A 71,609-nucleotide genomic window follows, 5' to 3' on the forward strand; every position below is an offset into this window, starting at 1 on the left:
GGTGATCAGTGCCCACGCTATTCCTGGCAAAGCAAGCAGGCAGGTCGCCATTTGTAAATTTGTACTATCGTGGGGCATCTATGGCTCATGCTGTTAATAACCCATGCTGCGTGCCTGTGGTACTGCCCCTATGCACTTTACCAAGGTATTAAGAAATACCAATGTCTTGCTTGTGGACAGCAGTAGTGCCTCCTGATACTTAAAAAAACAAAAAAAAAACCCAATATGCTTACATTTGTAGTTTTAGGACAAAGCAGAAATACTTTCTGTGATGTAGCTATACATGCTCAATTTTTCTTTGTTCATGAAGCATGGGGGCCTCCTTAGTGTCTTTGGGCAGTCATTGCCCAGTGACTCATGTATGACATACTATTCTTGATTGCAATTAATTGCTCCAGTTTTGTGTGGCCATTTTGTGTTTGCCAGGTCTGAGCAATTCCAGGCTAACATGCTTAAATACAAACAAGATGTAATCTGCAAGGATTTTGCTGCAGGTGATTTACACCAGCTTTTCCAAAAGTGCCTCTTGCATGTGCCATTTAATTTAGAAATATTTCAAGCAGCTCTACATGGTACTGTCACTGTAATGTTGGGAAAAATAAAACTGTCTAATGATGTAATTTCAGAATTAGAAAGTAGGCATTACTTAATTTCAGAGCCGGGTGCATGGGGGATCACTCCTCCTAACACACACACACAGTGCTATCTAACATACATATTAATTAAATTTCTCAGAACTCATGCATATATGCTAAACATTTCTCTGTGAAAGGGATAAGAAGGAGGTGTCTTTACAAACAAACTGTGGGCCTGATGGTAGATAAGGCCAGATATGGAGAGGTGAAAGAAGCAATGGAAGGAACCATAAATTCCATAGGAATTTCACTAATTGATACAGACTGTTACTCACTCAAGACTGTGCTAAATCTCTGGATTTAGAGAAAAAGAACAGAGACACAAGGGAAAAGAAAAAGGGTGAGGGTACACACTAGAAAGGGGTCTATAATAAGTGATTCAGGAGATCTGTACCTCTTAAGTACCTCAGCCAACAGGGAAAGAGAGAGGGAAATGTGGCCAGGAAATTAGGATAAAAAGGAGGCTGCATCCTGTAACAATCTGAGACACCCCATGCGGAATGCCCCATGACTTCTCCCTTTATTTGAATAAAGTTAGAGGACTCTTCTGTCTCCTTTTTGGACATAAACCTCTGCTGTTTGTGGATTAATTTTCCTGACAATTTGGGGGTCTTATCCAGGATATTTACACCGTCCAGGGGTGGTAGGCAGCGAGGAGAGCTGAAGGCATGCCTCACCCAGTTTCGGTGATCAGCTCCCCTTGGTGGTGGCCAGCACCGGGTGATAGATTGGGGTCCCGAGACTGTCCAGGAGACAGACGAGTGACAGACCAGGGGGGGTCTGTAAAGAATCCACAGGGAAGGACCACTGAAAAATCTCACTGGTGAGTACAATGGGATCTTTGAGGAGTAAACCTGAGAGGGCACCCATGGAAGGTAGCACAGGTAAAGCTGAGAAGGGGCCCCAGCAAAATGGATGACAATCCCAAAATATCTCCGAAGAATCCCTTGGAAGAATGTGGAGTTGGTTTACACATTCTTCTAAAAGTAATTAAAGACATGGACACCCAAAGGAGGCAATAAGGGGAATCAAGAAGGGGTCTTGACAATAGGAGATGGACAAATAGTGTTGATATGATGAGGAAAAAAAAAATAGTTGAAGGGGAGTGTAGAGAGATATGGATGAGGCAAGGAACGGCAGGACCAGGCAAGGAGGTGCAGGACTGGGAGCACAGGCTGGGGGCCTGTGGGGGCTGTGGGGCAGCTGGGGCTCAGCGGGGGGGGTGGAAGGAGCCATTTGGACACTGTGGCAGGACGGGGACTGGCTCTGGTATACAGTGTGTGGTGAGGAGAGTGAGCAGAAGGAGGAGGAAGAAAGACTATTTGGGAAATGCAAACTCTATGTGGAAAGATTAGGATTTTCTTTTAAGGATTTTGTTTGATTCACTGGAAAAATAAATGGGTTTGAGCTGTGAGAAAACGAGTACTTATGGGAAGAGATGGGATGGATTTGAGCTTCGGGCTGTAGTGATATGTTTTCTCCTCGAGCCAGGTCTTATGAGCTCTCAGATCACTTATCACACCCAAGATAGCCCAGCTACCTCAAATGGCACAAAATTAGCAGGATGGCTTCTGAGGTAGTGTTGGAAACAGAAAAGTTTTAATAAAAGGCAAAATAACAAAACTCTTGTAGAGAAAAACCCGAGCCAGGGGCAAGAGGTTCTTGCTCCTGCTAAAACACACGACAAAAGCGATTATTTCTTTAGTTCTCTTCTTTTTCTAGTGAATTACTTAGGCAGGACCTTTTGACTTCTGTCCAATTGGCAGCCCTAGGTTTGAGGTAAAGTCCCAAAGGTCCTATGAGGTCTCTTTTTACCAAATTGAGGAGAGAAACTTCTGAGCTTTTTTCCTTTATAAGGAAACAAATGATAATTTGGCCATTCTGTCAACAGGGGGCACATTCCTACACTATGGGATGCACTTGCAGAAGCACATGGCAGAACAGAGAGTCTTGTCTCCACCTGACCTTGGGGGGAGGAGATATCACATGGCAGACTCCTATGGAGGCAAGCCTGCTGGAAGCTGCCAAACACCTGAGCAGAGCATGATCACCCCATAGAAGGACCTTAAGAAAGTGTGTTGCTGAGTTAGCATCGTAAGATTGGTCATGTAGTGAGAATTACCATATAAGGAAATACTGTGCATTGAAAAAGTGTATAAAATCAGCTCGTTCCTTTGAATGAATGATTCAGATACCCTGTTGGTTTGAGGCTGTGCCTCAGTCGTTCACAAATGGCGCCCTGCATCAGGGATTGAAAGGCAACTAGCAGTTGCACCAGTGGCGATGACTCAGCTGAACTTGATAGAGGAAAAAAAGCTTGGGAGCTGAAACAAAGGTCGCAGCACCAATCGACTTTTCCGCATAATGGAAGGTAGCAGCCTAGAGCTATGGGGAGTGGTGTATCCCAGGAACAAAGGAACGGCACAGAGACATTGAAACAGATTTTGAAAAAACACAGCAGACCGCTGGCAGAGCTTTTGTCTTTGTGGCGTGTGGATATTCTCAGCTCAGTCAGAGAGAAAGAGAAAGGTTTTCTAACCAGGCAAGAGCCTGGGAAGCAGTTGGGAAAGAATGTTAATAATTCTCTAATCTATCTTGTTGTTCACATTGTTTATAGATATGCTCTGCCACTGTGCGTCATTCACTGCACACCAATGGTGTGACATGTTTTTACTCCAAGACCAATGAAATTAATCCGCACGATGGTCTCTATATATAGAGCGGTGCATTTGAAATAAAGGAGAGTTCATTTTCTTAGCCTTCTGATCTGGAGTTCTCTGTTCCCGTCCTGCTCAGCAGCGTCATCTGGTGACCCCTCGAGGAATTGCAGCCTCGGCTGAAGCCCCGAGCCCCAGCGTCCTGCAGGGGGGGTTCTGCGGCCACGGCTCCACACCAGTAGCCTGGAGGCTCTGGCCAGACACCTTTGGCCTCCTGAGAGAGGTAGCGCTGAAACCGCATGCCTTCCGGAGAAGGCTTGGTCCTGTCTGGACTGCGGGTCAGCTCTTAGAAGCCGAGAACTGAGCGGGACGGATTTTCCCTGAACTAGTGGACTGTCTGTCTCTTGAAGTGGACGTCTGCTAAGGGGAGGGTTCCTAACACTGGGGAACCAGTCATCTGTGGCTGAACGGGCGGTCTTGACCACTTGGCAAGGCTGCGCCCCATAATTGGGTATCCAGGTCTCCGATGATGACTTCATCAAGCTCCTGGGTTGGGCTCGGGACCATGGATTTCCTGCGGATCTTAGACTCGCCTTTAATCGTAGAGTCTGGAACGATTTGGGCCAGTGCCTCATGAAGCAAGAGAGGAAGGGGGACGCTACAGCGTCTGCTCTGTTTGCAGTCTGGGGATGCATCTATATGGCCTTGCGTCGCGAGACCCCGAGGAGCAGTGACTCCAAATGGGAGCTCTCGGGGAATGAGGATGCCGTTTCGGTATGCAGCAGCGTTTCGGGAATCAGTGAGCGACAGGCAGGCAGGGCGATGCCCAGGCCCGCCCCGGCACAGAGTGGGTTGGCGAGAGATGCTGGGACGCTGGGACTTTACATGTCGCCAAGAATTCATGCTAAGCTTGAGTATTCCCATCCCTGTGACTACGTTCAGCCAAGATATTCTTTGCCGACAGATCGGCCGCTGATTGCGCAGCAGTCTGTGCCGCGGCCGACTGTGCAAACGCACTCTACTGTGACCGCAGTGCCGGTGACATCGCCCGCCTTTCAGGCGGCGGCGGGGGTGCCTTTGCCGCAACCATCGGTTTTGGCACACCCGACACTGCAGGGCTCTTCCCTAGTTAGAAAACCTTTCTCTTTCTCTCTGACTGAGCTGAGAATATCCACAGTGGCGGACTGTATGTGCCTCACCTGTGGCACATGCAACACTTGATAACCAGGAATAAAAGGACACTTATGGCATCACTCCTCCTACGCCCGTTCATTCTGCGCCACTGCTGAATGAAACACAAGACTGACAGTAAGTCTCTCGAGGCTGTGGGAGGAAAACCGGAAGGTGGCCCCTGGTCCCCCGTTCCATTAGATCCAGGAAGGGAGCCTGATATTCTCCCCCCTCCCCCAATCAGTGTGCAGAGGTGAGAAAACAGGCTGTCACAGAAGGAGATGTGGACTTATTGCATGCTTTTCCAGTTATTTGCCAGTCCAACCAACTACCTAGATGGGAAAGCTTGCCTTATAGTGTCATAAAAGAGCTGCGTTGCTCGGCTATAGACAATGGCATTAGTGCTCCATTCACTACTAGCCTTTTGGAAACTGTGATGAACTCGTATGACTTGGCACCACAAGACTTTAAGCAAATAGCACGGCTTATGCTGACGAGTATACAATTCACTGTCTGGATGTCCAAATGGAGAGAGCTCTGCACTGTTCAAACTATGGACAATTTATGGCAACTCCTGGGGCACGTTTTGTGACCTATCAGTGCTGAAGCTCTTATGGGGGAGGGCCAATGTGTGCTGACCACGGTACAGGTTCAACTGCCTACGGAAGCCCTTCGGCAGTCAAAGGAGCTCGCTCTGTGGGCTTTTTGAAAAGTGCCGGACGGCACCTCATTTCTTAATATAAGACAGGGAGCTGATGAATCTTTTATTAAGTTTCTAGATAAGCTAAAAGCCGCCCTAAATATGCAAATAGCGCCACTGTGCAAGAAATATTACTGAAGCAGTTAGCAGTGGAAAATGCAAACCCCAACTGTCAAAAGGTTTTATGGCCACTGCAAGCTCCCACTGTCATAGAAATGCTTAAGGCTTGTCAGGGAATTGGCACTGCCGGTCATACCATGACCTTGCTTTCAGAGGCTCTCGCTATGATGAGTGTTCGTTCCAGATCTAGTGTTTGTTTTTCATGCGGGAAGCCGGGTTACATGAGGCAGGAATGCCTCCGCCGGAACAAAAGAGGTTTCAGGGACTCAGGTGTTGCTGGAAGGGACAGCACCATGTAAAACAATGCCAGTCTAGATTTAATAAAAAAGGGGAGCCACTCCCAGCTATATCAATGGGCCCTCTGGGAAACTGCCAGCAGAGCGCGGGGGGGAGCTGTGCGTGGATAGCAAATCAAGCTCTGCTGCACTCATCCCCACAAATGCCTTGCGAGCCCAGACAGCAGGTGGCACCAACATGGACCTGGCCTCCACCATCACAGTAACTCTTCAGGACAGCGATGTGCACTGTTTGCCTTCAGATGTCTGAGGACTGCTGGGCCGGGGGTGCGGTGCACTTGTGATTGGTCAAGCATCAGTCACAAAGCAGGGTTTATTGTTCTCCCTGGACTCATAGATGTGGATTTTACTGGGGAAATTCAGATAATGGTTTGGACCCCTGTACCCCTGTGTCAAATTTCTGAAGGGGCACAAATCGCTCAACTTGTTTATTTCCATGTTACCCCTGCTGGGAGTCTTCCACGAGTTAAAGGTAACAGCGGCTCTGATTTCACTGGGCAGCAGCAGATCTTATAGGCACAATCACTTTCCAGTCATAGCACAATCGAGGGCCCTGAAGGTCACACTGCCACTGTGAAACCTTATGTATTATCACTCCCTGTTACTTTGTGGGGATGAGATTGCCTTAGCCAATGGGGTCTCATTTTGGGAACAAATTTATCATAGAGGCCACTGCCGAGCAGCATGTCCCAGCCCTCACCTGAACGACAGATCATCCTGTGTGGGTGGACCAGTGACCCTTATCTCAGGAGAAGCTGCAACATTTGCACCAGCTGGTACAAGAGCAACTGCAAGCTGGCCATATCATTCCCACAACTAGCCTGTGGAGCTCTCATGTTTTTGTTTTTCAGAATGATATTTTGATTGCTGCTAGCACTCTTGCTGAAGCAGCAAGGGTAAAACAGTTGTTTTTTTAAGCAGTAGAATGAAAGGGTTTGAAAGTAGCAAATGAAAAGGTACAAGAATAAGCCCTTTGGAAATACTTAGGGTGGAAAATTTTAAATCAAATTGTTCGGCCTTTGAAGCTGCAATTGATATTTCAAGTGTCCACCCTCAATGATTTGCAAAAGCTCTTGGGAAAAATTAATTGGGTACGCCCTTTATTGGGTACTACAACTGAACAACTCAACCCCCTTTTCCAGTTTTTGAAAGGGGACCCTGAACTTACTTCCCCTCACACCCTGGTACCCAGAGCAACAGAAGCCTTAGAGCAGATCACACAGATCTTAAGTGCTTGACAGGCTTGTAGAAAAGTTGATGGTATCCCTGTCAATTTTTATCTTATCCATGCCCCTTATCAGCCGTACGCTTTGTTGGCCCGATGGGATGATGATCATAAGGACCCCCTCATTATTTTAGAGTGGATTTTTTTGCCGCATCAATTTGGAAAAAACATTGTTTCCCACATTGAACTGATTTCACTGTCAATACAGAGAAGTCAACAGCATCTGCTGCAACTTGATGGTGCTGATCCCTTTGTTATCTACTTACCCATGACCCAAGATTATTTAGATTGGCTACAGCAACACTCACTCGCTTTTCAGGTTGCCCTGCAAGGGTTTTCTGGTCAATTAAACATTCATATGCCTTCTCATACTTTGTTGAACAGCCTATCACAGTTGAATTTTATTGAAAAATCTTACTGTTCCCCAATTCCAATTGCTAATGCCTGCACAGTGTTTACAGGTGGCTCTGGAAAGACTGGGCAGTCTGTAATAGTGTGACAAAGTAACGGGCAGTGGCTACAAGATACAGAAGTAGTTAATGGTTCTTCTCAACTGGTAGAATTATGTCGTGGTTTGACATGGAAGTGAATTTTTTTTCCAGGAAGTTGGGTCAAATCAATCAGTGGCCAGGTTTGGATATTGGCACCTGGAGTGACCACTGAAAGTATGGACACGCCTCTGAGAACACAGGGGGTTAAAAGCAAGAACTCCCAGGGGAACTGTCTCTTTGGTTCCGGTCCTCAGAGAGTGCAGACTCTCCCCTGCCCAGGCATAGGCTGGGTGGGGGAGGGGAAGCCATGCAGCCTTGTCCAGGTAGGCTGAGGGGGCTGAAGGTCTGTAACCGAGACAGCTCCTGTGGACGGAAGGGTGGAGAGAAGCGGAGATGCCTTTGTGTCCCCCCCCTCAGAGGGAAAGTGACAGAGAGCCTGACGGTACCTGGAAATTTGCTGGCAGAGGAGAAGGAGAAAGGGGGGGGATGATGCCCAGTGTGGGAGACGGGATGCTGGACAGATATTTCAGCCATCCAGGGAGTCTGAACTTTTAACCCTTTCTGGGAAATGAGGGCTTTGTAAAATATTACTCCTCCTCGATTTGTAGTGGAAGAGAGACAGTCCAGGACCTGAGATGTTAGAAGAAGAAATATTTAGGTGGGAGGAGATGATGAAGTAGCTTTTGGCTGGACTTTTCTTGTTAGCCATAGACTGAACTAAAATCTCCTGCAATAGAGACTGCATTTTAGGGGGATGCAGTGGTGACCCAAGGAGAATTGCTTCAGCAACCACCAGCAAAGGAATGGCAAGAACAGAGGAGAGTTGAGGAGGGAATGGTGATGCCCTCTGTCTTCCGGAAGAAGATGATTTCTGTTCTTGGACCCTTGGCCCCAGGGGAAAATGGGGGGGACTGTAGTCCCAGGATGAGAAGCTGAACTGTTGTATCTTTAAGTCCGTGGCAAAGCATCCTTAAAGGAGCCCTATGAGCAGTCTGTCCATGCACGGTGGTGAGAGCACTGTGACATGGAAAGGAGAGTGTCACACTGGCAGATTTTCTCCAGGCGGTTGCCATGTGTGACAGGGAAACACAGGAGGTGGCAACTGTGTTTCCTGGGGGGTCTGTGGTGCAAGAGAGACTTCTGTCTCCCTTGATAGTTTGAGTTTTGATTATCTGAAGGGTGGTAATTTGATCAGGAATCCCGGGTGATGTTTCATGGTGGGTTGCCAGAGCCTTCCCCCAGATTGGGGTGACTCCGGGTGGTGGTAAAGTCTCTCCTCCAACCCGTGCCTTCAAAGAAAGACTCAGTAGTCTTCAGTTGTCTGGTCTCAAGGCAGTTTATTGCATGTTATCTCAAGGCACACAGACTCCCTAACATTGTCCCTGACTCCTTCTCCCTCTGCGTCTCTCTCCGTTTCCCCCCGTCTTCGTCTCCCTTCGTCTTCCTCCCCCAAGGGGCTGGTGCCATCTTTTATATCACACATTACGTATTAAATGTTTATAGTTTTTCCCCAATGCCTATTACCTATGTTGAACAGTGGCTTTCTACTCTAAACCAATCTGTGAGTGCCAACACCACCAAGAACATGGGGAATAGGAAGAAGAAAGAAGGAGGACAGGGCATGCCCAAATCCCTCCATCTTAGAACCTCTGACCCCCATGTACAAAACTCAGACCCCTCTGTACAAGGCCTAAAACCCCCCTGTACATCACTCAAAAATCCTACCTTTTACTTTGTGATTACTTCTATTATAATATCTAAACTTTTGTGATTTCTTGTTCTTCCTGCAAGGTTGGTAAATTGTTCCATGGGTCAAACTCAAGACCACAGGGGTTTCTGGCTGCCTGCCAGGGTCTCAGAGGCTTCTGCCCTGGACCCGGAACATCCAAGAGTGTCTGAGGGACACCTTGGGTTCCGACAGTGGGTGTTTTGGAAATTGGGAGGAGGAGGGGTGTTTTAAAAGGTCTTCATCCTGGATTTAGTCCATGTGTCCTCTGTAGTAGTAGTTTAATAAAGTTTTTTTTTTCCTTTGTTATTAAGCTTAGGCCTGCTCTACTCTGTTCCTGATAACATCTCACAGCATTTATTTGGGAAGGTGTATTTTCATGGGGGCGCTGGCATTGTGCCAGTGTCAAACCTTGACAAATTAGCAGCTGTGGTTGGGGCTTTTGAAAAATGTCAAGATGAGCTTAACATTATTACTTACTCTGCTTATGTTGCAGGTATTGTTACAAGAATAGAAGCTTATATCAAGGAAGTAAGTAACCCATTGCTCTTTTCTTTATTACTGTGTTTGCATTTTGCAGTGCAGTTGCATATGAAAAGGTATTATATCCTATGCATATGTTCCCATACTGGTCTTCCTGGACCCATCTCTGAAGGTAATGCCCGTGCAGATCAGTTAGCTGGGGCCACTGTTGTGAAGGATGTTTTTCCTCAGGCATGTCTGTCACATAGGTTTCTTCACCAGAGTGCAGCAGCTCTTCGAAAACAATTTCAGCTTAGACATGAGCAAGAACAGCAAATTGTGCAAGCCTGTGCCGACTGTCAACAGGTGGCACGCTTGCCTGCCCTCAGAGTTAATCCCTGGGGACTCCAAGCTCTAGAAATCACGCAGACTGATGTTACACATATCCCTGAGTTTGGTAAGTTGAAACACGTTCGTGTTATGATTGATACCTTTTCGACATGTATTTTTGCCTCTGCCCATACAGATGAGCATGCAAAAGATGTCCAGCGCCATTTTTTGCAGCCGGAGTACCTGTCTCCATAAAGACCGATAATGGGCCAGCCTATACATCCAAATGGATGGCTGACTTTTTTCATTTGTGGAGGATGCGCCATGTTACAGGTATTCCACATTCCCCTACAGGTCAAGCAATTGTTGAACGGGTCCATAGCACTCTCAAGTCCACGTTGTTAAAACAAAAAAGAGGGAGTGCAGGAATGGGATATACCTCCCACAAAAGACTGCAGAAAGCCCTATATGTTCATTTTTTAAATTGCATTAAGAAAGACCTAACCCTCATCCAATGACATTTTGGTGAATCTCAGGCTCACTTAGAGAAAGCTAAGGTACTTGTTAGGAATCTTGAAAGTGAAAAATGGGAAGGGCCCTTTCTATTGATAACCTGGGGGCGAGGATAAGCTTGTGTTTCCACAGATTCTGGTCCAAAATGGGTATGTGCAATAGTGGTCCAACCAGCCTTGGATACTCCAGCTTCATAATCAGCTTGTGGGAAAGATAAACTCTTGTGAAGTCATGTTCCTAACTGATATTAATAAAGTTTTTAGGCAATTTTGTAGGTATTTTGGGGAAACCCTCTCAGTCGAGTCTTGAGGCTCTGGCCAAGCCCTAGCCCTGGCTGACTGGGGATTATACCATCAGACCCAGGTGTTTCTGCACTAAAAGTGTAATCAAGTCACTTTGACGTGCCAATTTTATCTTATAAAAGCTGGACCCCCTTTCAAGGTAAACTTGGAAGTCTTCATCAGGAAAGGTTCTCCAAGTCTTCACTGTGAAATGGGATTGTCCAGCAATTGCAGAGTCTGGGTGATGTTAAAGTTTTTAGACAATTTTAAGTTGTTTCTCAAGGTCCTATATGTTTAATCACTGTCTCCATGGGAAGGAGACATGTGCGGTTACCAGTTATTGGGTGTTTTAATTTATCCCCTTATTCATAGGAAAGATACTGGTTTTGTGAGGAATGGAACTTGTTTGGTTTGAGCGATGGGCCAAATATGTTCTAATGTTAGAAGTGTTTTGTTTCATGATTCTTGTTTGTATAAAACAAAAAAGAGGGAATTGTGGGAAGAGATGGGATGGAGTTGAGCTGTGGGCTGTGGGATGCACCTGCAGAAGCACATGGCAGCACAAAGAAGCACATGGTGGCACAGAGAGGCTTGTCTCTGCCTGACCTTGGGGGGAGGAGATGTCACGTGGCAGACCCCTATGGAGAGGAGCCTGCCAGAAGCTGCCAAACACCTGAACAGTGAGTGATTGAAACAGAGTGAAAATTTAACAGGGTAGAAATTCATTTGGATTTAGGTGAAATGTGCCGCTATGAGCTTGCTAGCATAAGTAAAACATGTTTTTTAGTCTGGTAACTTTGCAACACTAATAAAACTGCCCCAGCTGAAGAGATAAGAGATAAGACTCCTCAGACCTTGAAACAGGGCAGAGTGACCCAGGAGTTCTTTCTGTACTTTCTGACAAAAACTGAGTACAAGTGTAACTAGCTGTAGGTGTAACGTGAAATCAGCAGAATGAATATGCATGAACCTATTGTGAAATTCTATGCATATGACAATTAGTTAAGGGTAATAAGAAAGGATCGGGAGTTCTCAGGGACACGCATGTCCTTTGAAGGGGAACGATCCCTCACACGCTTCCAGCGCTGTAATAAACATACTGTCCCTACAAATCTTTATAGGAATTGTGGGGGTTTGATCTTTTGTCCGCATTTCATGATCACCCCTTATAAGGACGTTTAGAAAGTGCGTCGCTGACATGGCAAAGTGAGATAGGTCATGTAGTGAGAATTACTGTATAAGGAAATACTGTACACTGAAAAAGTGTATAACACCAGCTTGTTCCTTTGAATAAACGATTCAGATTCCCTGTCGGTCTGAGTCTGTGCCTCAGTCGTTCACAAGTACCCACATGCAGTAGTGGAGGGGACCAGAGGAAGGATGGAATAAGTCCCTGGATGAACTGGTTAGAAAGATACAGCAAGTTTATGTAAAAAGGGATGAGGAAAAGGCGAAAGCAAAGGCAAAGGTGATGGCAGAGTTTTTACAACCCCAGACGGATAAACCACAGGACCCAAGGGGTCCCCCAGGATAGAAGAGATGGGGTTGGCCACAAGGAAGTAGCAGAAGCATTCCCTCCTCAGCAGGGGAGAGCCAACCCAAACAGTGGTTGGGAAAGAATCAGTGTGCTATCTGTAGGGCAGAGGGACACTGGAAGAGGGAATGTCCACAGAGACAGCTGGATCCTCAGGAGGAAGAAGTCCAGTGATTAATGGAGATGGATTGTTAGTGGTATCAGGGGCTCCCATTATACCAGGGACCCACTACACTGGAGCCCTTATTAACTTTTAAGGTGGGTCTGGATCGAGAGGAGGTGTGTTTCCCGGTAGACACAGGGGCCTCTCAAGCCACCTTAAATTTTATCCCTAAGGGGGAAAAGTTGTCAAAAAGATCTTTGATAATTCAAGGAGTGAGTGGAAAGAATGAGCGTGTGTGTTTTATTCAACCACTATTAGTAGATATGAGTAATAAGTTTGAAATGCATGAATTCCTGTTTGTTCCTAATTGTGATTCTAATTTACTGGGAAGGGATTTGATGGCTAAAGTGGGAATGTAAATTAGTATTGTGAAAAATGATACAGAGGCTAACACTGTGGTAACTTTGTGTAAAATGTCTGAGAAGGCTTAGGTTGAAATAAACCCAGAAGTGAGGGCAGCCCCAGGGAAATAGAAAAAATTAGACATAGAGCTTGTCCAAATTACTTTGAAGCAACCAGGACAAGTGGTGCCTAAAAAGCAACACCCTATGTTGTAGATGCTGGCGAACCCAATGGGAAGAATGATGATGTCTAACTCCAGTTCAGAAGGCTGAAGGATTTCTTTATTATAATTATGCTATAATACATTAATATACTATATAAAAGAGGATACTAAAAACTACATGCTGCTTTCTCTAACTATCATATCTAACTAACAATTCGTGACCCTGTTCGCCAGAGTCCAGACACAGGTGGATCCAATTGGCCATCAGGCCCAAACAATCCACCATGATCCAACCAAGCATTCACTCCAGATAAACAATTCTCCAAACACATTCCACAAGAGAAAAACAAGGAGCAGAAATAGAAATTGTTTTCTCTTTCATTTCTCTCTGTGCACCTCAATAAAAAATCCTGAGAGAGAGAGAAATGTGCTTGCCACGACCCTATTTCAAGGGAAAGAAGGAAGGGGTTACAGCCTGTCATTGAGTTCCTGCTAAAGGCAGGTCATTTGGAGCCATGTATGTCTCCCTATAACACTCCTATCCTGCTGGTTAAGAAACAGGATGGAACCTACAGGATGGTGGAGGACCTAAGAATAATAAATTAAATTGCCAAATCAAGGCACCCCACAGTTCTGGATCCCTATACCATCCTTGTGAAAAATGCATATTTTATTATTGGCTTTTCGCAAATGTTACAATTAATATTATATGTGTAATGTTGGGAAGTTATGCTGTATTAATTCTCTCAAGTAGTGTGTTAAATGTATTTTTAGGTTATAACACAATGTTAAAATAGAAACTATACTATGTAAGATACTTTTTAACTAGCTCAAGAAAGAGATGAGATAATCAAGAAATTCTTCGCACAGAGATGGCAGTGGCGGGGCCCATAAAGAGTTACGGCCTCCATATCGGAAAAGACAAACATTCTTCCACCTTCTCTCCATCTTTATGGAACCACCAAGATTAAGGAGAAGAAGTTGACAAAAAACAGAAAAGCTCTTAATTTGCAAGGAATTTATGCATCATGCATGGCATGTATGAATATGCAACAGGCTATTGCTTTTAAGGTTATTCCTTTGTTCACAAGGCATGCTTATTGGGCTTAAGGGCCTGAGAGCATCCGGACGTCCGTAATTCTTTGCTTTTTATTCTCTTGTAATTGTCCTAGCTCTAAATTTTTATTACTCTAATTGTATTACTATTTTTATAACCATTTTATTATTATTAAACTTGAAAAATTTTAAAAACCAAGTGATTGGCGTTTTTCACAATCCTGAATCAAATCCCTTCTTCATATAATGGATTTGAAAGATGCTTTCTGGGGGTGTCCGATTACAGAGGACAGTAAACACTATTTTGCCTTTGAGTGGGAACAGGAGGAAGGAGGGAAAATGGTAAAACAACAATTGACATGGACAGTCCTCCTGCAGGGATATGCAGAATCACTGGTTTTGTTTGGGCAAGCCTTGCAGAAAATATTAAGAGAGTTTACTCCAGCCTTGGAAATTAGGTTGGTGCAGTATGTGGAGGATTTGCTTTTATCAGGGGAACAAGAAAAGGTGGTTGAAGAGGCTAATGTGGAGCTGCTTAATTTTCTTGCTAAAAAGGGACTTAAAGTGTCTCAAAAGAAGGCACAGTTGGTAGACAAAAAGGTTAAATATTTGGGACACATTTTGACTGGAGGGTTACGGTGTATTGATCCAGAAAGAATACAAGGAATTTTACAAGTACCATTACCCCAGACAAGGAAGGAGTTACAGCAGGTTTTGGGGTTGGTGGGCTACTGCAGAGCATGGATTGAGGATTTTTCTGTTTTAGCCAGACCTTTATATGACTTTTTAACCCAAAACAGTCCTAACATTGTGGTATGGACACCAGAAGGAGAGCAAAGCTTTAGCAAATTAAAAGAAAAATTTGTTAATGCCACAGTCTTAGCTCTTCCAGACTCAGGAAAGGAATTTGAGTTATGTGTTGATTTTAAACAGGGCCATGCTAAAGGAATTTTGGTACAAGAACATGGGGGGACAGGGCCGCCTGTTGCTTATTTTTCTAAGCTGTTAGACCCGGTGGCCAGAGGCAGGCCTCATTGTCTGCAGAACTGTGCAGCCACGGCTTTGATGGCAATTGAGGCCCGAAAACTGACAATGGGAGGATATTTGATTGCTAAAGTTTCACATCAAGTTAAAGCTTTTGTTAACTGAAAGAGCCTCTAAGAGGATTACCAGCACTCAGTTATTACAGTGTGAATCTTGTTTAATGGAACAGGAGGACTTTGAATTGAAAAGTGGGGAAGGGTTTGCCCTGGGTTGGCTATATGATACTTGTATCCCCAGTCTGTTCTGTTTATGCTGGATAATAAGTTTTGCACCTTTAAGACTTGTTCTGAGAGTGAAGGGGGGAGAGAAGTGCGGAGTTTGTTTTCAGAAACTGCACTCACTCCTCCACATTCCTGCTCCTGGACTGTGTTTTCTGTGGATGGACAGACAGCGGGACGGAGCTCTCCTTTGCTTTTAGTTAGTTTTAGCTAGCTGAGTGTCATGGGTTGGTGCTGGCGCAGTGCCAGTGCACCCATGAAAATATATTTTCCTCAAATGAGTGCTGTGAGATGCGACCAGAAACAGAGCAGAGCAGGCTCGAGCTTAGAAATAAAGAAAAAAAACTTTATTAATCTACACCTATAATAAGGGCACACACAGAATTCAGAATGAAACTCTTCTGAAACATCCCTCCTCCCACCCAATTTCCACCAAAGCACAGTGAGACAAAACCTTGGATTCCCAATCAAGTTACCACCACTCAAATAATCAATTCTCAGTTCATCAAGGGAGAGAGGAGTCTCTCTTGTACCATAGTCCTCCGCAGGAAACACAGTTGAAACCTCTTATGTTTCTATGTCACATATGGCACCGCCTGGAGAAAATCTCCCATCATGCCATCCTCCTTCCATGTACAGTGCTCTCACCACCGTGTATGGACTGAAACTGCTCATAGGGTTCCTTTAAGGATGCTTTGCCAAGTACCAAAACCAACAATTTCTCATTTTGGGACAACAATCCCCCCATTTTCTCCTCCCCTGGGGCCGAGGGTCTCAAGAACAGAGATCTTCTTCTTCCCTGAAGACAGAGGGCACCACCACACCCACCTCAACTTTTCTCTGTTCACTCCACTCCTGCACATGACGTCGCTCACTGAAGCAGGCCACTCTCACTCCTGCACATGACGTCGCTCACTGAAGCAGGCCACTCTCACTCCTGCACTCTCTTGGCTCAAGTCATTGCATCCCCCTAAATGCACTCTCTGTGTTACAGGAGAAATTGGTCCAGTCTATGGTTATACAAGAAAAGTCCAGCCAAGGCCACTCCATCATCTCCTCCCACCTAGGATTTCTTTTTCTAACATCTCAGGTCCCAGACTGTCTCCTCTTTCAAATCGAGGAGGAGTACTGTTTCGCAAAGCTTTCTTTACCCAGTAAAGTGAAATGAACAGGGCTAATGCCTTTATTAATGTTCAGCTCTTTATTAAAAAGATCAGCTGGGCAGGGGGCTCGACGCAGAGCTCGCCCCTGCGGTTGTAGCTTTCCCAGGCAGCCGGAAGGAAGGCGGCGTGCAGAGTCGGTCACTGGAGTCCCGAGCAGCAGCTGTCCTTTCTCCTTTCCTTGTGGCACACCGGTGGCCCGAGGATGAGGAGGCGTGGTGTGCAGAGTCTGTTGCTGAAGTCCAGAACAACAGCTGTCCCCGCTCCTTCCGTGGTGGCAGCACCAGGGCTCTCTGTCTCTCTATCGCCCTGCTTCTCAGAGCCTAATATGGTCTGTTCCTTCTTAGGTGATGGCGACAGTTAAAAGTCAATCAGGGGATGTGTTTCCCTCTTCCTCAGCTAGGGCATTTGCCTAGACTCCTCTACTGTGTTCAGTTTTTGATTTATATTCTTTTTTTCCTCCTAAAAATACTCCCATGATCCTAAGGGGTTTCTATTTGCATGTTAGTCTCGGAGTGGCAGTGTGGAGGGGTGGGGGCCGGTTGTCCCCAGGTAGTTTAGAGAAAACAAACAGAGCAATTAGCTAATGAGCATTTCAATATCGGTACTTAGCTAGAGTTAGTAGTTTTCTTTTAGTGTTGCCATGGGAACTAGGAAAGCTCTGCCCGCGTCTCTGGGGAACACCTGGAAACTGTTCATAACAAATCCCTCCTCTATTTCTTTGATTCGGCTTAAGCCCACATCAACTTACAGTCTTTGGCTTTTGAGGGCTAACTTCTTTTGGCATTTGTATGCTTTTACTCAGGCCTGAGGGTAATTCTAGTCTTCTTTAGAAACCAAGTTTTTTTTGGTAACTCCTTTGGCTAAAGGACACTTAGTCTTATTAAACAATTACCAAGTACTTAAACCTTTTCTACGGTACTTTAACTCAGAAACAGTTATTAACACCTTACTGTATATCAGTCTCTAGCAAGTCTTTAAAGTTAATTCTAAGTCCTCTGGTTTCTTAATTACTGTCCATGCACAAGAGGAGGCGGGTGGCACTGTTGGGTCTGGTCTGGCTTCTGGGGGTGGCACTGGTTCTTTGACTCTGGTGACGTGGGTCCAGCCTTTTTCTTAGGTCTGCACCACAGTGTGTGTGGTGAGTAGTACCTGGAAAGGTCCTTCGAATTTTGGGGTTAATGGAGTGGTAGTGTACCAGGACTTTATCAACACCCAATCCTCAGGACTGATGTGGGCATTGGCATCCAGAGGGGAAGTTTGGGAGAGATACCCCTTCTTTCGGAGGCCTTCTAGGGATTTTCCTATGACCTCTAAATATTTCTGAGTTGCTGCCTCCCCTTCCAGATAATCTGCTGTACTGAAAGGGGTGATTTAAAAAAAAAAAAGGAGTCCAAACATTATTTCATAGGGAGAGACCCCTATGTCGGACCGAGGTCTGGTTCTGCTGCACAAGAGAGCGAGAAGTAAACACCTGAGCCAATTCATCTTTGTTTCTTCAATTAATTTAGTTAACACATTTTTAAGAGTTCTATTCATCCTTTCCACTCTTCTAGAGCTTTGAGGATGCCATGGGGTGTGCAATCTCCACCTTATCCCCAGGGCTTTTGTTACTTGATGTAAAGTTTGAGCAACAAAATGTGGACCTTGGGCTAAATCAATGTTATTGACTAGCCCAACTCGTGGTATGATGCTTTCTAAGATTATTCATGCAACTTCCTGCGCAGTTTCCTTTTTGGTTGGGAAAGCCTCCACCCAGTGAGTGAGGTGATCCACAATCACTAGTAAATGTTTGTACTTTAATTTTCCCATGCAGGATCAACTTTTGGACTTCTTTTATCAGGATAGCTGCTGCTGCTGCGATTACTTGCAGGCAAGTTGGCCATCCTCTGGCTACTGGGTCTAGTAGTTTTGAGAGGTAGGCTATTGGCTTTTTTTTTTCTTTCCCACTTAAATACATTCTTAGGACTTCTTTGAGCAACTCATTCATGTTCTTTTCTTGCCAGTCCTCTATCTTTTCTAGTTTTTGTCTAATATCGGGTCAGGATTTGGTGACAAACTAGACCTTTAAGAGGACTTGACCCTCTGGGCTATCTGGGTCTATATTTGAATATAACTGGAATTTTCGTTTTAGTTGGTTAAGCCAAATTGCCAGGGTCTCATCCTTCTCCTGTGTATCATCAAAGCAAAATTTCGTATTGCTTCCCCTAGGGATAGACTCTTTGATCCCTCTTATCATGAGGGACCTATAGTCTCTCATGTTTTGCCTACCTTCTTGTTGGCTGGGACTCCAGCTGGGGTCCACCAAGGGCATCCCCTGGTTCCCTGGGGGCCCCAATCCACCCTCTCTTTCCCATATCTTCACCCCTGCCGCTCAGATCATCTGGACCTTTCTCAGAAAGAACAGAATGCTTAGAATAGCTCAGGTCTCCCCAGGTACAAATACTCAGCCCTAGAAATTGGTCCAACTGGCTAGATATTCCAACGGGGTCTTCCACTAAATTTCTTAGCTCTTTACCAAATCCCCGGACTTCGGAAGCTGCCAAAGGTGCATCCACAAACCTAACTCCCCCAGCTGCTCTACCCACAGGAACCCCTCTAAGGGGAAAGAGACCCTCTACCCTTGGTGCTTTGGATCGGGTGCTACAATACGGCCCTTTTTCTAAGACACCAGGCAGGGAAATAGTAGTGGAGACAGACACTGGAGGCCAGGGGGCATGCCAGGTGATGAACCAACACTGGGCAAGGGTGGCCTCAGCTCCCAAGTGGGAGGAGGCAAGGAAACTCCAGCTGGAGAAGGGGAAGAGGGAGTTGGGGAGATGGTTGAATGAAACAGGGGTGGGAAAATGGGGGAAAGGAATCAGGGACTCAATAGGAGGGGCTGAAGGACCAACTGGGGAAACTGTTGGGGAAGTAACAGGAGCAGAAGGGGGCAGGCAATCGAGGGGGTCCCATTCCTTTATTTTTCTAGTCTCCCCCACTCTATTGCCTCTGTTTTCCTCTCTATTTCTTTGTAACTTGCATATTCTCAGTCTCATTATTTATAGAATTCTCCAGCCAGCAAGCTGCATGAGATAGTTGTTCTATATCAAGGGGCTGTTAGGGGGAATTCTCTTTGCTTTGGAACAATTTGCTCCTTTGCTATAACCTCTTCCCATTTTCAGGCCTCAAAAAAAAAAAATATACCTTAAATGGTGCTTCTATCTAAAATGGAATATACTGAACGGCAGCCAAAGCTCATCTGGCCCCTCCCAACCTCGTATTTTGAATCACTTGAATAAACTTAATCTCTTTTAACTAAATTCCCACTCTTGGTCCTACCCTCTTGGCACTTTACATTGTCTCTTGGCCAGGACAATCACTAGTCACAATCTCATCTATTGTCTTCTGTTCTTTTATCTCTTTGGCCTAAGTTTTGAACTTCTTGATGGACTTTCTAGGCTTGTACCCCGGCTAAGTCCTGCCCAAACTCTTACTTGGCCTTTTGCCTAACCTTCTTACTAGGCTTGGGAAGCTTGGTCTCCCTGCCGAGGTAAGGTCGAACATCCTGCCGAGCCTTACACTCGAACTCTGGCCAAGCCCCCTTGCCTGACCCTACTAGGCTTGGGAAGCTTGGTCTCCCTGCCGAGGTAAGGTCGAACGTCCTGCCGAGCCTTACACTCGAACTCTGGCCAAGCCCCCTTGCCTAACACTCCTACGAGGCTTGGGAAGCTTGGTCTCCCTGCCGAGGTAAGGTCGAACGTCCTGCCGAGCCTTACACTCGAACTCTGGCCAAGCCCCCTTGCCTGACCCTACTAGGCTTGGGAAGCTTGGTCTCCCTGCCAAGGTAAGGTCGAACGTCCTGCCGAGCCTTACACTCGAACTCCGGCCAAGCCCCCTTGCCTGACTCTCCTACTAGGCTTGGGAAGCTTGGTCTCCCTGCCGAGGTAAGGTCGAACGTCCTGCCGAGCCTTACACTCGAACTCTGGCCAAGCCCCCTTGCCTGCCCCTACTAGGCTTGGGAAGCTCGGTCTCCCTGCCAAGGTAAGGTCGAACGTCCTGCCGAGCCTTACACTCGAACTCCGGCCAAGCCCCCTTGCCTGATTCTCGTGCTAGGCTTGGGAAGCTTGGTCTCCCTGCCGAGGTAAGGTCGAACGTCCTGCCCAGAGTTAAACTCGAACTCTGGCCAAGCCCCCTTGCCTGACCCTACTAGGCTTGGGAAGCTTGGTCTCCCTGCCGAGGTAAGGTCGAACGTCCTGCCGAGCCTTACACTCGAACTCCGGCCGAGCCCCCTTGCCTGACTCTCCTACTAGGCTTGGGAAGCTTGGTCTCCCTGCCAAGGTAAGGTCGAACGTCCTGCCGAGCCTTACACTCGAACTCCGGCCAAGCCCCCTTGCCTGATTCTCGTGCTAGGCTTGGGAAGCTTGGTCTCCCTGCCGAGGTAAGGTCGAACGTCCTGCCCAGAGTTAAACTCGAACTCTGGCCGAGCCCCCTTGCCTGACTCTCCTACGAGGCTTGGGAAGCTTGGTCTCCCTGCCGAGGTAAGGTCGAACGTCCTGCCGAGCCTTACACTCGAACTCCGGCCAATCCCCCTTGCCTGATTCTCCTACGAGGCTTGGGAAGCTTGGTCTCCCTGCCGAGGTAAGGTTGAACATCCTGCCGAGCCTTACACTCGAACTCTGGCCAAGCCCCCTTGCCTGATTCTCGTGCTAGGCTTGGGAAGCTTGGTCTCCCTGCCGAGGTAAGGTCGAATGTCCTGCCGAGCCTTACACTCGAATTCTGGCCAAGCCCCCTTGCCTGACCCTACTAGGCTTGGGAAGCTTGGTCTCCCTGCCGAGGTAAGGTCGAACGTCCTGCCGAGCCTTACACTCGAACTCCGGCCAAGCCCCCTTGCCTGACCCTACTAGGCTTGGGAAGCTTGGTCTCCCTGCCGAGGTAAGGTCGAACGTCCTGCCGAGCCTTACACTCGAACTCCGGTCACTGGAGTCCCGAGCAGCAGCTGTCCTTTCTCCTTTCCTTGTGGTACACCGGTGGCCCGAGGGTGAGAAGGCATGGTGTGCAGAGTCTGTTGCTGAAGTCCAGAACAACAGCTCCTTCCGTGGTGGCAGCACCAGGGCTCTCTGTCTCTCTATCGCCCTGCTTCTCAGAGCCTTATATAGTCTGTTCCTTCTTAGGTGATGGCGACAGTTAAAAGTCAATCAGGGGATGTATTTCCCTCTTCCTCAGCTAGGGCATTTGCCTAGACTCCTCTACTGTGTTCAGTTTTTGATTTATATTCTTTTTTTCCTCCTAAAAATACTCTCATGATCCTAAGGGGTTTCTATTTGCATGTTAGTCTCGGAGTGGGTGGGGGGCCGGTTGTCCCCAGGTAGTTTAGAGAAAACAAACAGAGCAATTAGCTAATGAGCATTTCAATATCGGTAGTCAGCTAGAGTTAGTAGCTTTCTTTTAGTGTTGCCATGGGAACTAGGAAAGCCCTGCCCGCGTCTCTGGGGAACACCTGGAAACTGTTCATAACAGAAAGGGTTAAAAGTCTCGGACTCCCAGGACAGCTGAGATCTCACAGCAGCCTGCCCAGAACTCCCACGGCTGGGCACCTTCCCCCCCCCCCCCCCCCCTTCTCTTTCTCCTCTGCCGGCTACTGCCAGCACATGATATCAAATTTCAAGGTGGCACAGGCTCTCTGCCTCTCTCTTTCCCTCTGGGGGGTGGGGGGGAACAAAAGACATCTCAGTTTTCTCCACCCTTCCCTCCTGCAGGGCCCAACCCGCTTCCATTCCTTTCACCCCCCTTCTCTGTCCGGGGCTCCTGGCCTACCTCAGCCTAGGCCACATGTCTTCCCCTCCACCGCCCAGCCTGTGGCTGGGCGGAGGAGGTCTGAACTCTTCACTGACCGGAACAAAAGAGAGAGTTCCCCTGGGAGTTCTCTGCTTTTAAGCCCCTGTGTTCTCAGAGGCATGTCCAGGTCTTCAGTGGTTACACCAGGTGTCAGTATTCAAAGCTGACCACTGATTGGTTTGACCACAACTTCCCGAGAAAATTCACTTCCTTGTCAACCTATGACACTGAGGCAAAGAAGCTCCCTGTGTGAAAAACGCCCATCACTTGTTTTAAAAATTTATAAAATTAATAATTTCTTACTCCTTTTTTTCTCTCCTCTATTCTCCTTACCGGATTTCTGTCCCATTTTTCATTATCTTATCTATTCGCCCCCTGCCTCTGTTTTTCACTTTCCTCTCACCACCTAAAAACCACTTTTCTTTTGGCTATATTCTCAAAAAAATCTCCTTTTTCTCACACTACTTTTCAATACAACACTTTCCTCCGAGGAACTATAATAAAGCTTAAAATAAACAATCTACATTACATATACTTTCATTCATCCACATTTGCTCCACTTTATTTTTCACTTACTCTCACACACAACAAAGCAACTACAACAAGGTACCTTTTATTTTTTTAACACACCTATTACACTTTTAGGTGTCCCTGGCCAGTCCCGGTGTTCTTGGATACCCCTCAATCTAGCTGTGTTGTTCCCAACCCCAGATCTTCTCAGGCTTATCCTCAAACCGGCAAAATTTTTACTCAATCTTGGGTGCTCTTGAATATTAATATCTCAACTCAGCAAACTTAATTCTGGGTGCTCTTGAATAATATCTCAACCCAGCAAGCTTAATTCTGGGTGCTCCTGGAATATTAATCCCTCAACCCAGCAGGTTTGAATCAACCCTGGATGCTCTTGGAGTATTAATCCATCAACCCAGGAGGTTAATCCTGGGTGTTCTTGGGCATTCTTATCCCTCAATCCAGCAGAATTTTTAGGGGCCCCTCCCACACATTTTACCTTTTATTTTTCCCAATAGATTATGCCAAGAAAACCCTCTTTTTTACCTTTTATTATTTTTTCCTTCCCAATTAATTACCTTTTATTTCCCCCCCCCCACCAAGGGGTCCCACTCTTTCCCTGAGACCCAGTCCCGGTTTCCCCGGGGGGGATTCTCTCACTCTTTTTATCACTCGCTTCATCTCTTTACTGGTCGCTTTTCTCGCGAAAAAGACGGAAACGCAGCATGGGAGACTACTGCTCCCTCTTAGCAGGTCTGGGATAACCAGCCCGCCTCTCATTCACACACATTCATCCCCCCTTTATCCACCCCGTCCCAACAAATATTTACCTATCCTTTGTCCTTGGGTCTTTTTTCTTCGTGTACACTTTAGTCTTAGGGGCTAATTACCGCGGTTTTTAGGGAATCCCTTCCCTTTTCTTTGTTTTATTGTCTCCTTTTGTCCATCGGATCATAACCTGCGTCTGTCGGTCACACCAGGGGAGCACAGTGAGGCTGCCTAACAGGGCAGGACGCGTCTCCCTCACTCTGACTCTCCTAAGGCACCGGCAAGAGAGGTGTTAGAAACCATCCTCTGCTACCATAATTGTGAAAAACGCCCATCACTTGTTTTAAAAATTTATAAAAGTTTAATAAAAATAAAATGGTTATAAAAATAATAATACAAATATAGTAATAAAAGTTAGACAATTAGAGTTAGGACAATTAATGAGACAATAACAGCAAAGAGTTACAGCCTGGGCTGGGTACCTCTTTCTGGACAAAAATGATCCAGGAAAAAGGACCCCGTTAAAAGAGAATTTACTCCTTAAGAGGGGTAACCTGTTGCATATACAAAACACTTCATGATTATGCATATATTTTATTTAAAACAAGAAATTCATCTGGTACTTGTCAAAAAGTTTCTGTTAATCCCCAGGTGCCTTCGAGTCTAAGTCAGGCTTGAAGAAGTTAGTTTCTGCTGATAAGAAAAACCATAAATTCCTCTTCTCTGGAAAATTTAGGGGTTTCTGTAATTGTTATCTCTGTGCGAAGAATTCCTTGATTATCTTCTCCTTTTCTAGTAAAAAGAATACCTCACACACATAGTTTCTATTTTAACTACTAAAGCTTAATTTTGATTGCAAAGCTACATTTTTCTGCTTTCCCTAACAGACACCTGTCTTGTAAATCAATACAATAACCCATCCAAATTAGGTACCTGTATATAAAACAGGAAAAAATACTGGATTGTGGAAAACTGAGGAACAAGTGGTAATAAGTTGGGAAGTGAATGTCCAGAAGGGGAGACATGGGTTTGTTTCACATTTATCGTTACGGGTAGAGTCCAAGATTTGGTAAAAGAACAATTAGTAAACAAAAATGAAAAGCCGGTGCAACAATCTATCTCTGTATCAACCCCATATCAAGATTTGTATATAAAACTTAAACAGCAATTAAAAAAGGAAATAGATATCTCGAGATTTGGGAAAAATCTGTTTGTGGATGTAGCGGAAAGAATAAGTAAGGAACTTAACATAACCTACTGTTGGGTCTGTGGAGGGGCTTTGATGACAAGAGGAATGGCCATGGAAAGGCATTAGCTTAGGCTCGGTTGAAGTCCTTAAATGGAATTGGACAAATATAAGGGGGGCAAACCGACCAGAAGGGTGGATTCTAAGTTCAACAGTGATAGGAGAAGAATGTCTCTGGTGCACCGGGAAAAAAAATTTAAATGAAGTAGGAAATACTCCCTGTAAGAGATATAAAGTTAGTAATGGAACTTTTACATGGTGGATTCCAGAGGAACCAACTGTATTTGACTCAGAGAAAGACAAAAGAAAAAAATTGCAAGTATAGTAATGAAATCAGGCTCTTCCAATATAATGATACAGGTAAGGACCCTTATTTTGCGATCCCAGAAATATCCAAATTTTGGGAGAATATACATCAACAGAAAAATTATTATTGAAAAGCACCAGATGGCTTATTTTGGATATGTGGGAAAAGAGCATACCCAAGACTCCCCTCCCAGTGGAAAGGGAGTTGTACTCTGGGAATCATACAGCCAAGATTTTTTCTTTTACCAGGACCAGATGCAGATCAATTAGGAGTACCAATTTATGAGGACCAAAAAAGAAATAAAAGGGAATTGATTGGAGGATTTCAAAAATGGGGAGATCAGGAATGCCCTCCTGAATGCATATTGGAAACATATGGGCCAGCCACCTGGTCACAAGATGGGAGTTGGGGATATGGAACCCCAATTTATATGTTAAATCATATTATAAGACTCCAAGAAGTTGTAGAGATAATAACAAACAGAACTGGTTGTGGATATTCTCAGTTCAGAGAGAAAAAGAGAAAGATTTCTGCCAGGCTAAGCCTGGGAAAAAGTCCGAGAGGAATGTAAACAATCTATTATCTTGCTTTCCATTCATATTGTTTATAGATATGTTCAACCACACTGACCTAAGTCCAGTGTACCAATCAGGTGAAATGTTTTTACTTTAAGACCAATGGAATTTATGTTCACAATGTTGTCTATAAAAGAGAGACATACTTTTGAATAAACACCCATTTGCCTTCTGAAATCGTACAAGTCATTTCACCCATCCCTGGCTCAACAGTGTCAACTGGTCAGGCATTGGAATTCATATCAAGTCCACAAAGCCAGACGAGCTGCAGTGCATCAAAATAGATTGGCTTTAGACTATTTATTAGCTGAAGAAGGGGATGTCTGTGGAAAATTTAATACATCACGTTGTTTGAAAATAGATGACAACGAAGATGCCATCTTGGATATAACCAAGAATATCAGAAAAATAGCCCATGTACTGGTCCAAAAGTGGGAACCAATGCTAAAAACTAGCTTGTGGGATAATGTATTGGGGATAGAATGGTGGAAGAAATTAGGCTTCTTCCTTTTATGTGCTACAGCTGGTTTGATATTTCTTCCTTGCTTGATCCCCTGTTTTATTTGGCTAATCACCAACATAGTCCAAGGCATGCAAGTGGTAACAACGCCTATGGACCTAAAATTGGCTACATCTGGAATGGCACAAAAGATCATGGTGTTAAAGAAAAAAATTCTATGGAAGACCCCTTTGAAAAAGCAAAATTGATTTGTGAAAAAAATGAACAAATAATGGAGGTTAGAAAACAAGAATTTTTGCTCAAGCCAAATTATTTATTAAAAAAGAAGGGGGGGTTGTTATAGATATATATTATAATATTGGCTTTTCGCAAATATTAAAATGGATGCTGTCTTAGGTTGGAAATAGGTGTGTGTATTCTATTCCTATCTGTGGAGCAGTTATCTTCTGTTAACTTGGCAGGTTTTTTTATCTCTTCCACAATCAATCCTCCCTCCAGGGAGATACCTTCTGTTAATGGGATATTGAGTCTCACTGCATGACTGATAAAATTGCATCATAACATTGTGAGATGCTCCGCCCAGAGGGAGGAGCCAAGCATTCCTATCTGGATATAATCAAAGATTTGGAAGACCACAGGCAGCCTTTTCCACTGGATTCCCAGAAAAGCAGCTTTCTTCTCCACTGGATCTTCAGAGGAAGACTACACCCTTCTATAGGATCACTGCTTCAACAGAACCACATCTTTCACTCCAGGAGGACTGCAGCCACCATTTCAATTTGACTGCTACCAACACCCTGACCCACAGGGTGTCAGGTTGTATTCTGACTCTGTCAGTGTTGTTTTGTATTACTGCATTGTTTATTTTTTAAAATTTTCTTCCCTAATAAAGAACTGTTATTCTTGCTCCCATATCTTTGCCTGAGAGCCTCTTAATTTCAAAATTATAACAATTCTGAGGGAGGGGGTTTACATTTTCCATTTCAGGGGAGGCTCCTGCCTTCCTTAGCAGACACCTGTCTTTTCAAACCAAGACAGATGCTGTATGTATAATGTTAAAGTAACTTTGCAATAAAGATATAGTTTTTAATTATGTTGTTAATTATGCTTAGACATAGTAGTGAAATAGCTGATATAGATATGCTTGTGTTAAAATGCCTGCTTGGTTGGAATAATATCCAAGGAACATGTGATGAGGACTGCTGCTACTAATATGACTATCAACACTTACCATCGGTAGAAAATATGGATCAAAGGCTATAACTGGTGGTGATGATAAGAATGGACTAAAACCGCAACCAAGAAATATGCATGCTCTAAAAAGGCGGACCCAAGGAGGAGCCCTGCTAAACAGTTCTTCGAACGTGTAAACTAGTTTAGGGAAAAGTTTAATATGCATAATTGTTTATGAATATGCAACAGGCTGATGCAATAGAAATGGTATATAAAGGGTACTTCCAAAATAGCCAGTGTGCTCTTGTCTGAATGCCAAGAGGGTCCCGGCCGTAAATCTTTGCTTTATTGTTTTTGTCTTCTATTGTCCTTTATTAAACTTTTTAAATCTTTACAGGAAAGTGAACTTTGTTTTTTCACACACTGGGACCTTACCTCACTAAAAGAGGGACTTTTCACCATCTGCTTGGGTGCCTCAGGGGGAAAACCCTGGGATTCCGAGCCCACCTTTCCCCTGCCCTGCTTGGAGCTAGGCTGTCGCTACCCTGCCCCTGCCACTTCTTTGCCACTGCTCTGAGTCTTTGCTACACTGTAGCCCCACACCCCTGGCCTGCCGAGACATCCCTTGGTTTCTGTCACCCTGGTTATCAAGAGTTTTCTAAAGCCTTCTGAGTTTACATTCTTGTAGAGAACTTTCTCACACAACTTTCTGTAAATAACCTATTGTTTTGCATTCTTTCATAGAGGCGGAGAAATTTGATGTACAGGTAGTTTGTCCAGTGTCGTTGGAGAGGTGGCACGTTCACCCTCCAATCCACTGGCATCTTTTGAGAACTATAAAAGATTGGAGTCAGAAAAAATAAATTAGTCTCTTCATCGTGACCAAGGCTGTGGTGCGTCGTTTTTGCTTGTGTCATTTGGTGACAGTTTCCACTACAGCTGTGGAGTTTGATACATCTCATCTATCATCTGGGATTTTTGCTCATTCCTGCCGGCCCAGCTTGCTGCTCCCGAGAGTCCTGCTGGGGCACTGGGATCAACTGCCCCTGGGGGGTTTGTAAAGCAAGCCTTTCTTCCATCCCTTCCCATTTCAGTCAAGTCTGCCATTACCACGTGGCCTCCGAGCTCGCACCAGAGCGCCCCCTGCAGCTGCGAGGAATCATCGCACCTGCCCTGCCCGCTGAGAGCCCGCCAGCGCCCCTGATGGCTGTGATCATAACTACACCAAAGGGGAAAGTGCCTGTGGCCAAGAAGGCTGTTACTGGGTTTGTGGTTCTATTTGTTGTTGCTACCATAGTTATTGTTGTTTGTTTGCCTTGTTATATATACTAGTAAAGAACTGTTATTCCTATTCTCATATCTCTGCCTGAAAGCCCCTTCATTTCAAAATTTAAATAATTTGTAGGGAAGGGGGTCATATTCTCCATTCCAAGGGAGTCTTCTGCCTTCCTTAGCAGACACCTGTCTTTCAAACCAAGACACCTGTCCGCATGCTCATGTCATCCCTTCTCAAGTCTCTTGATTGGGGAGTGTGCATATTATTTAAATTCTGAAAGTCAGTTGTGGCAATCCCAGATATGAGTATAGACTGGGAGAAGAAGTGATTGAGAGCAGCCCTGTGGAAAAAGACTTGGGAGTTCTGGTGGATGAGAGGCTGGACACGAGCCACGTGTGTGTTTGCAGCCCAGAAGACCAACCACATCCTGGGCTGCAGGAAAAGACATGCCGAGCTGACAAGGCTCACCCCCAGATTGGGGTCACCCCAAGAGGTGGAAAAGTCTCTCCTCCAACCCGTGCCCTCAAAGAAGGACTCAGTAGTCTTCAGTCGTCTGGTCTCAAGGTAGTTTATTGTATATTATCTAAAAGATTTTCTTCCTGAACTGCTGCGGTCCATTCAGCAGGTCAGACAAAGGCACACACACACACACTGACACTGTCTCTGACACCCTCTGACTGCCCAGGGGGCTGGTGCCATCTTTTATATCATACATTACGTGTTAAATGTTTATAGTTTTTCCCCAATGCCTATTACCTATATTGAATGGTGACTTTCTACTCTAAACCAATCTGTGAGTGCCAACATCACCATGAACATGGAGGTTAGGAAGGAGAAAGAAGGACAGGGCACACCCAAATCCCTCCATCTTAGAACTTCTGACCCCCATGTACAAAACTCAGACCCCTCTGTACAAGGCCTAAAACCCCCCTGTACAGTACTCAAAGATTCTTCCTTTCACTTTGTGACTACTTCTACTATAATATCTAAACTTTTGTGATTTCTTGTTCTTCCTGCAAGGTAGGTAAATTGTTCCATGGATCAGATTCAAAGCCAAAGGGGTTTCCGGCTACATGCCAGGGTCTCAAATGCTTCTGACCTAGGCCCGGAACATCCAAGAGTGTCGGAGGGACACTTTGGGTTCCGACACCGAGGAGGTCGAGGGAGGTGATTCTCCCCCTCTATGCCTTTCTGAGACCCCACCTGGAGTATTGTGTCCAGGTCCTCAGCACAATAAAGATGTGGACTTGTTAGAGTGGGTCCAGAGGTGGCCACAAAGATGATCAGAGGATTGGTGGACCTCTCTCCTATGAAGACAGGCTGAGAGAGTTGGGGTTGTTCAGCATGGAGAAGGCTCATAGCAGCGTTCCAGTATCTTAAGGGGCTTATAAAAAGGAGGGACAGGGGCTCTTGTCCTAGGGTGACGTTATGGTGCTTGTATCCCCAATTGTGTGTTCTGTCTATGTTTGATATTATGTTCTGTGCCTTCAGGACTGACTCAGAAAAGTGAAAATTTGTTTTGTCTTGTTATCAGCTGGCTCAACTCCCCCCATGGTCTGTGTCTAGGAGAGGCTAGGGCTTGCTTGCTTGCTTTCGCTTTGCACTCGCTCCTGCTTTTTGCTTTTGCTCTTGCTTTTGCTTATTAGTTAGTTTAGCTAGGCAGTCCAATTTTTTTCCCTGGACTATTTTCTTTCCCTTTCCTGAATACCATTCGAACCTGCTCCAGACTGGGACCTGGGAAACACCAAGAAACACCAAGAGCCTGCATTTTGTGACCTGCAGCAGCCATCCCCAGCGCTGGAGACCAATAACTGGGTGACCACTCCCAGGAGAGACTTTTGGAATTTGTCATCTCTTCAGAGCAGTGAAAGAGTTTTTGTCATCTGGTGTTGTTCATTTTTTTTTGTGCTGGGGAGTGCTTTGCCTGTTAAATAAACAGTTTTTTTCCACTACTCTCTGAGGAAATTCTTCCTGAACCAGGTGGGGGGGAGGGGCCGTGGGGGTTTGCTTTCTGGGGGCTCCTTCCAGAGGTTTTCTCCCAAATTTGCCCAAAACCAGGACAGCTCTTTATGCAAGCAGATAGTGACAGGACAAGGGGCAATGGTTTTAAACTGAAAGAGGGCAGGTTTAGAGATGTTAGGAAGAAATTCTTTACTCAAACAGTGATGAAGCACTGGAACAAGTTGCCCAGAGAATTGTGGGTTCCCCATCCCTGGAAGTGTTCAGGGTCAGGTTGGATGGGGCCCTGAGCAACCTGATCTAGTGAATGGCGTATCTGCCCAAGGCATGGGGGTTGGAATTACATGATCTTTAAGGTCCCTTCCAACCCAAACCATTCTATGATTTTATGAAGTAGTGTTTTATGAAAGAAAATGTGACAAGCCTGAACAGTCCCTCTTGGGTCAATCGAAATGTAGTTCAGCTTTTAATTATGTTCTTTAATAAATTCCTTCAGCCATGATGGGGGTGAGTGAAGCAATAGGAGAAGACAGAGGGTTAAAATTGCTTCCCTGGTGTGAAGTGAGTTGTGAGGAACAGGTCCCAACTGGCCACCAGGTAAGTAATTCTTTTTTCAGACATAATCTTCCATCTCAGTTTACAGTTAAGCACGTAATCCTTCTTGCTTTTATATTGATACCTCACTCTGCATCTTCTCTTTGTTCCACCAAAAACAGAAAAAAAAGAGTAAGACTGGGCTGAAAGATGCAGATGTGTGTGGACCTTGTAGGTCCCTCTTCTCTTCTGGGTGAAGGTCAATTTCTGGTGTCATGGCAGGGCTTGGGATGGTGTTAAATAGATCCAGGTACAGGACTTACTTCCCTGACCCAGTATGACAGTCTAGCTGAATAAATGAATCCCAACAATTTTTGGTGAGACATCATTTTGGAGAATGCTAAGGAAACTGGGACTTCACTTTACCTGCAGATGTTAGAAATATGGTCCTCGTGGGGGTTATAAATGCCTTGGAAATTACTGGAATTTAGCAAGATAGTGCTGGACACCAGACACTTCTGTTTCAAAAATGAGCTGGTCATTTATGGGTGAGCAGCAGGATGCTTCCCCCAGAGAGTCCCCAGAACCATAGAACCCTAGAATCATGTAATGGTTTGGGTTGGAAGGAATTGTAAAGATCCCTGCCAGGGGCAGGGACATCTTCCACTAGACCAGGTTGCTCAAAGCCTCATCCAACCTGGCCTTGGTAGGCGTCATCATGTTGGATTTACGGGGAGCATTTGTTGTGTGTGAAGTCATGTTGCTGTCACAGCAGGGATGGCCCTGAAGCTGTGAGCTCATTTTGCCATTCAAAAGAGCAAACTGAAGTGAACCAAAAGGCAGAACTTCAGCTACATCAACGGGTTTCCACCTGCATCTACATTTGATATACCCCATAATCCTTCTGTACTGCCTACTCCTTCAGATCATAGATTCATGTAACTATTTTACAACCAATATGGACAGAAGTTTGGAGAATTACACTTTTTTTTATTGACTGCAAAGTCATTATACAAGTCTATCACCTCAAATATGAGCACGGTAGAAAGAACTTGATATTCCTAAAGCAGACTTTATAAAAGCTTTATTGGATTCTAATTTGTAGTATGGGCTATAAATTGTTCAAGCCACAGTGCTCATACCAATGTCCCTGACACATTGGGCTGCCCTTGAAGATGCTCTGTTTAATAAAGCAACTAACTCCGTGAGAGATCACTTTCAAGCACTTTATTATGGTTGTATTAAGATGTCCACAGCCAATTGCCTTTGCTTTTAGCACAGAGAAGGGAGATGAGCTCTGTTATGGATGGTAACTGTCAAATCACAGAGCCTTTACCTCAGCGGGGAAACACACAACAAGGTATGAGGGGAAAGAAGGCACCACGTCCATCAGAGACGTTTAGGTTTTATTTTTGTCTGTTTTGGGGCTCACCCCGTCTCACCGGACTTTAATTCACAGAACCCCACCGTCCCAGGACTCACCGAAGCGCTGAGGCGGCGGTGTCGAGGGCGGGGCCTCCCCACACCCCGCAGGCACCATCAATCCCTGGCGCCGCCCAGGAACCGGCTCTGCCGCCCAACGGCGATTCGGCGAGCGCGGGGCGGGACCACCTCCTCCCCGCTGATCCCCCTATTCCAGCGCTGTCTGTAGTCCTGCCGCGGGGAGGGTTATGGGGTTAGTGGTGTGCTGAGAGCGTGGCCCTGGGGCTCGGGTCGTGCTCCTCACGGCATGGCAGCTCCGCGCCGCTAGGCCCTGCCTGGCCCACCGTGCCTCCCCCGCCATGCCGAGCAGCAGCGCCGCCGCGGCCTCCTGTGCCGCCGAGCTGCTGTGCCTCCCTCCCCACCCGCTACCTCTGCTCCAGCAGCACATCTCTGGCCTCGGCTTCCGCGACCACGGCCTGCCCGCCGGAGGCAACGGAGTGATGGAGGTGACCCGGCAGCGGGCGGGCTTGGCGCCGCTGCCCGATTCCCTCGGGGAGCCGAGGCTTGGCGGAGCGGGGGAGATGGCGGCGAGGGGCGAGGGAGATCTGGACCTGGAGGAAGAAGAGGACGAAGAGGACCACCTGGCTGCGCTGCTGCTGCTCTCCACGTCTTCCTCGCCCTCCCAGCCGCTCTCGCTGCTGCCGGCGTTGGGATCCGTCCTGCTCTTGCCCGCTCTCGATGAACAGGAGGTAGCGGCGGGGGCGCACGATCCTGAGGGCATGATGGCGGCAATGCTATCCCACGCTTACGGCGATGGCCTGAGTGGCGGCGGTTCGGTGGGCCTCAGCGGCGAGCAGACGGCGTTGCTCTGCGGAAAGAGGGTCAACACCACCGAGTGCGTGCCCGTGCCCAGCTCTGACCATGTGGCTGAGATCGTGGGCCGCCAGGGTGAGTGGAGGACTGGATAGGGTGTGGGGCGGCCTGAGCCTGCTGTCCTTCCCCCGGGGTTCCTGGCAGGCCTCTCCCCGCACGCCCCTGGGGCATGCCCCTTCGGGGCCAGCTGCAGGAGCCCCTTGCCTCGGTAGTAGCTTTATGACCCCTGGGGACGACCTCTCCCTCCCAGACCCCGGCTTCCCCATGGGGGATAGGATGCTGTGACTAGGCCAGCCCTGCTTGAGAAGGCGAGAGCAAGGACTGGATTAGCTCAAACCTTCAATTTTTGTTCATCTGAGCTGTAAAATGCAGTGGATAGCCTGGCAACGTACAGGTAGGTGTTGGTATAGGCTTTGCTCTTCAGTGACACCTGGCTCATGGTCTTTAGTGAGAAGCTGACTTTCACTGTAAGAACTTAGTATTATGTTTTACAATGATTTTTGAGTGAAGGGCTTTAATTTGCCTTGGAGATCAAGGTATGGACTGACACTGTTCCTACAGCTTTTCACGGTGCTCACCGATTACAAAGACCTGAAGAGTCAATGAGATGGAGAAAGGAGCCATGTTTAGCCCTCCTCTGTGTGAAAGCCCTTATCTTTCTGTTTGGGTTATGGCTTCCTGTTGATTGCTGTTGCTACACTCAGTGGGTCTCTATTATGTCATTAGGATGAGGTCATATCAGTGATATCACCTTCATTCTGTGCCTTTCATATGGTCTTGTGGGAGTGGTGCTTGGAGGAGTTAGATGTTTTGCACCATCTTTCTAGTGGTGAACCAAATTTTAAAAGCCCTTTTTATATATTGGAAGAAGCACCGAGCAGTGTCAAGTGTAGGTGTGGAAACTCAGACAATGAAGTTGCCACTCTCTCTTCCCTTTCTGTGTTATTTTTTATTGTTTTGGGGGTGGTGTGTCTCATTTGCTGATGAGCTCTGATAATGAGCAGTTATGCTGCCCAGTCTCTCTACACCAGTGTGGCTTTGGATTGTTTTTTTTCCTTGAGTGTGGAAGAAATGTTAAGATTGGTCTAAACCAATGTGGTACTAAAGAAAGGCCCACCAAGCACCAATGCTTAGGCAAACTAGTTTTCTCTTTCTACATTTATTTTAGGTTTTTAGCAGTTAAGGGTGGGGTTTTTGCTGTATGTGTCAAAGGAGAATAGAAGGCTGTGCAGTAGAAATTTGCAGGTAGCTTCCTCTGATGCAGACAAGTCTGTTCTGTTCAAGCAGAAAATTTCTTTTCCAAGAAATGGTGTTTCAATGTCTTAAGACTGTTCATGTGTCACTGGGGATGGTGGGCAGAGGAGGGGGGATGGGAGGAAAACAGAACCGAAAACCGTGATTGCTACAGTTCTCTAAAGGAGAAATAAAAACTACTGGGCTTCAAGGACTGATTAGGCTGCCATGTTTATTCTCCAGCAGATCAGGGTTGTTCTTTGTAGTACATTTTTCCGTACTTTGAGTCACTTAAAGACAAGATAATGGGGTTTGCATAGAAATAGGATCATTGTTCCTGAGGGTTCATTTGCTGCTTCTGCTTTTATTTTTCGTCTGGTGTCATGCTGTTTGGCTTGTGATAAAATGTTTTTCCTTGATGAGGAGGGATTTTATAATACAAAGAATTAGGGCTACAAAAGAGGAAGGAGCAGGAGTGGAGGGAAAGCTAAAAAAATTGTTACCAAATATACTTGCATGAAAACTTTGTGCAAAGGAGGCCCTTCAAAATTCTCATTCATGGGAGACATGCTTAAAGACTGCCTCATGTAAGTTGTATTAGTTCCACTAAATATTTGTCAAATGTCTTGAGACATACTAGTCCTTGCATCCCCTTTTATGGTCCAGAACTGTGCTGGCTCATTGCATGGGTTAGAGGCTCTTGCTTTCTCATCCACTTGCTTTGCATGTGCCTGTGCCCTAGCCCACAAAGTGTTGTCAGTTGTAGTGCAGCTTGGTCTGCCTTGAGCAAGGCTGGTCAGAGCTGCATACTTCACAGATCGTTCTGCTCTCTGTAAAAATGAAGATGCATATTCTCTTCCTAGCAGACATCCTAACCAGTTGGTTACATTATCATACTTTCCACTAGACCAGGTTGTGCAAAGTCCCATTCAACCTGGCCTTGAACACTTCCAGGGATGGGGCATCCACAGCTGCTCTGGGCAACCTGTTCCAGTACCTCACCACCCTCACAGAAAAGAATTTCTTCCAAATATCTAATCTAAACCTACTCTCAGTTTGGATCCATTCCCCCTTGTTCTGTCACTACATGCTCTTGTAAATAGTCTCTTTCCATCTTTCTTGTAGGCTTCCTTCAGGTACTGGAAGGCCACAATTAGGTCACCCCAAAGCCTTCTCTTTTCCAGGCTCAACAATCCCAATTCTCTTAGCCTTTCCTCATAGGAAAGGTGCTTCATCCCTGTAATCTTGGTGGCCTCCTCTGGACTCCAACAGGTCAATGTCCTTCCTGTGCTGGGGCCCCCAGAGCTGTATGTAGCACTGCAGGTGGGGTTTCATGAGAGCAGAGGGACAGAATCACCTCTCTTGCCTTGCTGCCCAGGCTGCTTTTGATGCAGCCCAGGATACAATTGGCTTTCTGGGCTGTAAGTGCATGTTGCTGGCTCATGTCCAGCCTCTTATCCACCAGCACCACCAAGTCCTTCTTGGCAGGGCTGCCCTTGATCTCTTCATCCCCCAGCCTAGATTGCCCTGACCCAGGTGCAGAACCTTGCACTTGGTCCTGTTGAACTTCATGAGATTCGCATGGGCCCACTTCTCAAGCTTGTCCAGGTCCTTCTGGACGGCATCCCATCCCTCAGGTGTGTCAACAGCACCACTCAGCTTGGTGTCATTTGCAAATTTGCTGAGGGTGCACTCAATCCATTTGTCTATGTCATTAATGAAGATATTAAATAACACTGGTCCCTGTACAGACCCCTGAGGGACACCACTTTTCACTGATGTCCATCGGGACTCTGAGCTGTTGACTGCTACCTTCTGGATGCAACTGTCCAACCAGTTTCTTATCCATCTAACAATCCACTCATCGAATCCATCTCTCTCCAATTTAGAAGGATATGTGTGTGGGACTGTGTCACAGGCCTTACAGAAGTCCAGATAGATGACATCTGTAGCCCTTCCCTTGTGCACTGATGTAGTCACTCCATCATAGAAGGCCACTAGGTTGGTCAGGCAGGACTTGCCCGTGGTAAAGCCATGCTGGCTGTCCTGAATCACCTCCTTGTCTTCCATGTGCCTTGGCATAGCTTCTAGGAGGATCTGTTCCATGATCTTCCCAGGATTAACTTAAATGAATTCAGATAAGTTTTATGCCAGACTCCTCTGTACTGCAGTACTTTAATATCTAATTATGTAAGGGTGATGAGATTGAAATGCTACTTCTGTTAGATTTCCACAACGATTAAGTTTATATTCTTTCTGTTGCTGTCTGAGGTATAAAAAGAACTTGAAAGTCTGCAGCCTAAAAACATCAGCTCTGAAATACCAGGAATGCTGAGTTTGATCTAGGCTTTGCTTGAGGCCTCATTACTGTGTCTGAGAGCATGTTTTTTGTAAGTCCTAACTGAAAAAGTAATGATAACCAGAATTCCACAGTATTCTTTATCCAAATTTAATTTTTTGCACAGTGGAAGAGAATCTCTAGACACTTTATCAGACCAAAGGAGCTTCTGAGTCCTAAGCAAGCTGTAAACAAGCAAAGACCTCATGGTGCACGCATTTAACATTTTTTTCAATTGTGTGTGAGTTTCAGAAATAAATACAGCACTTAAGGCAGTGAAGTGGTGTTCCCACAGCCCTGCTCTAGGTTGCTGGATTCCAGATTAGAATCATAGAATGGTTTGGGTTGGAAGGGACCTTAAAGATCATCTAGTTCCAACCCTCCCCTGCCATGGGCGGGGTTGCCTTTCACTAGATCAGGTTGCTCAGGGTCCTATCCAACCTGGCCCTGAACACTTGTAGGAATGGGGCATCCACAACTTCTCTGGACAATTTGTTCCAGTGCTTCACCACCGTTTGAGTAAAGAATTTCTTCCTAACATCTCTAAACCTGCCCTCTTTCAGTTTAAAACCCTTGTCCCTTTTCCTGTCACTATCTGCTCATATAAAGAACCATTCTCCCTCCTTTTTATAAACCCCCTTTGGCTACTGGAAGGCTGCAATGAGGTCTCTCTGAAGCCTTCTCCTCTCCATGCTGGACAATCCCATGGCTTTCTTCATAGGAGAGAGGTGCACCAATCCTCTGATCATCTTTGTGGCCACCTCTGGACCCACTCTAACAGGTCCATATCTTTATTGTGCTGAGGACCTCAGACCTGGACATGATACTTCAGGTGGGGTCTCGGAAGGGCAAAGTAGAGGGGGAGAATCACCTCCCTTGACCTGCTCGGCATGTCTTTTGCTGCAGCCTAGGGTCTCGTGTGGGCATTTTTGCTGGTAGCTGTGCACAGATGTGGGATGCCACAGCTATAGAAGGTGTGGAGTGCTTGAAATGTACCTTGTGGTTGATAGTTTAAACTATGTTAGAGGTTGCTGGGTTACTGTGACAGTAGTTCAATGTGTTGCTGCTAGAAGCATTTACATCACTGGAAAAGGATTAAGACTTTAATGAATAAGTTAAGTGCTCCTTAAAAGTTGTGTATTATTTCTAAAACCTGGCAGGTTTTTGTGCCTTTGTTTTATTTTTTTTTATGTTATTTTTATTAATCTTAGGTGTTCTTAGCCTTTTCTTATTCCCCTTGCCCCTCGAGAAATGAAGCTGACAGACACATTTTGGGGTAGTGCAATATATTTCTTTGTAGTCTTTGAGGTAGCAAAATCTCAAAGGTTAACAACTGTTGCTTTTTTGTTCTTTTTCTTTTCTCTCCGACTTCCTTGTTTTCACCCGGTCCGCTTTCCCGGAGCGCTGGCCAGGCGCTTCCGGGAGCCGCCGGAGAGAGAGAGAGGCAACAAACACCTTTGTGGGTTCGTCTGATACGGACAGAGCTGTTTAGAGAGCGCGAGCAAGACCGGGATAAAGAGACTCAAGAGACTGGACACTTGTTGTGCAGTCCAAAGTAGGTTGTATTTGCCCGATCACCGCACGTACAAGTGACCCCGATCTGGGGTCCAGACAAAGGTTTTATAGGGGAAAATAAGAGATAAGGTGAAACCAATAGAACAATGCCCAGTGTGAATACATTATAGGTAAAATCCAATGGGAATAACTCCAGGGGGAAGGATGAATACACGTAAAAATACAGAACAGAAACTCCAGCTTTATGTTTAGGAAACAGAAACTCCCATCTCAAATTCACAAAGCCTTTTTGCTCCGTTTGCGTAGCTGCACACTGCAACATCTCCCTCTTTTTTGTTTAATAAAATGAACGGAGCTTTGGGGGAAGGAGAAACTGCAGCTATCAAACTACAGTGTTGTTTTGTTTTCCATCTTCCCACCATTCTCCTCCCGTGGTGGCAGCAGCAACTACAACAGGTGCGGAGGCTGCAAACTTCGAGGAAGCAATGCTAAAAATGATTCACTTGAGAATCCCAAATAATATCAAAACTAAAAAGATTGCAACTATAAAATAACAAATGTCCTTTAGAAGGGACAACACCCACCCAGAAATATCCCAGCCCTTAAACATGCCCTTGAACCAGTCCTCATTCTCCTGCTTTTCTGGAGCCAAATGAGGAGCAGGAATGTAGAAATTGACATCCTGCTAATCTGAAAGAAAAATGAAACCATACAACAGGGTAAACTAACTATAAAATTCTGCCAGTATAAAGGAAGAACAGGAATTAGGGTTCTCTTCCTCCCTTGCGGCGTTTCCTGTTTGACGCAACGGCGTCATCTGTGGGATCTTCTAAAGCATCGGGGGGGTTACTCTGTGTTGGACTCCCTCCCCGTCCAGGAGTGTAGGATTTGACCCATTTCATAGGAATCCACCTGAGACCGGAGGGTGTGGACACTCACGCATACCCCCGTCCCCAAGTGATGAGCTGGTGTGGACCCTGGATTTCTCCAGAGTCTGGATCCCTAATTATCACTGGAGGTCTCTCGTCAGGCTTAAGCTGTTGATGTTGTTTAAAATGTTGCAGGACTGGCGGCTCAGGACTATCAAAAGAACAATTTAAAAAGTTAATAGTAAAAAGAGCTTTGCAGAGCCTGAGTTGTGGAGAAACAACTTGGATATCTCCCCGCTGGCGAAGGAGGACCTTTTTCAAGGTCTGATGTGTTCTTTCTATCACAGCCTGGCCTGTGGGGGAGTGTGGAATTCCAGTCCGATGATTCACCCCCCATTCCTGTAAAAACTCACCAAACGCCTTTGAAATATAAGCTGGGCCATTATCAGTTTTGATAGTGGTGGGGACCCCCAAGGTCGCGAATGCTTGCATGGGGTGTTTTTTTGCATCTGTGGCCTTTTGTCCTCCGTGGGCCGAGGCAAAAACTGCTCCGGAGAAGGTGTCTACTGAAACATGGACATGTTGAAATCTCCTGAACTCTGGAATGTGAGTAATGTCAGTTTGCCACAATTCACAACTGCCGAGTCCCCTTGGGTTCACTCCCGAACTCAGGGCTGGTAAAGTGGACTCCTGACACTCGGGGCAAGCAGCCACAATTGCCTTGGCTTGGTCACGCCGCAAGTTGAATTGGCGGACCAGACCTGGTGCATTCTGATGGAACAATTGATGGCTTAGTTTGGCCTGTTCTAAAATGTTTGGCTGGCCAGCCAGCTGTACAGGAGCGGCTAAAGCATCTGCCCTGCGGTTGCCTTCTGCGATAAAACCTGGGAGGTCAGTGTGTGATCGCACGTGCATTATGAAAAAAGGCTGCTCTTGGTAGGAAACTAGATGGATCAATTTCGAGAGTAAACTAAATATTGCTGGATTGGAAACTTCCTTGAGCACTGCATGTTCTGCTCTGGACACAACACCTGCTACATATGCTGAATCTGTAACTCTGTTAATTGGTTCTGAAAACCTCTCAAAGGCCCTGACTACAGCGTCCAGCTCAGCAACTTGTGGGGAACCTTCTACAACCTTTACATCAGCTTCCCACTGCTGAGTCTGTGGGTCCTTCCATGTGATCACCGACTTGTGGGACCCTCCTGACGTGTCAGTAAAAATGGTCAATGCCTTCAGTGGTTCACTGCTCTGAATGCTTTTTGGAATCAAATCAAACTGTATTTCAAACAGTCTGTGACCTGGATGGTTAATGGAAATTTGTCTGGTATAGCTGTCTAAGGAAAACTGCAAGTTTTCATTTATCTGGAGCAGGTACGCAAGTGTTTCCTTTGAGAGTCTCCCCGTAGATATTCTAATAGGGAGATCAATGCACATGAAATCACACTCTGCCAACACCCGCAGGTGAGCCCTGGCCCTCATGATCAGCTGGGCCATCAACTCTTGTGGCTTGGTGATACTTTTGGACAACTGATGACCCAGGAACACCCACTCTATGATTAAGAGAGGATCTTTTTGGTCTGTGTCCCACTGGAAAATCAACCCATGGAGGTGTGGCAACTTACCAAGGATGATAAATCGAAAGGGCAGGCCCTCGCGGCATCTGTGGGCCTGTCTGTCTGCCAGGGTGGACTGAATTCTCTCCAAGGCAGCCCTGGCCTCTTGGGTCAGAGCTCTCGGGGAGTCTAACTCTTCTCCCTCTTTCAATAAATTGAAAATGGGGGATAAATGTCCTGTGGTGAGCCCCAACCAGGGTCTGACCCAGTTCAAAGACCCACACAACTGGTGGAGGTCCCGTAGTGTCTTTGGGTTGTCATTTATCATTGGCCTTTGGGGCGTGATGGTCCTGTTGCTAATGTCAAGGCCCAGATATTTCCAAGGCGGCAGGTGTTGCACCTTTTCCTTCTGCAACTCAAATCCAACCTCCGACAAGGCTGTGATAGTGTCCTCCAACGCCTCTGCAAGTACATTGTCACTGTTAGCACAGACAAGGACATCATCCATGTAATGATAAAGAATGCAGTCTTCCCACTTGGCACGCACTGGGGATAGAACTTTGTAAACGTACCACTGGCAAATGGTAGGAGAGCATTTGAGGCCCTGAGGTAGGACTTTCCAGTGGTAGCGTTTCATGGGAGCCTCTCTGTTGATGGAAGGTACAGAGAAGGCGAAGCATGGTGCATCATCTGGGTGCAGGGGAATTTGAAAGAAGCAATCTTTGATGTCTATCACTGCCAATTTCCAGTCTTGGGGGAGCATAGATGGAGAAGGCATCCCTGGTTGAAGAGCTCCCAAATCTTCAATTACGTTATTAATTTTTCTGAGATCGTGGAGGAGTCGCCACTTGTCTGTCCCCGGTTTGTTAATTACAAAAACCGGCGAATTCCAAGGGCTGTTGGTTTCCACTATATGTCCCTTTACTAATTCATCCTTCACAATCTGAGTGAGCGCTCTTAACTTTTCTCTATGCAACGGCCACTGCTCTACCCAAACGGGCGTATCTGTGAGCCACTTGAGTTTTTGGGTAGGGCGCTCTTCAGTGGCCACACCTAAAAACCCTGGGGGGTTGGCAGTTCTAATTTTGCCCCCCATTGAGTCAGAGCATCCCTTCCCCAGAGAGTAAACTTTGAATCTAAAACCAACGGGCGCAGAGATGCTAACTGCCCATTTGGCCCCTCAATTTGGACTGTGTTCCTAGACTGCTGTGCCAGTTGTGGACCTCCCACACCTAAAACTGCGTTGCCCACACTTTCAAGCTCCCATTGTTGAGGCCATTTGTGTGAGGGAATGACTGTTACATCTGCCCCCGTGTCCATCATCCCCTGAAGTTGAATGGAATGCCCCTCGCTCTTAAGGCCACACCACACGAGGGGCTTCTCCTCTCCCAGCGTCTCGGTGTAGAAGACTGACAGGTCTAGATCATCACACAAAAGCTGAGGCACTGGAATTGCCTGGGCAATGATCTGTCCCTGTGACAGGAAGAGAGGGGGGTGGACACAACGTGCCATGAGATAGAAGGTCCTAGGATCGAGTGAAAGGATGGCAGGAGGGATCTCTATCTCTTGTGGGGTGTACTTTGTGTCACCAATGACAAGGTACTTGCAGTTTAGTAGATCATTCCTTCTGCGAGTTTCGCAGTCCTGAATGCGGGGCAACAGTTCTGCTGTTGCTATGATGAAATGCCATTCCTGGTTAGAGAAATGAATGGGTTCAGTGAGTCGCAACCGGTAAGGTTCAATTTTGTCAGTGGTGTAAACCTGGCTGCTGACACTAGGCACAATGCAGTGTACAGCTGCCTTAGCACAAACGCTTTGACCCACCCCATTTGTGTCATCGTGCGGGGTGGATCCGTGCTCCCCAATTTTTTTTTTTTCTGGTTGGAGACTTCTCCCCCTCCCACCCTCCCCCCCTGGGGAGGCGCTTTCCCCCGAAAAGGGCATTGGCTGATGAAATGGCCTTCCTGATTACAGTAAAAACACCTGCGTTTGGGTGGAGGAGGTCTCGATGGTAGAGTTTTTGGGGTTGCCGATGTTGGAGCAACCACCTTCTCCCGAGGCCTTTTCACTAAGTCCTCTGCTATCAGTGTGGCTTTTCTTGTGCACTCCTCGATGAGCTGATCCAGCGTAGGTGGAGGTGACGCTGGAAGAGCCATGATGACTCGCCGACAGGCATCATTGGCATTTGTGGTGACAATTTCAAACGTGAGTTCGTCTCGTGCTTCTTGCCCTTCCACCTTTCTCTCCACCGTGTCTCTCACTCGATCAACAAAATCCATGAATGGCTCTGAAACAGAATGCTTGAGAGCGATATAAGGTATTATAGGTTCTTTTGAGGGCATACTAAGAAATGCCTGTTCTGCTGCGTCTTTTGTATCCTTTTATTCTTTTAAAGGCATGCGGCTGGGAGCCAAGAAAACTAAATTCCATTCCTGGCAGTGTATAGGCTTCCTGTGTGAATTTGAACTAGCTGTTGAATCCACCCATCCTGCATGCACAATGTTGCATTGGTTTAAAAAACTAAAATCAAGTTAGAGAAAGTGCTCTTGAGGAGTGGTAGCAAGAAAGCTGTGTTGCTGAGGAGGTGACCTTGTTTGCATGAGAAAAGCTGGAATCAAATAAGCATGTATCCAGATTTAAAAAGCTTCCACAGGTCTAACTTAGAAGGTTTTGTTTTAATCTCTAAATCATGTGAAGGACTTGTGAAAGTCTTCTGTGGATCACCTGAAAACTGTTTCCCTTATGTATAGTTGGTGATGCTAGGTCTTCCGTGCCTCCTGCACTTTGTACTTGAAATAAGACACATTTAAACACTAAAATCTCTTTTGAATAATGCAAAAAGAGGGGTAGTGTCTAAAGACAAACAGAAAACCTGAAAGATGCTGGAAGGGACAAAATCTGTCCTGTAGAGATGCTGCATCCCTGAGTATATCGACTGTCTTCAGATAGCGATTGCTAGAATATATTTAATACTTTCCAGTGTTTTGACTATCCAAGTAATGTGATTTTTCTGGGTGTTTATATCCTCGATAAAACTGACAATAGTGGGTTTTCTCCCTAAAACATCACTATAGTTGGGAGCTGCTTAACTCTAAAGCAACACTTTTATGCAGATTTAATGATCCTGGACTCTTTTTTGTTCTTTGTTTTTGAATGTGGGCTCTTGAGCAAAATATTACTTTGCTTAATATAATCCTGCAAATTGAAACAAAACCATAATTCTGATAAGTTGGTAGCTGATAACTATCTAACATAGGTGAACAGCCAAATAAAAGCAATAGCTATCACTCAGGTAGTGGAAAAGTGCTAAAGCAACCCTAGAGCTATATATATTATAATAAAATATAGTAATATAATCCTAGACCTTATGTTAGGATATCTATGTACTGTATTTAGCTATGGGAGGATTAATATAAGTCCTTTCAAAAAATACTGAATATCTGGTTTTATCTCTCAATGTGTTGTGATAATAGTATTACTGACAGTACTTACATAGCCTTAATTACCCATAAGGAGTAGTCAGCATAAGCATAGCTAACTAACCTGAATTGCATGTTTGTTGGTTTTTTTGTTTGTTTGTTTTTTTGGTTTTTTTTTAACTGGATTCTTAATATTTCTACTTTCATGGATAAGTTTAATTTGTATGACAGAAGTTGTCATGTATCTCGGTGCCAACTGATTGCCACGGACAACAAAGACCACAGGTTCAACTAACTTAAATGAAAAAGGCAATTACACTTCAGATTATTTTTTTGCATCTTCTATAACACGCCAGTTATTAAATGTTATATTAAATGGCTTGTTCTAAAGATTGAAATAAAACTTGAGGTATTCATTGAAAAGCTATTTTTCTAGGTAGTTAAGTCTTGTCATTTTTAGAACCTGGAACTTCAGGATCTGAAACATGTGAGCATACTGTGGCCTGGCATAGTTTGAAATTACTGCTGAATTTTTAGTGGCCTCTTGCTCTGATACCATGTAACAAATGGGATTTCAGTTATGTTATTTGTCATTTCTGCTATGCAAAGATCCAACTCAAGTTGTGGAGTGTGTTAGAAAGGTGCAACTTTTCCAGCTGGGATTGTAAATCCTTGCTTTTAAATGCTGTTCTTGTCTGGCTTCTTGGGTGGGAAGGACACCAAATACAGTGCACACTCAAGAGACTTGGTGTAGTCTGCCAGAAATTCTGTAGATTTTAATGTGTGAATGCATCATAAGATTATTTTTTTAAATGAAGCTGAAATTAAAAATCTTGGAAGGTAAAATACCAATTTCTAATTGACTGGTCCTTTTGATTTTCTTGTAAAATTGCTGTGTTATAAAAGAGTATGGTTTTCTTTTTTATGTTTATAATGTACACATAGAAAAGAAATCCTGATTGATGTGCTTCTGAACTGCACTGGATTAACCTGTCTGGCATGAGAAAACGGATGAATTCTTTTAAGCTGTTAGTAAAGTCAGCAGATGTTGTGTGTTTCCCTATCTCAGCCTGTTACCCTCTTTTCTAGTACACTGTGGTCTGAATTTCTGGAAAAGAAATTTTGTTCTAAACAAAGTGTTGGATATCTCAAAGATATTAAATTTTGTTTTCATGCAATGCCTTCATCCCATAGAGCCAATTTCTCATTGCAGGCAAAAAATTTAGCAGGGATAAGGTTGCAAACTTCCTGTAACAAAAAATGTTGCTGAGCACTAGTACACTTTTATTTAATCAAAAGAAAATGCCAAAGAGCTCTAAATCAAGCATTTGTTTCCAATTTCAGTTATTCCTTAATGTCTTCATTTTCTCTTTCGTGTATTCTTTTAAGAGCATGAGATTTTGTCAATGTCTGAGATCTGTTTCCTTCACAGGTGTGAGTCAGTAGTTCTGAGGTCTGCATCAGGTTCTCTGTTTCTCTTTTGAACAAAGACACATTATCTGTTACTTTTTACCTTCTAGATCATTTTACCTTTGACAGTATACTATGAAATTTTGTCTATAAAAACACAGGTCTAGCAGCATTTTTGAATCAAGGTTTTGGTGTAGGTGAAGATTTGCATAGTCTTTTGCAACCTTCCTTTATTGACCATCTACCGCATGGCATGAATAGTGTTTCTTTTTAATATCGTCATGCAGGTCAGCTTTCCCAATGCTGTTGCTCATACAAATCTGTTTCATTCACTAGATCAATGTTCCTAATCAAAACAACTTTTTTCCTGTAGTTATTTGTTGGATGTACTCCCTCTCTTATAACTATTGCTTTTCTGCTATTGTACCTTCCTAATTTGGCTCAACAGCTGCTACCTTAGTCCTGGTGCTACAGCAGTGCAAGTAATTAATAATACAAGTTGCTGTCCTCTGGCATTTTTGCTCCATGGAACTTGTTTACAGAGTTGCCATCTGTTTTTGGAATCAGAGTATTCTTCTGCCTGTGAGATTGCTGATTTGATAGTGTCCTGGACTGACATATAGAAGGAAACAGTGTGTAGACTGACTACTTCATTCTGTACTTGACTGATTTATATATATATATAAATCGATAAATTAATAGATGCCTAAGAAATCTTTATTAAAGAGTTTCTACATGGTTCTTGAACCATGGCTTTTTTTTTTTAGAAGACAGAAATATCCATGAGAGCTTTTGAGTAGCCTTCTCTTGGAAAGCTTTCTCAACATCATCAGAGACTCTTAAAGCTGCCCACATTTCTCATCTCTTAGCTTGGCACAAATAGGGTCAAACAAAGTCCTGCTTCCTTTGATCTGGCACAGCCAAGTGGTCGACCTCAGTTCCTTGGCTCTTGGTTAAAGTACTTGAGATCTCCAGATTCCTCTGTCCTGGTACCTAGGCAAAGCCTGTGTGGCTGCAGCACCTGGTGCACTTGAGCTTGAAGTGCTGGTCTGGAAAGTATCTCGTCTAAACACACTTCTACAGCTCCAGCTGGATAATGACAAGTAGGTAAATCACATATCATCTTCACTTTGTATTTTTTTACATGTACTAATGCTAAGTAAGTGGTCAGTTGCTCCTCAGAAATGGGTGTGATGGAATTATAATGGGAGTAGTCTTGGTCCCTATATATAGCATAGAATCATAGAATATCCTGAGTTGAAAGTGACCCACAAAGGTCATCAAAGTCCAACTCCTGGCCCTGCATGGGACAACCGGAAAATTCACACCATGTGCCTGAGAGTATTGTCAAAACACTTCCTGAATTCTGTCAGGCTTGGTGCTGTGACCACTTCCCTGGGGATCCTGTTCCAGTGCCCAGACACCCTGGGTGAAGAACTTTATTTTAATATCCAACCTAAACCTCCCCTGACACAATTTTGGGTCATTCCCTTGGGTCCTGCCACTGGTCACCAGAGTGAAGAGATTTGTGCCTGCCCCTCCACTTCCCTGGAAGTTGTAGACTGTGATGAGGTCTCCCCTCAGTCTCCTCTAGGCTGAACAAGTCAAGTGACCTCAACTGCTCCTTGTATAGCTTCCCCTCCAGATTCTCCACCATCTTTGTTGCCCTCCTTTGGATACTCTCTAATAGCTTTATAGCTTTCTTAAATTGAGGTGCCCAAAACTGTGCACAAAACTTGAGGTGAGTCTGTGGTGGGTTGTCCCTGGCTGGACACCAGGTGTCCACCAAGCCGCTCTATCACTCCCCCTTCCCAGATGGACAGGGGAGAGAAAATAAGATGGAAAACAACTTGTTGGTTGAGATAAGGCAGTTTACTAAGGCAAAAGTGAAAGCTTGTGTGTGCACAAGCAAAGAGGAAGAAAAATTTTTTATTTTCTACTTCCCATCATCAAGTGATATCTGGCCACTTAATGGGAAGCAGGGCTTCAGCATGTGTAGCAGTTGTTCCAGAAGGCAAACATCGTAAGTAAGGAATGCCCCTCTTCCTCCTTATTTTCTTAGCTTTTATATCCCTTATGGAATATCCCTTTGGTTAATTTGGGTCAGCTGGCCTAGTTGTGTCCCCTCCCAGGATCTTGCCCACTCCCAGCCCCTAATGGGGGGAATTTTGAGAGACAGCACTGATGCTGTACCAGAGCTGCTCAGCAGTAGCCAAAACACTGGTGTGTTATCAACACCTTTCTAGCTACCAATGCAAAGTATAGCACTGTGAGGACTGCTTTGGGGAAATGAACTCTGGCTCAGCCAGACCAAATACAGAGCCATCTTGATATGTTCCACGGGCAGGCACAGGGGTTTGGTAACTGCAAGTCCTGGTTTGGGACAGATTTGGGAGGGAACTTCCTGAAAGGGGTCTCCTCTAGAAAGCAAATTCAAGCAGCCCCTCCTCCAACCAGTTCGGGAGGTAAACCTCCTTCAAGAAAAGTGGATAAAACTGTTTATTTAACAAGCAAAGTACTCGCAAACATGAAAAAATGAATAATATTAAACAATGGAATCTCTCGTTGTTCTGAAGAGATGGCAAATTCAGAGAGAGTCCTTCTCGTGGGGTGTAGCTCGGCTTGCTCAGTCTCTTATCAGTCCCTCCTGCGCTGGAAAATGCCGCATCCCGGGTCCCGGTGGGCCACAGGCATGAGCTCGCTGTGCTTTTCTGGGTTTTCGGTCCAGAGCAGGGCTCATCAGTTCCAAGAAAAAGCCTCAGTCTGGGGAACTTCTCTGCCTCAGCTAGCTAAATAACTAAAAGCAAAGGAGAGCTCTCTTCTGCTGTCCGTGCTGCAGACAACACAGTCCATGAGAAAGAATATGGGGGAGCAAATGCAGTTTCTGCAGACAAACTGCACGCTTCTTCTCCCCCCTTTTGCTCTCGGATCTAGTTTTAAAGGCGCAGAACTCAATATCCAGCATAAACAAAACAGATGATTGGGGATACAAGCATCATAAAGTCACCCTAGGACACTGCAGTGTAACTAAGAGCTTGTGATTGCAGGGGCGAGTTCTTGATGGGTCAGGAGGCAAGGAAAAGTATCTTTAGTATAAAATGCTCTGATTTTTTTATTATGTAGTGAAAGGTTCAAGAGTTAAGGGCAGGGAAAGATCACTCACAGATAGCTATCACTGGCAAAACAGACTCAACTTGCGGATATTACTTGAATTTATTGCTAACAAAATCAGAGCAGGATAATGAGAAGTAAAATAAGACCTTAAAAACACCTTCCCCCCACCCCTCCCTCCTTCCTGGGGTCTTACCTCCTCCTCCAGCATTGCAGGGAGACATGGAATGGGGATTACGGTCACTTCATCATGTCACCAAAAATGTCAGGTGTGGCAGTTTCAGTTGAACCAGGCAGAAACACCAATAAAGTGCAGTGGTTTTGGTTAGTCAATCTGAGTTTCCTGGCCAATGCACCAATTAATGTACTGGGTCTAGCGCTGGCCAAATGCCAGTGCACCCACTAGAATTATTTTCTCATTTTCTGCTGCGAGATAAGGATTAGGAGAGCAAAGCAGGCTCAAAACTTTAAAGAGTATAAAGAAAACTTTAATAACAGAGCTAAAAACAAAATAGTAAGAAATCAGAATAAACCTTCAGGTCACTTCTCCTCCCCTCAGCTCTTCTTTCTTTTCCTACTGACAATGTAAAGAGACAAATTTGGTATTTTCAGTCAGTTTACCACTTTTAAAATAATCTTTCTTCAGTTCACTTAGGGAAAGGCATCTCTCCTGCCATGCCATGGAGACTTTTCCACAAGAAACAGTTCTCTCATGGTTTTAATTGTCACGAATAGCAGCCACACGGAAATTTGCAATCGTGAAGTCCCTCCCATGGTTTGGTAATCTTCCCACAACTACCACCATGGGTCATCTCAGCTTATTGGGTTGCAATTTTAAGGATGAGCTGTTCTAGTATAGAAACAAAAGTTCTCTTATTTTATCTCTGGGAACAGAGGTTTTCTTCTCCCATCCCTGGGGCCAGGTTTCTCATTTCTCTCATCTCTCTCTGTTCAAGCTTCTCATTAGATCATAGCTACTTCAACATCTGCTTGCTTTAACACTGATGCTTCTGCTCACGACTATGGCTAGAATGCTACATCCCCCCAATGTATTCCATGAGTTACAGGGGGGAAAAAAGAGTCTGATGTATCAATTATATCTTCACCATAGCCTTACAAGAGAATTTCAGCCCAAAACTAAGGCATCTCCTCATTCTTCTCCCATCTGGGATTTGACTCCTTCACTGACCTTGGTGTCTCCATGTTGTTTTCTTTATGTGTCTTCACCCTTTCCTTTTTCTCTCACTCGAGAGAGGATTGATGTCTGCAAATTTCATCTGTGCACTAAAAGAGTTAATATCTCGCCCAGGCCTGCGGATGGTCATGTGATCTCTGCGGGGCGGCGGCCGCTCTGGTTTCGTGGCTGTTTTTCAGCCCCTGCCTCAGCTGCGGGGCTGCTTTCTGCGTGGCCAGCTCAGCCTGCAGCACGGCTGAGATTCTGCCGCCGCCGAGTTCCAACCACAGCCGGCAGGCCAGGCCACCTCTGCTCGGCTTCAGGTGGAGCCGAGCCGAGCCCCGCTTTGGCTGTAAGCTGCCGAGCCATCCTGCTGGTACCGCGGAAAATCATGCGGCTGAGAACAGAGGTGGCCCTGCAGCCCTGCGAAGAAAACGCCCCTGAAACTTATCAGGGTTAGTTTAGCAAAACTTACAAGTTTCAGTGATCTAATAATCACACTCTAACAATAAGAGTCTGTGAAAAGAAAGTTAGCTATGTGCTGGCCAGAGTGGAAAACTACACTGCTTAACTTCTTATGATTAATTAAAACTATTTAAAAGTTAATTAAAGCCATTAATTAGAAAAAATCATTAGGAAAGTTATATAATTTCCAACAAGCACATGTTGTTCCTGCTGCTGCTCAGGGAGAAGAGTCCTTCCCCTGTTCCAGCATGGGATCCCTTCCATGGGAGACAGTCCTTCGTGAACTTCTCTAATGTAAGTCCATCCCACAAGCAACAGTTCTCAATGAACTGTTCCAATGTGGCCCCCTTTTCATGGGGTGCAGTCCTTCAAGCACAACCTGCTCCAGTGTTGGTCCCCTACAGGGTCACAAATCCTACCAGGAAACCTGCTCTAGTGTGGGCTCCTCTCTCCACAGGTCCCTGCCAGAATCCTGTTCTAGTGTGGGCTTCCAGCCCACAGGTCACAGCCTTTTTTTTGAGCATCTACCTGCTTCCATGTGGGTCCATCTTGGAGGGGCTAGCATTGGTTCTGTCTGACATAGGGGAAGTTTCTGGCAGCTTTTTACAGAAGCCATCCCTGCAGCCCCCTGGCTACCAAAACCTGGCCATGCAAACTCAGTACAATGTAGATCAGCATCTTTTGCAAGTATAGAGAAATTACTATCTTCATCTTCCTTAAATCAACTCATTATATTCAACAGCCAGTTAAAAAAAATTAAATTGTCAAGAGTTAAATTTTTCTAGTCCATTAATTAAAACAAGGTGTGAGATGGACTTAATTGATCTTAGTTGAAAGGTGATAGTAACTAGTCAGTCTATCAACTGACTAGACAACAGGTAGTATTTAAAATGGCTTTAATAACCCAGTGAAATGCCACAAATATTCTGGTTTTAATTTTCTTGTGTAGCTAGCCTGCTTAAGGAGGTTTAGCCATTAAACAATTTAGAATAGGTTTTCATTTTCTCTCCCAATGCAGGTTCATCTCTGCTTAATAAACGGGGCATTTATCTTTTTTGTACTGTATAATCACAAACTGTAGAAATACTTTTAGTCATTTCACAACTGAGAGGAAGTGTTCTGTTTAAATAAAATAATGCAGCTTGGGAATGAACAGCTCTTCTGAAATATGTCAAGCAGTCATTTTTAATGAAGTAGATTAATTTTTCCTTCTTTGTTAATCAGGTGTGCAGTGTTATGCTTTGCAGACCAGCAGCTGTTGGCCTTGTAGTACTACCATCCAGTGTTTCAGTCAGGTAACAAAGGATTTGCACATAGTCGCAGGGGTTCTTGCTTTCTGATTAAAAATTTGTGGCAACCTAGCAATGAAATAAGAGCTGTGCCAGCTTAACAGACTCTGCTTTTAAAGCTGTGTCCATATACAGCTGTTGCAGGCTCATAGAAAACAAATCCCTGCATGTTCCCGTCAGCACACTTGGCAATGCTATGCCATCCCCTGCTGGTCTGGAGGGACTTCCCAGACCTTGCCCTTGCTTTCTAGGCAAGAAATTAGCTATGGCTCTGCTAGCAGCTCGTTGTTTGGGGTTGATGTGAGTAATTATTCTGTTGCTGCCTTGTTACTTGGTGTCAGCTTATTATGGTGGTCAGAGCACTAAAGGTGGTATTCAGAATGGAGGCTGTAATACAATATTGTCTTTCATCAGATAACTGCAAAGATACTGAAAAATAAATTCCTGCAACCTATGGGTTTCTCTTTAGTGCTGATGGGCTGTGAGATCTGTGGTTGCTCTGGAGATAAGTTGAAGGATGCCAGACTTGGTCTGGGCTGCTCGTCAGCCCTCCCTCCTGTTTAAGAGATGAGTTGGTGCTAATACAACTTCACCCTGCTTGCTGCTCTTCCAGCCTAGGCTGTACTGGTGGCTTCACACGGGATTTGTGTGTTTGAAGAGCTGCAGGAAGTTCTCAGTTTTGATCCCCTTAGCTAGTTACTTCTCAGGAGCAGGGAAGGAAAACAAACTGATGTTGTCATTTGATTGTGGTTCACAGGGGCTGCTCACTGAATTTTTACCCACCATGACTTCCAGGCTTCTACTTGGATAAATTTCTTTCAGCTTTTTTTTCCTAAATCCCTCTGTAACTGGGGAGGCAAAATTAAACAGACATGATGGTAAGAAGGTTTAAGTTTCTGTGTGTGCCTGAACCCCAGTTTTGCAGCACTTGGCAAGAGGAATGTGGGTATAAGGTGTGTGTCCCTGCTGTGACAGGTTGCATTTTGCTACTGTTGATAATTGGAAGGATTAAGGACTTCTGTCCCGTGGTGAGAGAAGGGATACCACACAACAAAGGGAACCTCATCTATAAATTGATCCTTTTCCCATTCCCACTGTGTGACATGGAGGTGAATTCAGCAGAAGAAGGAAACTGGGGAAAGGTTACATTTCTCCATGGCTGTGCAGAACAGGAGTCTGGAATGCTTTTTTTGGGGTGGTTCTTGGCTCATGGCAGCAGCTCAGCTGGTGTGGTGTGAAGAAGGTGTGCACAGGGTTCCCACTGCAGTTACTTGGCTCTGCTGGCTTAACTGGGGAGTTTCCTTCATGGATTGAATGGCCTGAGACTGGGTTTGATGTCTCTCATCCTGTTAGTGATGCTGAAAGGTAAAAGGGGGAGTGAGGGCTGAACTGGTTGTTGCTGTGTGATGGGTGAGGACTTCAGGTGCTGTGGCTGCTAAACTTAACTCTCATTTCAAGGGGGAAAAAATATTCTGTCTTCTTATCATCTCTTTTTAATTAGGAAGTATTTGATAATTTCAAATTGGCAGTGTATGAGGTAAACTATTCCTTTAGAGCCACCCTTAAGTTTCTTGAGGAGTATAATGTTCATTGTGTGGTTAAAATGTACAGTCAAATAATCCTCTTAGGGGGAAAAAAATGGGGAGAAGGCTTGAGAAGAATGATACAAATCAGCCAGCACAGGGTGAACACTGCCTACAGAACTTGGCTCAGGCTTGGCTCCTTGTCAGGTGCCTGGGCAAGCAAGCACTAAATCTTTGCCTAAATGAAAGCAAACCAAAAGGTTTTTGTTTTAACTGTGTCTGTATGTACTTATGGCTGAATGTGCTGCTTAGGAATGCTTATACTGTTGAACCAAGGATGGTAACTGGTACTGAATAGACTTCTGTTATCACACCAAACTAAAATCACTTGAAAAGGTTTGATTAAATGAAATTTCTGGTCTAGAAGTCCCCTTTTCAGGCTTTTTTTTTCTATGTACTTTAAAATCTTGGATACAAAAATCTTATTACAAAAGTGTGGGTGATATATTTTTTCTTCCCCTTTGTCTTTCCCAGTCTCCTGAGCTTAGATACAGAAACTTCTTGATTTATCCTTTGGCCCTGTGATTTCATAGCTGGCAGAACTTGTCGTTGTGGCTGCAGAATTGTTGGAAAGGGGATGGGATCAGCTGTGCTTTACAGCATTGCCTCAGTAGTGACTAATGGAAGAGGGTGGGAAACCAGAGCAGCTGAGTAAAAGCAAATAGAAAGGTCATTCAACTGGAGTGGTATAATGGGCTACTGACCTTGTATTTTGACATGAGTGTCTTTTGTGGGGATTTCCAGCACTCCTTGTAGACAAAATCTGATGGGTATTGACTGACTCATTCAAAAATATTGGGTTTTGTATGTGGTGACTTTCTTCAGTTCTTCCTAACTTTTCTGATAAAGATTGAGAGTTGATCTTGATGGTTTGGGGAGTCAGCTTTCCACTGAAGCTAACTTTCTGATGTTTAAAAGTCTTGTTCTGTTGCTACAGGGCTTTGAGGCAGTGTTTGGCCTCTGCTTTCTAGGTATGTGACTCATACCTTAAAAGCATCTTGGTCTGTGCTGTTTTGCAGCCTGAGAAAGAAAGACAAGAAGGCTTTTCTTTATACTGGAGTGGTTTGGAAATGTGACACTGGCAAAGTAATCTCTGGGAATTTGCAGGGAATGGAGTTGAAGGTGCATAACTCTAACTTAATTTGAATTTCTAAAATATCAGGAAAATCTTGTTTAAAATGTAAGCTGTAAGACTTGGTAAAGCTGTTTGAAATCTGGAATTAAGTGGGCTCTGAACTGTGATATATAATATAGAATTATATTGCTATTTAGATGTCTATGTCTAAATGCCTCTAGTATTCTTTAAATGTTGCCTCTAATTTTTCAGGAAATAAGGATATATATACTTGGGTGGAATGGAGTAAATGAAAGTAATCTGTGTATATTGGAGACTAATTGATACACAGCAGGAGACTGACTTTGGGTTTAGGTGTTCCAGTAAAAAGAGTGTGAAAACTTCAGTGGCACCATTTTACAGATCCTTTGGGTTTAATGTTTGAGCCCACTATATTTTCTGAGTAACTGGAAAGGAATTGTTATAGATAAGTAAATGGTTGGCTCTCACAATTAAGGGGTAAACATTATATGTATGTTAAAAGAAGTTTTATAAATGTATAGTTATGTTACTGCACTGTGCTCCCCCCAGTATGTGTTATCATGGAATGGTCTTGGTAATCTGGGGATTTGGGAAGGTTGGCTTGTTACTATGGCAGCACCTGACCTCCAATCAGAATGTAAGAAAGTTACTTCTACCACTGGACAACAAGGAAGGAGTTGACTGACAAGGCTCTAGGAGGGGCTAGAGATATAAAAGGCGAAGCATCCATTTTGAAGATAAGCCAGCCATGTGGTAGGCAGCCACGAGGGAGGTTCCCACGCCTGTTCTTCCTTATTTAGTCCTTTTGCTGTATTATTGTTAAGGTTTATTAAACCTTTAAATTTTTTTAAGTGAGCAGTTGTTTCTCACAGAATGGAAATGGAGTGGGCAAGCAGATTTACTACAGGGAGAAATGCAAACAAAGAGATGGAAGGAGTAAAGGTAAGTTGCCAGTGAGATGCTGCTCTCTGGTACATGTAGGGAAATGGCATGGCTTCAAAGGATGTGTGCTTTGCCACCTCTGTAAGGCATCTCATGTCTGTTTTCCCTTTTTTTTTTATCTAGTAGAGCACTAATGCCTTCTCAGTGGGCTGTAGTGGGAGGTTGAGGCTTATGGGTTTATTCTCTCCTACTGACACTTGCTGATCGACATGTTTGGCTCTCTGGTCTGTATCCCCTCCTTTGCACAGGTATGTCTGTGCCTCACACCCTCTCTTCCGGGAGTCCTCCTGTGCTCCTCCGTGTGCTTTCTGGGGGAGGTAGGGCCTCTCAGAGCCCTCACTAGCGATTGAAGATTAATGAACTTTCTTTCCAGCTGTGTCACGAAAACAAAGGGCTGTTGTGTTCAGCCTTTGTCCTTGCTATGTGCAGGAGCCCTTCAAGAAGCAGCTCTTCCTCCCCTCTATTCCAACCAGCATCTGCATGTTTGCTACTTTGTTTTTATTAGTAGATAGTACTGAATAAAGTGCATATTTGTGTGGTTTTCTAACTGTACAATTTATTGTTTGTGATACCTTGGGTGCAAAGAACTAACAAAACACTATTTTGAGTACCCAAACGGTTATGAGATGCTTAAAGTAAATAAGGAAAAGGTGAATAAATTGCTGCAAGTGAAATGATGCTTAAAACACTTGATCTGAAAATGTTACTTATATTTTTTTCAAGATGAAGTTCACTATAAAATAACATTTACTGTGACATGCTTTTGAATTTGTTTACGTTAGGATAAATTCAGTTAAGACTGAATCCAGTAGACTGTCTTGCATGTCATGGACCTGCTTGTGTCTCTTCATTTTGCAATGCCTGCTTTTCTGGTCCTGTCATGGGTAAAAGGGGCTTCTGTATGTATTTCAAAATGCCTTGAGCATCTAGGGAAAGAGCCTGTTGTTACTGTGTCATAGCAAACTTTATAATTCAGTCCCCAAAAATCAAAGACAAATATTTCATTAACTTTTTGCTTTTATTTCAGACTATATTTACTCAGTTAATGAATGAGAGAACTTCCACGTGGGCACATACTATTACATAGTAAGCCTTATTTACATGCAACAAACTGCTTGAACTCGTACTTGACAGTTCAAGGAGTGGCTCCCTCATCCCCCAGGGAAGAGTAAAGTTTTAAATAACACTTACTGATAAAAGGAAGCAAATTAAGAGTTCTCAGTTAATCAATTTTATCTATACCCTACACAAGTTGCAATACAGACACTTCTCTCACTTGTTTAATTTGCTTTTAGGTCATGCTTGTTGGTGGAAGGCTAATCTATTAGCAAACTTGTGTGTGAAACTTTACTCCTTTTGCAAGATCTTAGAAATAACTGAATGTCCCAGTTTCAGGAAAATTTGGGAGAAAACCTCCAGAAGGAGCCCCCAGAAAGCAAACTCCCATGGCCCCTCCCCCCCACCTGGTTCAGGAAGAATTTCCTCAGAGAGTAGTGGAAAAAAACTGTTTATTTAACAGGCAAAGCACTCCCCAGCACAAAAAAAAATGAACAACACCAGATGACAAAAATTCTTTCACTGCTCTGAAGAGATGACAAATTCCGAAAGTCTCTCCTGGGAGTGGTCACCCAGTTATTGGTCTCCAGCGCTGGGGATGGCTGCTGCAGGTCACAAAATGCAGGCTCTTGGTGTTTCTCGGTGTTTCCCAGGTCCCAGTCTGGAGCAGGTTCGAATGGTATTCAGGAAAGGGAAAGAAAATAGTCCAGGGAAAAAAATTGGACTGCCTAGCTAAACTAACTAATAAGCAAAAGCAAGAGCAAAAGCAAAAAGCAGGAGCGAGTGCAAAGCGAAAGCAAGCAAGCAAGCCCTAGCCTCTCCTAGACACAGACCATGGGGGGAGTTGAGCCAGCTGATAACAAGACAAAACAAATTTTCACTTTTCTGAGCCAGTCCTGAAGGCACAGAACATAATATCAAACATAGACAGAACACACAATTGGGGATACAAGCACCATAACGTCACCCTAGGACACCGGAGTATACCAAAACAGTGGAAAAAATTTAAACCTACCTGTATGTATGGGATAATCACAAAGGTGGTTGACGGAGGAAAAAGTCATTAATGTTTATTCACTATCTAATAGCAATTGAGGATTTGCTGGGCTAAACCAGCCCAAGAAACATTGCTAAAATAGTTTGTGGCTATAAGTATCAGAGGCATGTTTGGAAATAATAGGTTTGTTACTGGTTTTGCTGATGTGGCTTGCAGAGATGCAAACAGCTGCTTCTGGTTTCATCCTGGTTTCTTGAAACTCTCAAACAGCTTAGATGGCTTTCTTGTGGCTTTCTAAACTTGGATGTCTTGCTAAACTTGTATATGTTTCCTTTAAACAGGTTGCAAAATAAAAGCACTAAGGGCCAAGACAAATACTTACATTAAGACCCCTGTTCGTGGAGAAGAACCCGTCTTTGTTGTCACTGGGCGAAAGGAGGATGTAGCCATGGCTAAAATGGAAATTCTCTCAGCTGCTGAACACTTCTCCATGATCAGAGCATCACGCAACAAGAGTGGTCCTGCCCTGGGAGGCCTGCCATGTACCCCTAACCTGCCAGGTCAGATGACAGTCCAAGTCAGGGTGCCTTACCGTGTAGTTGGGCTGGTGGTTGGACCAAAAGGAGCTACAATCAAAAGAATTCAGCAGCAGACCCATACCTACATAGTCACCCCCAGCAGGGACAAGGAGCCAGTCTTCGAAGTCACAGGAATGCCTGAAAATGTCAATTGTGCACGTGAGGAGATAGAGATGCATATAGCCATGCGTACTGGGAACTACATCAAGCTGAATAAAGAGAATGATTTCCACTACAATAGTACAGATGTGAGTTTTGAAGGAGGCACTCTCAGGTCTGCATGGCTTGCTTCTAATCCTGTCCCTCTTAGTTGCACCAGAATGATTTCTAATTATAGGAATGACAGCTCCAGCTCCTTGGGAAGTAGTTCCACAGATTCCTGTTTTGGAAGCAATAGATTGGCTGACTTCAGCCCAACAAGTCCGTTCAGCACAAGCAACTTTTGGTTTGGAGAAACGTTGCCTTCAGTGGGCACGGAAGACCTCGCAGTTGACTCTCCTGTGTATGACTCCTTATCAATGCCTTCCCAAACCATTTGGACTCCTTTTGAACCTGTAAACCCTCTCCCTGGCTTTGGTAGTGACCCTGCTATTAATACCAAGCCTCAATGCCGAGGGAGACAGCCATCTACTCCTTGCCTGTCACCCACATTTCCAGAAAGCCTGGATCACTCACTAGCTGGGAGAGCGAATAGTGACCCACCTAGCACTGGCCACCAAGTAAGCCTTCCCATCTACATCCCTGCATTCTCCAATGGCACCAACAGCTATTCATCTTCCAATGGTGGCTCCACGTCCAGCTCGCCCCCTGAGTCGAGACAGAAGCTTGACTGCGTGATGTGCTTCGAGAACCAAGTTGTTGCAGCCCTGGTCCCCTGTGGTCACAATCTCTTCTGCCTGGAGTGTGCCAACAAAATCTGTGAAAAGGAAGTCCCATCGTGTCCTGTTTGCCAGACAGCTGTTACTCAAGCAATTCAAATTCACTCTTAAATAGAGATATTATAGGGATATTATTATATGTGGACTTTTAAAGACTTAAAGGCATGGATGTAATGGTACCCTCTAGTAAACTTTCTAATGAATTCTGATTATTGGACTTCCTTGGGATTAGGCTGAAGTTATTAATAAATTTTTACTTTCTCAAAAGGCTGCTATGGTAACACTAAACTTAAGTGATCTCTGTCTGGTTCAGTTTAAGCAGATGGCATGTTTAGCAGAGATACATCTGGTATAATGTTATGGCACAGTAAGGGCAAGTTTTCATAAATTACACAACTAAAAAAAACCCTCAAATTTTCCAGGCTTTTCTAAAGGATCTCTGATAATTGTTTGGCTTCTGTGAGTTGGCAGCAATGAACCTTGTTGCCTAAATGCAAAAGTACTTGTCTGCTATGGAGGGTGTGTGGTATTATCAATATATCAAACAACACTTCCAATGCTATCTTCTACCAGTTTTGAGGAAATATTTTTTGCTTTATGTGGCAACTTATGCCTAATTCTTCAGCATTGCAAATATCTTTTAAAACATAGTTTGATTTATTGAAAAGGATTGTGTTATTTGGCAGGTTCAGATAATAAATAACAGGTGGGAAGAAAGAAGCTGCCAGATGCACCTCCATTTTGTCCTTGATAAGGGCAGTATGTCCAGAGGATCAGGAATGTCTCAATTTGTGAATTACTACCCACTGTTTTTGTTAGTGTAATGTGGAAAAAGTCTGGCTGGCTTCATCCAGTTACAGTAAGGGCTTTGGGATGCACATACTTTGAGTGATGATGCTGACATTCTGTTCATTAGTCTGATCAAGCTGTTCTTTACCTTTTTAGAGAGTATATAGTTCAAAATGTGAACCATTTTTATGTTAAATTCATGTCTTACACATAAATTTATATTTTTAGTAAGAAAAAGGAAAAAGGAGGAGTTGTGTAAATGCCCTTGTATTATTCATGGCAGCAGCTGTGACAGTGGCCCTGTAATCAGTTTACTTCATTTCAAAACTGTCTTTCCAAAAAAAAAAAAAAAAGTCTCTTGAATGAGCTTCTTACATTTCAACCTGTGGATGTTTCTAGCCTTTTCATCCTCAGTACATTCCCAAATCTGTGCTGACATATATTAAAACAGCAAAAACACAAAAAGTAGAGTTCTGATCTATTTTTTTTCTCTTTTTTAAAGCAGTAATTTCCCAAGACAATCTTTTTCTCAGTGTAATAAAAAAAAAAGAAATTGTGTATTAAACTAGTAAATATGCAGAAAATTTTATTTTTATTTCCACTTGAAGAGTTACATTTTGTATAAAAGTTTACAACTAGGAGTTGCCTTGAAGGCATATTATGTACTGCATAATGTTAATACTATCATTGCTTGTAGGATAGTTACATGTCAGTATTAAAATCTGATCTCTAGCTACAGTCTTGTAGATGTGAACAAATGATCACTGAGCGTGTATTTTGTTTTATTGCATTGTACACTGCAACTAATAAGCCAAGGAATCAACAGACATAAGGTACGTGTACCACTTCTATAAACCACAAACTAAGAATAAACTGATAAACTATTGATCTAGCTTAGTATTTGCTAATTTTACTACATTCTTTGTTATGTATATGTAGGGAGGTCATAGGGATTATAAATTCAATTTTGGTAAAGTTTGAAAATGATATATTTTATGATAATGGGCCTTTAAATTATGATGGCCAAAGCACTGATATTATATATTTGTTGTAAAGAGAATTATAAGAGTTTTATTTTTCTGATATTAAAAGTTACTTAATAAAGACTTGTTTCCATTAACTTGAATGTTTTGCTCTCTTCATGGTTGTCACTTGGAGCAGCTTAGGCAGGCTGGGGCTGGCTGATGTCCCCCACCCAACCAGGGGCATTCCTGGTGCTTAGTATTTCATGTGCAGGGCTCAGGCTGGTGGGATCCCATTCCAGTGCTGCAGGGCTCCACTCCTGAAAGAATTTTACCTGGTATAAACAAAAATTGAGGGGTTTTTGTGGTTTTTTTTTTTTTTTGGTGGGTTTTTTCTCCCAAAATACCCTTGGCCCAATTTTTTCCCAAAGTTGCAGGGGTTAAAAGTTGCTGGGTTAAAGTTTAAAATAAATGGATGCAAAATGAGCTGAAGTAGTTGAGGGGAGGGTGCAGATTGTTGCTAAGAAAACAAATGGGGTTTGGGCAAATGAGCTGCACCAGGAACTGTAGGAAATCCATAATATTGAGGCTGGCAGGTACCTGCCCCAGGGTGTGACATTGTTTAGTGGTGGACTTGGCAGGGCTGGGTCAATGGTTTGACTCAATGGTCTTAAAGGTCTTTTCCAATCTAAATCATTCTCTGTCCATAAGTCAAAGGGGAAAAGAAATATGGACCATATAGTCACATAGGTTGGAAAAGACCTCTAAAATCAGAGTCCAATTGTTAACTCAGCACTGCCAAGTCTACCCCTAAACCATGTCTCCAAGTGACACATCTACATGCTTTTTAAATCCTTCCAGGGATGGTGACTCCATTACTACTCTGGAGAGCCTGTTCCAATGCCTGACCACCCTTTCAGGGAAGAATTTTTTTCTAATCTCCAATTTAAACTGCCCCTGGTACAACATGAGACTCAATTCTACTGCTTGTTACTTGGGATGTTCCATGCCTGCTCCCCACTTGGGGTCTGCTTCCTCAACCTGTGCTAACTTGAGTGGCATGTCAGTGGTGCATCCCTTCTTCCTGCTGCTGACACCAGCTGCCCAGGTGTCCCCATGGATCCCTACCCACAGCAGCCATTCCTATCTCTGCTACCACCATACTATGTGTCCTTGGTCATGTCACTACACCCAGAGGCAGCTTCACCGCAGCACCCAAACTTGCCATCCTTGTGCTGGCCATGCAGCTTCCCTGCTCTGAGCATGGCCATGCTGCTTTGCACTGCTTTGGCTGCATTTACTTCAAGACAATGCTTCACTCTGACTCAACAAATCAACAAAATCAACCCGAACTGCCAGTCTGCCCCAGGGTGTCCCCATCTTCTGCTGCCATCCTATATCTATGAAGAACATGACCAAAAGGAGACGTGACCCACACCATCTGTAGGATGCTCCCAAAGCTGCCCTCCCCCCATCTGCCATGTTTTCAGACGTAGAAGATGGAGCACTAGTGGACACCTAGTGGCACCTACCCCAGATGCCCCAAGGCAGCTACAGAACCCCCTGGTGCATAGCCATAATCCTGTGGCAAACTCAGCCTTGTGTCCCTTGGGTCATTCTAGTACCCCCATGGACATGCAAATAGCAACAGCGTGGGCAGGGGTCTGACATGGGACCGTCCTTCAGCCCCTGGGGCATCACAGAGGTGTTCAGACTGAGACATTTTGGGCCAGCTTTAGCTTTGTGATATGGATTTATTCCATGCCTACAGCCACGTGGTTGTATCAGAGGGTTTAAATGCACATCATGTGCTGGTATATAGTTTCTCAGTGCTTTAAAGGCAAATACCAGTATGCTATCCAATGCTTTTAACTTGGCCACAACAATGACCAGCCACCAGTTACAAAATAGTTGCTAAGTACCAGGAGGGAGCATCTGAAAAGCTCTCTGGAGAAGTATGGAGCTAAAACTGCTTTAAGGTGTCTTATGGAGGGACTGCAACTAAGCAGGAACATCTTGGCCACAGAGAATTCGAAGATTTGATGTTTCTGTATATATAGGAAGCTGTTCAGGGGTGGAGGGGAAGTATCACATTTCAGTTATTAGTCTGGTACTGTAGGATACACAACTTATGCATCCATGCTCTCCAGCCTGCCACAGCTACCCATGAAGCCCCAGACCCAGAGTGGGTGGGCACTGAGGCATTCTGTTGTACCCATTCCTGCTCAAACAGGGCACCAGATCTGCAATGGAGAAAGAAGGAATTTTCACCTTGCCTCATACTCATAAATCACTGGACTTCAGAGGGTTGGTGTCTTAGGGATTTGTTTTTAATCCCATATCTGTCGCTATTGAGTAAGACATGATACACTCATCAGAAGGCTGATTGGCATAACATGCGCATCGTATATTTGGAACTGCTCCTTTTTATAAGCTGTTCCAATCCAGGTAGATTTGACTGGTCATTCAGTTAATACATTTCACCTGATTGGCTAATTAACAAGACGCCCTTCTTATAAACAATCTTTGAGAAAAACAAGAAAACAGAGAGTAGGAAAACAACACCTGCAGGTTGTTTATAATAATAAGCTATCATTGTTTATCTTCAACTCCCTAAAGTCTCTCAGGTCGATTCTGGGAAAACTTATCTAGTTTTCTCGCTCTCTGACCAGGCACAGGTTCCCCTTTTTATTTAAAGGAGGAGGCAGTGGTTTTAATCCTCTGCAGGGCCCCTTGCAGAAAGGAGAACAAACACAGCTCCAGAGGTTCCTCTAGCAGTTGCTAGTTATCAATCAGAACCTCAATCGGATGCCATTTTGAAATGGTCGGAGAGATCAAATCTTGTGATTCCCTCTTACAAGAAATACACTAATAATCTTAAAATCAGTTACCTATTCTAATACAATATCACTACTAAGTCTAATATAGTAACAAGTTATAGTTAGTTTGTTCAAAGAACTGACAGTCTTAACTTGTCAACAGTCCTTTTCCAGAAACAAGGAAAGGATAGAATGCTCATTCCCCACTCATGGAGGGGCCATCTGATTGATGGTCATCATCTTGATCATCGTTCGGAGGTTGCCTGTTGGCCATATTCTGTTTTTGGTGTTGCAAATCAGGGTGGACACACCTTGCATGTACCCATCATACTCCACTATCTGTGGAAACACGTGCATACCCGCAGCCCCATGTGATAAGGTCACACGGGCCCTCCCACTTATTAGTGACTAAGTCCCGTATCCAGACTTTCGCTCGAGGCAGGTGCATCTCACCTGAAGAGTGCAACGAGAGAAAATTATTTAGGATTCTCTGAATTCTGTGGCACTGTAAGATGACTGATTGTATACAGAGCTTTTTCCAATCGACTGTGCGGGGTTTCTCCAGGCATTCCCCTTTTTTGTTTGTCCAGAACACGCTTTAAGGTACCATGAGTGCGTTCAACAATGGCCTGGCCCATTGGAGAGTGTGGGATACCAAGTTTGTGTGACACTCCCCATAAGTGCAAAAACTGCCACATCTTCTGCAAGACATAGGTGGGGCCATTATCAGTTTTCACAGAAGAAGGTATTACCTAAGATTGCAAAAGCCATCCTCCAATGGGCAATAACATCGCGACCTTTTTCTCCAGTGTGAGCAGATGCCCACATGGCAGAGGAGAAGGTATCAATAGACACGTGCACATACTTAAGTTGGCCAAATTCGGCAATATGAGTAACATCTGTTTGCCAAAGCTGCAAGGCCTTTAGGCCTCTGGGGTTCATCCCCACTGGTAAAGGTGCAGCAAGTCTATGACAGTCAGTGCAAGAACTGACAATGGCACAAGTCTCAGCTGGCGTCAAGTGAAATTGTTTCTGCATGGTATGTGCACTTTGATGGAAAAAATTATGCAATGCTTTGGCTTGCGCAATCTTGTCAGGCTGAGGTGCTACCCACACAGGGTTAGCCAACTTGTCGGCCCTGGCATTACCTTCTGTTATGAAACCTAGCAATTTGGTGTGACTCCGAATGGGCAAGATACGAATGAACTCGGGCCTGAATTGCACTCCACAAGGTTCTAAATAACTGAAACAAAACTGCATTATTGACTTCCTTCAGAAGTGAACAATCCAAACGCTTGGTTATGTCTGCAACATAGACAGAATCAGTGACCAAGTGTGGTATTCACATGTCCTCTGAACAGAGAGAGACTTAGCTTTCTCAGGATTTCTCCTGAGAGAAGCTGTGAGAGAAGCAGAGAAAAGAGAATCAAAACAATTCTTATCTCATTTGCTGTGCCTGTGTTTGTGCACATGTGGAATGTGTTATGGAGATTGTTTACTCAAGGTGATTGCTTGATTGGATTCTGGTGATGGTGTTTTGGATTGATTGACCAATTAGGCCACAGCTGTGTCAGGACTAGGCAGAGAGAGTCATGGGTTTTCCTAGTTAGTGATAGTTCTTGTTAGTGGATTATAGTGTAATATAGTTATAGTATAATATAGTTTAATAAAGTAATTAATTAGCCTTCTGATATAATGGAGTTCTGCACATCATTCTTCCCACCAGTCGGACACCGTGTTTACTATAACCAAGTTCAGAGTCACCTGAGAAAATTTCTGGAATGCCATGGCAATGGCCTTTAACTCAACCAGTTGGGCCGAGCCTGACTCATGGCCCTCTAACATTTGCCATCCAGATTTATCCTTCCAAGTAACAATGGCTTTCCCTGTTTTCCCGGAACCGTCAGTGGAGACGGTGGGTCTCCACTGGCACCCGGATACTTTTTGGCCGCAACGACAGATTGGTTGTTTTTGCCAACTGCAATAACTTGTGTCTGGGCAGATGATAGGCAATCTGCCCAGAAACGTTTTGCAGCGCACTTTGCAAAGGAGCACTGTTAGCAAAGCTCCATTCAAAGTCTACTCATTCTACTGGAAGAATGATTGTGGTGGGATCAGCTGCCATTAATTGCAAACACCGTTGATGGCATTTGATTATCAAATGAGCAATCAGATCAAATAATGTGGGTGCTGTCTTTTTTGGTTGATGGGGCAAGAAGACCCATTCCAAAATGCGCAAAGGATCAGACCATTTGTCACTCCATTCGCCAATGATACCCGCAGGATAAAAATCTGGATCGGTAATGAAGACAGTGATACCAATGGAAAGTTCTACTCGATTAACCTGACAAGCAGAAACAGCCTTTTGGACCTCCCCCAGCGCTCGTCACGCCTCGGGAGTCAATTTCCAAGGTGATCTCAGGTCAGGGTCCCCCTTTAGAGTATCATACAGCGGGGACAGTTGTTTTTCGGTTAGTTCAAAGTAAGGACTCAACCAACTGATGAAATCCATCATTTTCTGGCCATCATTCAAGGTCTTAATAAAATCCGAGAATTGCACCTCCTGATGCTGAATAGTTCGGTCAAGAATTTTGACTCCCAGATATTTCCAAGGAGAGTGCTGTTGAACCTTCTCTGGAGCCACCTGCAGCCCATAAGAATGCAGAGCAGTGAACAGCTGAGGCCATAGCCTCAGCAACTCATTCAGGGTGGCTGCTGCCACCAGGATGTCGTCCATGTAATGCTAACAACATGTGTCAGGAAACTGCTTGCGGACTCCAAACAAGGCCTGAGCCACATACCACTGACAAATAGTTGGGCTATTGCGACAGCCCTGTGGCAAAACTTTCCATTGATATCTCTGCACAGGTTCAGCATTGTTGATTGAAGGCACTGTGAAGGCAAACTTTGGTTTGCCATGAGGATGCAAAGGAAATGTGAAAAAACAATCCTTCAAATCAATGATCAAAATTTCCCATCCTGCGGGGAGCATGGTGGGTGAGGGCATACCAGGTTGCAGTGCCCCCATACTTTCCATCACTGCATTAATTTTTTGGAGGTCCTGTAACAGCCTCCATTTCCCAGATTTTTTCTTTATCACAAAGACAGGAGTATTCCAGGGACTAGTGGAAGGCTCAATGTGTCCCTGTTTCAATTGTTCCTGAACCAATTCACGAAGGGCGACTGTCCTAGGGTAACATTATGGTGCTTGTATCACCAATAGTGTGTTCTGTCTATGCCTGATATTATGTTCTGTGCCTTCAGGACTGACTCTGAAAAGTTAAGGTTTGTTTTGTCTTGTTATCAGCCGGCTCACCTCCCCCCATGGTCTGTGTCTAGGAGAGGCTTTTTGCTTGCTAGCTTGCTTGCTTGCTGGCTTGCTTGCTTGCTTTCACTTTGCCGCTGCTTTTGCTTTTGTTTTTGCTTATTAGTTAGTTTAGCTAGGCAGTCCAATTTTTACCCTGGACTGTTTCTTTTTCCCTTTCCTGAATATCATCTAAACCTGCTCTGGACCAGGACCTGGGAAACACCGAGAAACACCAAGAGCCTGCATTTTGTGATCTGCAGCAGCCACCCCCAGTGACGGAGACGGAGAACTGGGCGACCACTCCCAGGAGAGACTTTCTGAATTTGTCATCTCTTCAGAGTGGTGAAAGAGCTTTGTCATCTGGTGTTGTTCATTTTTTGTGCTGGGGAGTGCTTTGCTTGTTGAATAAACAGGTTTTTTCCACTACTCTCTGAGGAAATTCTTCCTGAACCAAGTGGGGGAGGGGCCATGTGGGGTTTGCTTTCTGGGGGCTCCTTCTGGAGGTTTTCTCCCAAATTTTCCCTAAACTAGGACAGCGACCAATTTTTCTTTTGTCAAGGGCCACTGGTGTATCCAAATGGGTCTGTCCACTAGCCACCGTAAAGGCAGCGTAGGATATTTTCCGCCCTTTAGCACAGTGGCCCCAATTAAAAATCCATCCCAATTTGTACCCCTCAGGCTGCCAATACATCCCACCCCCAGAGAGTGATTTGGGCTATAGTGACATAGGGCTGAACTGCAGCTGTCTGCTCATCCATGTTTCTGATCAGCACAGACCACTGGCTTACAAAGATCTGCGCTGCACCCCCCAACCCTTCGATGGCTGACCCTATGGAAGCCAAAGGCCACGTAGGAGGCCACACAGAAATGACTGTCATATCCGCCCCTGTGTTGATCATACCTCAAAGCCAGGTCTTCGGAGGGCAGGCACCCAATAAGGTCAGGGTACACATCATCTGGGGTTGCTGAGCAGAATTATCTGCAGACCAGATGACTTGTGGCAGTCCCGTGGATTCGAAGCCACCATTCCCACAGCTCCACTGGCCAGTCCTGGGGACACATGACTGAAAAGGCACAAGTTGAGCAATCCGAGTCCCTGCTGGAATAGTGATGGGGGAGTGGGTGTAGAAACCGTAGCACAAATTTGACCCAAAAAAACAGAGTCAGTGTCACCTAGGTAAACAAAGATTCCTTGGTGGGTGACACTAGATCTTCCCACAAGCAGTACCCTCAGTCCCTGTCCCAAATGTCCAAATGCATCCAAAGGAACCTTATGTTCACAACAGGATTCTAAGATGACTGCGGTTGCGGTATGTACATCCACCCTGGCAGAGCTGTGGGTGCTGCCCCTGAACTGGCTGAGCAGGCCTGTGCTGGTGCCATGCCCTGAGGAATCACTTGTGTCAGAGCGCAGTTCCCCTGTGCACTCATCCTCCCATTTCCCTGGCCTGACAAAGGCTGGTCATTGGCATGATATTTAGACTTACATTGGTTTTCATGATGACCTGCCCTTAGGCACCTAGAGCACAATAAATTGGTATTTGGTCCTGTTTGCCTGTGTGTTCCCTGCTTCTTCTTGCCTTTTTATTTTGCCTCTTTTCTGTTATCCACCACCTGAGGATTTCTGGCCTGGATGTAAAGCAACTGTCAGCAGACACTTTGTTGTGGGATGTGCCCATGGGGAGGACAGTGTGCGAATGCCATGGGAAACTACAGTCATTTAGCATAAGACATTTCCCCAGAGTCCTCTGCCCCCCAATGCAAATGAACACATGCCCATCACCTGCCAGTTTATGGTTGTCATCTCCCCAAGTTCTGGAAAGTTCCCCGTTCTCGTTGCTCCTAATGGTTCCCTCTGTAAACCACTCCTTCCCTTTTCCCTCACTGGCCCAGTTTGTGTTACCCCATCCCTTACACCCTCTTCCCATTGGATCATTTGTACCCTAGTTACTCCTTCCCTCCCCAGTTATACACTCTGGCCCCTCCTTCCCCGGGGCTCTCGGAGTCTGCCTCCCCTGAGTGTGGTTGTCCCCCTGCTCTTATTTCTGCCTCCCTACTCCTTCAATCAATCCTGAGTAAACCCGCTTGGATTCCAGCAGCTCAAGAGTCCTTCCGTCTTCCTGGTGGGGATTTTAATTACGCTATCCAGGCACCCGTTGACCAGCTTGTTATAAATAGAGGCGAATAATTTGTTCAGCCTTTCAAGAGTCAATCAGAAATTTATTGATTACAGCAAGCGATGGCAAGCAAACAGCGCTGGGTGCAGCCGGGGAGTCCCCGCTCCGCAAAAACGGCCCACACACCGTTTTCCCCCTTCCCACAGTCTTTTTATACTTTTTTTTTTTTTTTTTTCCCGGGGCCGCGGTATCTCTGGGTGTACTCTGCGCTTGCGCCTTCTGTTGCTAGGGGGTCGTCTTCTACTCTCTGGTGGTCGCCCGAGGGAAGCTCCTCTCTTCTTCCCCGGCGAAAGTCCACGGCCCTGCAATGGTCTTTTCTATATGCACTTAAGTTCTAATTACACACCCAGCTTAAGTAATCAACATACTAACTAGTTTCTGTCTAGCGGTTTTCTGTTATCTACACAAGGCTTCTCCTTTCTGTCTTGATGAACAAAGAGTCTTTTCTGTTATGAACAGTTTCCAGGTGTTCCCCAGAGACGCGGGCAGGGCTTTCCTAGTTCCCATGGCAACACTAAAAGAAAACTACTAACTCTAGCCAAGTACCGATATTGAAATGCTAATTAGCCAATTGCTCTGTTTGTTTTCTTTAAACTACCTGGCCTCCCACCCCTCCACGCTGCCATTCTGGGACTAACATGCAAATAAAAACCCCTTAGGATCATGGGAGTATTTTTAGGAGATAAAAATGAATATAAATCAAAAACTGAACACAATAGAGGAGTCTAGATGAATGCCCTAGCTGAGGAAGAGGGAAACACATCCCCTGACTGGCTTTTAACCGTCGCCATCACCTAAGAAGGAACATACTATATTAGGCTCAGAGAAGCAGGGCGATAGACAGACAGAGAGCCCTGGTGCTGCCACCACGGAAGGAGCGGGGACAGCTGTTGTTCTGGACTTCAGCAACAGACTCTGCACGCCACGCCTCCTCATCCTCGGGCCACCGGTGAGCCACAAGGAAGGAGAAAGGACAGCTGCTGCTCGGGACTCCAGTGACCGGCTCTGTGCGCCTCCTTCCTTCCGGCTGCCTGGGAAAGCTACAACCGCGGGGGTGAGCTCTGCGTCGAGCCCCCTGCCCAGCTGATCTTTTTAATAAAGAGCTGAACATTAATAAAGGCATTAGCCCTGTTCATTTCAATTTGGGGGCTCGTCCGGGATCACCACGCCCAAAGAGGACCCCCGGACAGCTGGACAGCTCGACCACCTGCTTCGAGGGACCCTCGGGAGTCGCTGGCTACCTTCGGACCCTAGGATCAGCATGAGACGAGCAACGCAGAGGAGCATCGGATGGGTAAGAAAAACCGGGAGACGAGCGAATGAGTGAGTGAGTGAGACGGGGGCCGGCAGCTCGGACCCCCGAAGTGAGAGGGGCCCGCTAGTACCGCGTTTCCGGACTCCTGCGAAGGGGCCGGCCGGGAACGGGGGGAAGCGAGTGGAATAGAGGAGCGACTGAGGCGTCTCCTTAGAAGTAAAGCAGGCCCTCCTCCGAGCGTGTGGAGGTGCCCTATGGGCAAAGTAAGTCCCTGTCAATCAGGGCAAGGGGAATATCCCCAGCAGGGCAGGTGGGATGTGGAGGTCCTGGAGGACATGTCCCCGGCGCTGGCAGGATGGGATAGGATGGCAGGTGGGATATCACTGGCCGGTAGGGCGGGCTGTCCTAGCAGGCAGGAGTGACATGTACCTGGCAGGCAGAGGGCATGTACCTGGCAGACAGAGAGCATGTCCCTGACAGGCAAAAGGCATGTCCCTGCCAGGCAGGACAGGACAACAGGGCAGGTGGAATGTCCAAGCAGGCAGGAGCGTCATGTCCCCCGGGCAGAGGGCATGTCCCCGCCAGGCAGGACAGGATAACAGGCATGTAGGGCGGGATGTCCTAGCAAGCAGGAGCAGCAAGTCCCGCCAGGCAGAGGGCATGTCCACAGCAGGCAGGACAGGATAACAGGGCAGGTAGGATGTCCATGGCAGGCATAGATGGAGGTCCCCATCAGAGCAGATAGGGGAATGTCCCTGGAAGGCAGGGCAGGATGTCCCCGTCAGAGCAGGCATTAACCCGAGTAAGCAGAAAGGCAAGAAGGCAAGCAAGCCTAGTAGGGTCAGGCAAGGGGGCTCGGCCGGAGTTCGAGTGTAAGGCTCGGCAGGACGTTCGACCTTACCTCGGCAGGGAGACCAAGCTTCCCAAGCCTAGTAGGAGAGTCAGGCAAGGGGGCTTGGCCGGAGTTCGAGTGTAAGGCTCGGCAGGACGTTCGACCTTACCTCGGCAGGGAGACCAAGCTTCCCAAGCCTAGTAGGAGAGTCAGGCAAGGGGGCTTGGCCGGAGTTCGAGTGTAAGGCTCGGCAGGACGTTCGACCTTACCTCGGCAGGGAGACCAAGCTTCCCAAGCCTAGTAGGAGAGTCAGGCAAGGGGGCTTGGCCGGAGTTCGAGTGTAAGGCTCGGCAGGACGTTCGACCTTACCTCGGCAGGGAGACCAAGCTTCCCAAGCCTAGTAGGGTCAGGCAAGGGGGCTTGGCCGGAGTTCGAGTGTAAGGCTCGGCAGGACGTTCGACCTTACCTCGGCAGGGAGACCAAGCTTCCCAAGCCTAGTAGGAGAGTCAGGCAAGGGGACTTGGCCGGAGTTCGAGTGTAAGGCTCGGCAGGACGTTCGACCTTACCTCGGCAGGGAGACCAAGCTTCCCAAGCCTAGTAGGGTCAGGCAAGGGGGCTTGGCCGGAGTTCGACTGTAAGGCTCGGCAGGACGTTCGACCTTACCTCGGCAGGGAGACCAAGCTTCCCAAGCCTAGTAGGAGAGTCAGGCAAGGGGGCTTGGCCGGAGTTCGAGTGTAAGGCTCGGCAGGACGT

The 71,609-nt window shown here is 45.3% G+C and overlaps 1 protein-coding gene across 3 annotated transcripts; it reads left to right on the forward strand.

Annotated features, from left to right (window-relative positions):
- The first annotated feature begins 33,015 nt into the window (after nt 1–33,015).
- On the forward strand, nt 33,016–60,594 carry MEX3C (mex-3 RNA binding family member C). 3 transcript variants are annotated; one of them, XM_053933410.1, is made up of 3 exons: nt 33,194–33,281; nt 56,234–56,292; nt 57,601–60,594. In XM_053933410.1, the coding sequence occupies exons 2-3, from the start codon at nt 56,256–56,258 to the stop codon at nt 58,824–58,826; spliced, it is 1,263 nt and encodes a 420-aa protein (XP_053789385.1). In that variant the 5' UTR covers nt 33,194–33,281; nt 56,234–56,255; the 3' UTR covers nt 58,827–60,594. The 3 variants fall into 3 exon arrangements, with proteins under 3 accessions (XP_053789386.1, XP_053789385.1, XP_053789384.1); XM_053933409.1 differs by lacking the exon at nt 33,194–33,281 and adding an exon at nt 55,136–55,206; XM_053933411.1 differs by lacking the exon at nt 56,234–56,292 and having other exon boundaries at nt 33,016–33,281.
- Nucleotides 60,595–71,609: the final 11,015 nt, after the last annotated feature.

The sequence above is a fragment of the Vidua chalybeata genome (assembly GCF_026979565.1).
Source record: "Vidua chalybeata isolate OUT-0048 chromosome W unlocalized genomic scaffold, bVidCha1 merged haplotype SUPER_W_unloc_4, whole genome shotgun sequence".
NCBI classification, from domain to species: Eukaryota; Metazoa; Chordata; class Aves; order Passeriformes; family Viduidae; genus Vidua; species Vidua chalybeata.

Bases quoted from the DNA above. Each gene is read 5' to 3' on its own strand.
- MEX3C (XM_053933411.1), top strand. From the start codon at position 33,113: ATGATGGCGGCAATGCTATCCCACGCTTACGGCGATGGCCTGAGTGGC. The intron at 33,282-57,600 runs GTGAGTGGAGGA...TCCTTTAAACAG, and splicing joins TGAGATCGTGGGCCGCCAGG to GTTGCAAAATAAAAGCACTA.